This window comes from Oncorhynchus nerka, unplaced genomic scaffold (genome assembly GCF_034236695.1).
Source record: "Oncorhynchus nerka isolate Pitt River unplaced genomic scaffold, Oner_Uvic_2.0 unplaced_scaffold_1526, whole genome shotgun sequence".
Taxonomy (NCBI): Eukaryota; Metazoa; Chordata; class Actinopteri; order Salmoniformes; family Salmonidae; genus Oncorhynchus; species Oncorhynchus nerka.
This window is the reverse complement of record NW_027039788.1, coordinates 1-72,089: the sequence shown is the minus strand read 5'-3', so window position 1 is coordinate 72,089 and position 72,089 is coordinate 1. Positions and strand designations below refer to the sequence as shown.

General features: G+C 44.7%; 1 protein-coding gene across 1 annotated transcript; it reads right to left on the bottom strand.

The window, feature by feature from the left end:
• Window positions 1-54,437: 54,437 nt before the first annotated feature.
• Window positions 54,438-72,060, bottom strand: LOC135568515 (replication factor C subunit 1-like). Its single transcript, XM_065015307.1, has 3 exons — window positions 71,950-72,060; window positions 69,363-69,545; window positions 54,438-55,405 (listed from the first exon to the last, which is right to left on the bottom strand). The coding sequence occupies exons 1-3, from the start codon at window positions 72,058-72,060 to the stop codon at window positions 55,232-55,234; spliced, it is 468 nt and encodes a 155-aa protein (XP_064871379.1). The 3' UTR covers window positions 54,438-55,231.
• Between the last annotated feature and the right edge of the window lie 29 nt (window positions 72,061-72,089).

Sequence of the window (72,089 nt, the reverse complement as noted above, 5' to 3'; positions counted from 1 at the left end):
GGTAACCAATCCACTAACGACCGTCAGGTCCTAATGTCATGGTACCCAACTAACTAACGACCGTCAGGTCCTAATGTCCTGGTACCCAGGGCTCTATTGTCCCTCCATCAGGTCCTAATGTCCAGGTACCCAACTAACTAACGACCGTCAGGTCCCGATGTCCTGGTACCCAGGGCCATATTGTCCCTCAAACAGGTCCTAATGGTCTGGTACCCAGGGCTCTATTGTCCCTCCATCAGGTCCTAATGGTCTGGTACCCAGGGCACTATTGTCCCTCCATCAGGTCCTAATGGTCTGGTACCCAGGGCTCTATTGTCCCTCCATCAGGTCCTAATGGTCTGGTACCCAGGGCTCTATTGTCCCTCCATCAGGTCCTAATGGTCTGGTACCCAGGGCACTATTGTCCCTCCATCAGGTCCTAATGGTCTGGTACCCAGGGCTCTATTGTCCCTCCATCAGGTCCTAATGGTCTGGTACCCAGGGCTCTATTGTCCCTCCATCAGGTCCTAATGTCCTGGTACGCAACTCACTAAAGACAGTCAGGTCCTAGTGTCCTGGTACTCAGGGCTATATTGTCCCTCCATCAGGTCCTAATGGCATGGTACCCAACTCACTAAAGACAGTCAGGTCCTAATGTCCTGGTACTCAGGGCTCTATTGTCCCTCCATTAGGTCCTAATGTCCTGGTACGCAACTCACTAACGACCGTCAGGTCCTAGTGTCCTGGTACTCAGGGCTCTATTGTCCCTCCATCAGGTCCTAATGTCCTGGTACCCAGGGCTCTATTGTCCCTCCATCAGGTCCTAATGTCCCGGTACCCAACTAACTAACGACCGTCAGGTCCTAATGTCCTGGTACTCAGGGCTCTATTGTCCCTCCATCAGGTCATAATGTCCTGGTACCCAGGGCTCTATTGTCCCTCCATCAGGTCCTAATGTCCTGGTACCCAACAAACTAACGACCGTCAGGTCCCAATGTCCTGGTACCCAGGGCCCTATTGTCCCTCAAACAGGTCCTAATGGTCTGGTTCCCAGGGCTCTATTGTCCCTCCATCAGGTCCTAATGGTCTGGTACTCAGGGCTCTATTGTTCCTCCATCAGGTCCTAATGTCCTGGTACGCAACTCACTAATGACCGTCAGGTCCTAGTGTCCTGGTACTCAGGGCTATATTGTCCCTCCATCAGGTCCTAATGTCCTGGTACGCAACTCACTAACGACCGTCAGGTCCTAGTGTCCTGGTACTCAGGGCTCTATTGTCCTCCATCAGGTCCTAATGGTCCTGGTACCCAGGGCCTATTGTCCCTCATCAGGTCCTAATGGTCTGGTACCCAGGTACCCAGGGCTCTATTGTCCCTCCATTAGGTCCTAATGTCCTGGTACCCAACTTACTAACAACCGTCAGATCCTCATGGTCTGGTACCCAGGGCACTATTGTCCCTCCATCAGGACCTAATGTCCTGGTACTCAGGGCTATATTGTCCCTCCATCAGGTCCTAATGTCCTGGTACCCAACTCTCAAACGACAATCAGGTCCTCATGTCCTGGGAACCAATCCACTAACGACCGTCAGGTCCTAATGTCCTGGTACTCAGGGCTCTATTGTCCCTCCATCAGGTCCTAATGGCATGGTACCCAACTCACTAAAGACAGTCAGGTCCTAATGTCCTGGTACTCAGGGCTCTATTGTCCCTCCATCAGGTCCTAATGTCCTGGTACCAACTCACTAACGACCGTCAGGTCCTAGTGTCCTGGTACTCAGGGCTATATTGTCCCTCCATCAGGTCCTAATGGCATTGTACCCAACTCACTAAAGACAGTCAGGTCCTAATGTCCTGGTACTCAGGGCTCTATTGTCCCTCCATTAGGTCCTAATGTCCTGGTACGCAACTCACTAACGACCGTCAGGTCCTAGTGTCCTGGTACCCAGGGCCCTATTGTCCCTCAAACAGGTCCTAATGGTCTGGTACCCAGGGCTATATTGTCCCTAATCAGGTCCTAATGGTCTGGTACTCAGGGCTCTATTGTCCCTCCATTAGGTCCTAATGTCCTGGTACCCAACTTACTAACAACCTTCAGATCCTCATGGTCTGGTACCCAGGGCACTATTGTCCCTCCATTAGGTCCTAATGTCCTGGTACCCAACTTACTAACAACAGTCAGATCCTCATGGTCTGGTACCCAGGGCTCTATTGTCCCTCCATCAGGTCCTAATGTCCTGGTACCCAACTCAAGAACGACAATCAGGTCCTCATGTCCTGGTAACCAATCCACTAACGGTCAGGTCCTAATGTCATGGTACCCAACTAACTAACACCGTCAGGTCCTAATGTCCTGGTACTCAGGGCTCTATTGTCCCTCCATCAGGTCCTAATGTCCAGGTACCCAACTAACTAACGACCGTCAGGTCCCAATGTCCTGGTACCCAGGGCCCTATTGTCCCTCAAACAGGTCCTAATGGTCTGGTACCCAGGGCTCTATTGTCCCTCCATCAGGTCCTAATGGTCTGGTACCCAGGGCACTATTGTCCCTCCATCAGGTCCTAATGGTCTGGTACCCAGGGCTCTATTGTCCCTCCATCAGGTCCTAATGGTCTGGTACCCAGGGCTCTATTGTCCCTCCATCAGGTCCTAATGTCCTGGTACCAACTCACTAACGACCGTCAGGTCCTAGTGTCCTGGTACTCAGGGCTATATTGTCCCTCCATCAGGTCCTAATGTCCTGGTACCCAACTAACTAACGACCGTCAGGTCCTAATGTCCTGGTACTCAGGGCTCTATTGTCCCTCCATCAGGTCCTAATGGTCTGGTACTCAGGGCTCTATTGTCCCTCCATCAGGTCCTAATGTCCTGGTACCCAGGGCCCTATTGTCCCTCAAACAGGTCCTAATGGTCTGGTACCCAGGGCTCTATTGTCCCTCCATCAGGTCCTAATGGTCTGGTACCCAGGGCACTATTGTCCCTCCATCAGGTCCTAATGGTCTGGTACCCAGGGCTCTATTGTCCCTCCATCAGGTCCTAATGGTCTGGTACCCAGGGCTCTATTGTCCCTCCATCAGGTCCTAATGTCCTGGTACGCAACTCACTAACGACCGTCAGGTCCTAGTGTCCTGGTACTCAGGGCTATATTGTCCCTCCATCAGGTCCTAATGTCCTGGTACCCAACTAACTAACGACCGTCAGGTCCCTAATGTCCTGGTACTCAGGGCTCTATTGTCCCTCCATCAGGTCCTAATGTCCTGGTACCCAGGGCTCTATTGTCCCTCCATCAGGTCCTAATGTCCTGGTACCCAACAAACTAACGACCGTCAGGTCCCAATGTCCTGTTACCCAGGGCCCTATTGTCCCTCAAACAGGTCCTAATGGTCTGGTACCCAGGCCTCTATTGTCCCTCCATCAGGTCCTAATGGTCTGGTACTCAGGGCTCTATTGTCCCTCCATTAGGTCCTAATGTCCTGGTACCCAGGGCTCTATTGTCCCTCCATCAGGTCCTAATGTCCTGGTACCCAACTAACTAACGACCGTCAGGTCCCAATGTCCTGGTACCCAGGGCCCTATTGTCCCTCAAACAGGTCCTAATGGTCTGGTACCCAGGGATGTATTGTCCCTCCATCAGGTCCTAATGGTCTGGTACTCAGGGCTCTATTGTCCCTCCATCAGGTCCTAATGTCCTGGTACCCAGGGCCCTATTGTCCCTCAAACAGGTCCTAATGGTCTGGTACCCAGGGCTCTATTGTCCCTCCATCAGGTCCTAATGGTCTGGTACCCAGGGTACTATTGTCCCTCCATCAGGTCTTAATGTCCTTGTAGTTAGGGCTCTATTGTCCCTCCATCAGGTCCTAATGTCCTGGTACCCAGGGCTCTATTGTCCCTCCATCAGGTCCTAATGTCCTGGTACCCAACTAACTAACGACCGTCAGGTCCCAATGTCCTGGTACCCAGGGCCCTATTGTCCCTCAAACAGGTCCTAATGGTCTGGTACCCAGGGATGTATTGTCCCTCCATCAGGTCCTAATGGTCTGGTACTCAGGGCTCTATTGTCCCTCCATCAGGTCCTAATGTCCTGGTACCCAGGGCCCTATTGTCCCTCAAACAGGTCCTAATGGTCTGGTACCCAGGGCTCTATTGTCCCTCCATCAGGTCCTAATGGTCTGGTACCCAGGGCACTATTGTCCCTCCATCAGGTCTTAATGTCCTTGTAGTTAGGGCTCTATTGTCCCTCCATCAGGTCCTAATGTCCTGGTACCCAGGGCTCTATTGTCCCTCCATCAGGTCCTAATGTCCTGGTACCCAACTAACTAACGACCGTCAGGTCCCAATGTCCTGGTACCCAGGGCCCTATTGTCCCTCAAACAGGTCCTAATGGTCTGGTACCCAGGGATGTATTGTCCCTCCATCAGGTCCTAATGGTCTGGTACTCAGGGCTCTATTGTCCCTCCATCAGGTCCTAATGGTCTGGTACCCAGGGCACTATTGTCCCTCCATCAGGTCCTAATGGTCTGGTACCCAGGGCTCTATTGTCCCTCCATCAGGTCCTAATGGTCTGGTACCCAGGGCTCTATTGTCCCTCCATCAGGTCCTAATGTCCTGGTACGCAACTCACTAACGACCGTCAGGTCCTAGTGTCCTGGTACTCAGGGCTATATTGTCCCTCCATCAGGTCCTAATGGCATGGTACCCAACTCACTAACGACCGTCAGGTCCTAGTGTCCTGGTACTCAGGGCTCTATTGTCCCTCCATTAGGTCCTAATGTCCTGGTACCCAGGGCTCTATTGTCCCTCCATCAGGTCCTAATGTCCTGGTACCCAACTTACTAACAACCGTCAGGTCCCAATGTCCTGGTACCCAGGGCCCTATTGTCCCTCAAACAGGTCCTAATGGTCTGGTACCCAGGCCTCTATTGTCCCTCCATCAGGTCCTAATGTCCTGGTACCCAACTAACTAACGACCGTCAGGTCCCAATGTCCTGGTACCCAGGGCCCTATTGTCCCTCAAACAGGTCCTAATGGTCTGGTACCCAGGGATGTATTGTCCCTCCATTAGGTCCTAATGTCCTGGTACCCAACTTACTAACAACCGTCAGATCCTCATGGTCTGGTACTTAGGGCTCTATTGTCCCTCCATCAGGTCCTAATGTCCTGGTACCCAGGGCTCTATTGTCCCTCCATCAGGTCCTAATGTCCTGGTACCCAACTAACTAACGACCGTCAGGTCCCAATGTCCTGGTACCCAGGGCCCTATTGTCCCTCAAACAGGTCCTAATGGTCTGGTACCCAGGGATGTATTGTCCCTCCATCAGGTCCTAATGGTCTGGTACTCAGGGCTCTATTGTCCCTCCATCAGGTCCTAATGTCCTGGTACCCAGGGCCCTATTGTCCCTCAAACGGGTCCTAATGGTCTGGTACCCAGGGCTCTATTGTCCCTCCATCAGGTCCTAATGGTCTGGTACCCAACCTACTAACAACCGTCAGATCCTCATGGTCTGGTACCCAGGGCACTATTGTCCCTCCATAAGGTCCTAATGGTCTGGTACTCAGGGCTCTATTGTCCCTCCATCAGGTCCTAATGTCCTGGTACGTAACTCACTAACGACCGTCAGGTCCTAGTGTCCCGGTACTCAGGGCTCTATTGTCCCTCCATCAGGTCCTAATGTCCTGGTACCCAACTCACTAACGACAGTCAGGTCCTAATGTCCTGGTACTCAGGGCTCTATTGTCCCTCCATCAGGTCCTAATGGTCTGGCACTCAGGGCTCTATTGTCCCTCCATTAGGTCCTAATGTCCTGGTACCCAGGGCACTATTGTCCCTCCATCGGGTCCTAATGTCCTGGTAACCAACCCACTAACGACCGTCAGGTCCTAATGTCCTGGTACCCAACTAACTAACGACAGTCAGGTCCTAATGTCCTGGTAACCAACCCACTAACGACCATCAGGTCCTAATGTCCTAGTACCCAACTCACTAACGACAGTCAGATCCTAATGTCCTGGTAACCAACCCACTAACAACCGTCAGGTACCCAACTAACTAACGACCGTCAGGTCCTAATGTCCTGGTACCCAGGGCCCTATTGTCCCTCAAACAGGTCCTAATGTCCTGGTACCCAGGGCCCTATTGTCCCTCAAACAGGACCTAATGGTCTGGTACCCAGGGCCCTATTGTCCCTCAAACAGGTCCTAATGGTCTGGTTCCCAGGGCTCTATTGTCCCTCCATCAGGTCCTAATGGTCTGGTACTCAGGGCTCTATTGTTCCTCCATCAGGTCCTAATGTCCTGGTACGCAACTCACTAATGACCGTCAGGTCCTAGTGTCCTGGTACTCAGGGCTATATTGTCCCTCCATCAGGTCCTAATGTCCTGGTACGCAACTCACTAACGACCGTCAGGTCCTAGTGTCCTGGTACTCAGGGCTCTATTGTCCCTCCATCAGGTCCTAATCTCCTGGTACCCAGGGCCCTATTGTCCCTCAAACAGGTCCTAATGGTCTGGTACCCAGGGCTCTATTGTCCCTCCATCAGGTCCTAATGGTTTGGCACTCAGGGCTCTATTGTCCCTCCATTAGGTCCTAATGTCCTGGTACCCAACTTACTAACAACCGTCAGATCCTCATGGTCTGGTACCCAGGGCACTATTGTCCCTCCATCAGGACCTAATGTCCTGGTACTCAGGGCTATATTGTCCCTCCATCAGGTCCTAATGTCCTGGTACCCAACTCTCAAACGACAATCAGGTCCTCATGTCCTGGGAACCAATCCACTAACGACCGTCAGGTCCTAATGTCCTGGTACTCAGGGCTCTATTGTCCCTCCATCAGGTCCTAATGGCATGGTACCCAACTCACTAAAGACAGTCAGGTCCTAATGTCCTGGTACTCAGGGCTCTATTGTCCCTCCATCAGGTCCTAATGTCCTGGTACCAACTCACTAACGACCGTCAGGTCCTAGTGTCCTGGTACTCAGGGCTATATTGTCCCTCCATCAGGTCCTAATGGCATTGTACCCAACTCACTAAAGACAGTCAGGTCCTAATGTCCTGGTACTCAGGGCTCTATTGTCCCTCCATTAGGTCCTAATGTCCTGGTACGCAACTCACTAACGACCGTCAGGTCCTAGTGTCCTGGTACCCAGGGCCCTATTGTCCCTCAAACAGGTCCTAATGGTCTGGTACCCAGGGCTATATTGTCCCTAAATCAGGTCCTAATGGTCTGGTACTCAGGGCTCTATTGTCCCTCCATTAGGTCCTAATGTCCTGGTACCCAACTTACTAACAACCTTCAGATCCTCATGGTCTGGTACCCAGGGCACTATTGTCCCTCCATTAGGTCCTAATGTCCTGGTACCCAACTTACTAACAACAGTCAGATCCTCATGGTCTGGTACCCAGGGCTCTATTGTCCCTCCATCAGGTCCTAATGTCCTGGTACCCAACTCAAGAACGACAATCAGGTCCTCATGTCCTGGTAACCAATCCACTAACGACCGTCAGGTCCTAATGTCATGGTACCCAACTAACTAACGACCGTCAGGTCCTAATGTCCTGGTACTCAGGGCTCTATTGTCCCTCCATCAGGTCCTAATGTCCAGGTACCCAACTAACTAACGACCGTCAGGTCCCAATGTCCTGGTACCCAGGGCCCTATTGTCCCTCAAACAGGTCCTAATGGTCTGGTACCCAGGGCTCTATTGTCCCTCCATCAGGTCCTAATGGTCTGGTACCCAGGGCACTATTGTCCCTCCATCAGGTCCTAATGGTCTGGTACCCAGGGCTCTATTGTCCCTCCATCAGGTCCTAATGGTCTGGTACCCAGGGCTCTATTGTCCCTCCATCAGGTCCTAATGTCCTGGTACGCAACTCACTAACGACCGTCAGGTCCTAGTGTCCTGGTACTCAGGGCTATATTGTCCCTCCATCAGGTCCTAATGTCCTGGTACCCAACTAACTAACGACCGTCAGGTCCTAATGTCCTGGTACTCAGGGCTCTATTGTCCCTCCATCAGGTCCTAATGGTCTGGTACTCAGGGCTCTATTGTCCCTCCATCAGGTCCTAATGTCCTGGTACCCAGGGCCCTATTGTCCCTCAAACAGGTCCTAATGGTCTGGTACCCAGGGCTCTATTGTCCCTCCATCAGGTCCTAATGGTCTGGTACCCAGGGCACTATTGTCCCTCCATCAGGTCCTAATGGTCTGGTACCCAGGGCTCTATTGTCCCTCCATCAGGTCCTAATGGTCTGGTACCCAGGGCTCTATTGTCCCTCCATCAGGTCCTAATGTCCTGGTACGCAACTCACTAACGACCGTCAGGTCCTAGTGTCCTGGTACTCAGGGCTATATTGTCCCTCCATCAGGTCCTAATGTCCTGGTACCCAACTAACTAACGACCGTCAGGTCCTAATGTCCTGGTACTCAGGGCTCTATTGTCCCTCCATCAGGTCCTAATGTCCTGGTACCCAGGGCTCTATTGTCCCTCCATCAGGTCCTAATGTCCTGGTACCCAACAAACTAACGACCGTCAGGTCCCAATGTCCTGTTACCCAGGGCCCTATTGTCCCTCAAACAGGTCCTAATGGTCTGGTACCCAGGCCTCTATTGTCCCTCCATCAGGTCCTAATGGTCTGGTACTCAGGGCTCTATTGTCCCTCCATTAGGTCCTAATGTCCTGGTACCCAGGGCTCTATTGTCCCTCCATCAGGTCCTAATGTCCTGGTACCCAACTAACTAACGACCGTCAGGTCCCAATGTCCTGGTACCCAGGGCCCTATTGTCCCTCAAACAGGTCCTAATGGTCTGGTACCCAGGGATGTATTGTCCCTCCATCAGGTCCTAATGGTCTGGTACTCAGGGCTCTATTGTCCCTCCATCAGGTCCTAATGTCCTGGTACCCAGGGCCCTATTGTCCCTCAAACAGGTCCTAATGGTCTGGTACCCAGGGCTCTATTGTCCCTCCATCAGGTCCTAATGGTCTGGTACCCAGGGTACTATTGTCCCTCCATCAGGTCTTAATGTCCTTGTAGTTAGGGCTCTATTGTCCCTCCATCAGGTCCTAATGTCCTGGTACCCAGGGCTCTATTGTCCCTCCATCAGGTCCTAATGTCCTGGTACCCAACTAACTAACGACCGTCAGGTCCCAATGTCCTGGTACCCAGGGCCCTATTGTCCCTCAAACAGGTCCTAATGGTCTGGTACCCAGGGATGTATTGTCCCTCCATCAGGTCCTAATGGTCTGGTACTCAGGGCTCTATTGTCCCTCCATCAGGTCCTAATGTCCTGGTACCCAGGGCCCTATTGTCCCTCAAACAGGTCCTAATGGTCTGGTACCCAGGGCTCTATTGTCCCTCCATCAGGTCCTAATGGTCTGGTACCCAGGGCACTATTGTCCCTCCATCAGGTCTTAATGTCCTTGTAGTTAGGGCTCTATTGTCCCTCCATCAGGTCCTAATGTCCTGGTACCCAGGGCTCTATTGTCCCTCCATCAGGTCCTAATGTCCTGGTACCCAACTAACTAACGACCGTCAGGTCCCAATGTCCTGGTACCCAGGGCCCTATTGTCCCTCAAACAGGTCCTAATGGTCTGGTACCCAGGGATGTATTGTCCCTCCATCAGGTCCTAATGGTCTGGTACTCAGGGCTCTATTGTCCCTCCATCAGGTCCTAATGGTCTGGTACCCAGGGCACTATTGTCCCTCCATCAGGTCCTAATGGTCTGGTACCCAGGGCTCTATTGTCCCTCCATCAGGTCCTAATGGTCTGGTACCCAGGGCTCTATTGTCCCTCCATCAGGTCCTAATGTCCTGGTACGCAACTCACTAACGACCGTCAGGTCCTAGTGTCCTGGTACTCAGGGCTATATTGTCCCTCCATCAGGTCCTAATGGCATGGTACCCAACTCACTAACGACCGTCAGGTCCTAGTGTCCTGGTACTCAGGGCTCTATTGTCCCTCCATTAGGTCCTAATGTCCTGGTACCCAGGGCTCTATTGTCCCTCCATCAGGTCCTAATGTCCTGGTACCCAACTTACTAACAACCGTCAGGTCCCAATGTCCTGGTACCCAGGGCCCTATTGTCCCTCAAACAGGTCCTAATGGTCTGGTACCCAGGCCTCTATTGTCCCTCCATCAGGTCCTAATGTCCTGGTACCCAACTAACTAACGACCGTCAGGTCCCAATGTCCTGGTACCCAGGGCCCTATTGTCCCTCAAACAGGTCCTAATGGTCTGGTACCCAGGGATGTATTGTCCCTCCATTAGGTCCTAATGTCCTGGTACCCAACTTACTAACAACCGTCAGATCCTCATGGTCTGGTACTTAGGGCTCTATTGTCCCTCCATCAGGTCCTAATGTCCTGGTACCCAGGGCTCTATTGTCCCTCCATCAGGTCCTAATGTCCTGGTACCCAACTAACTAACGACCGTCAGGTCCCAATGTCCTGGTACCCAGGGCCCTATTGTCCCTCAAACAGGTCCTAATGGTCTGGTACCCAGGGATGTATTGTCCCTCCATCAGGTCCTAATGGTCTGGTACTCAGGGCTCTATTGTCCCTCCATCAGGTCCTAATGTCCTGGTACCCAGGGCCCTATTGTCCCTCAAACGGGTCCTAATGGTCTGGTACCCAGGGCTCTATTGTCCCTCCATCAGGTCCTAATGGTCTGGTACCCAACCTACTAACAACCGTCAGATCCTCATGGTCTGGTACCCAGGGCACTATTGTCCCTCCATAAGGTCCTAATGGTCTGGTACTCAGGGCTCTATTGTCCCTCCATCAGGTCCTAATGTCCTGGTACGTAACTCACTAACGACCGTCAGGTCCTAGTGTCCCGGTACTCAGGGCTCTATTGTCCCTCCATCAGGTCCTAATGTCCTGGTACCCAACTCACTAACGACAGTCAGGTCCTAATGTCCTGGTACTCAGGGCTCTATTGTCCCTCCATCAGGTCCTAATGGTCTGGCACTCAGGGCTCTATTGTCCCTCCATTAGGTCCTAATGTCCTGGTACCCAGGGCACTATTGTCCCTCCATCGGGTCCTAATGTCCTGGTAACCAACCCACTAACGACCGTCAGGTCCTAATGTCCTGGTACCCAACTAACTAACGACAGTCAGGTCCTAATGTCCTGGTAACCAACCCACTAACGACCATCAGGTCCTAATGTCCTAGTACCCAACTCACTAACGACAGTCAGATCCTAATGTCCTGGTAACCAACCCACTAACAACCGTCAGGTACCCAACTAACTAACGACCGTCAGGTCCTAATGTCCTGGTACCCAGGGCCCTATTGTCCCTCAAACAGGTCCTAATGTCCTGGTACCCAGGGCCCTATTGTCCCTCAAACAGGACCTAATGGTCTGGTACCCAGGGCCCTATTGTCCCTCAAACAGGACCTAATGGTCTCGTACCCAGGGCTCTATTGTCCCTCAAACAGGAGGGACATTCAATTATCTGGCAAAAGCTCTGGTGGACATTCCTGCAGTCAGCATGAAAGGTAGTAGCCTCGAGCTAGTGGGTCTACTAGTCTGGTCTGAAAGGTAGTAGCCTCGGGCTAGTGGGTCTACTAGTCTGGTCTGAAAGGTAGTAGCCTCGGGCTAGTGGGTCCACTAGTCTGGTCTGATAGGTAGTAGCCTCGGGCTAGTGGGTCTACTAGTCTGGTCTGAAAGGTAGTAGCCTCGGGCTAGTGGGTCTATTAGTCTGGTCTGAAAGGTAGTAGCCTCGGGCTAGTGGGTCTCCTAGTTTGGTCTGAAAGGTAGTAGCCTCGGGCTAGTGGGTCTACTAGTCTGGTCTGATAGGTAGTAGCCTCGGGCTAGTGGGTCCACTAGTCTGGTCCTATAGGTAGTAGCCTCGGGCTAGTGGGTCTACTAGTCTGGTCTGAAAGGTAGTAGCCTCGGGCTAGTGGGTCCACTAGTCTGGTCTGATAGGTAGTAGCCTCGGGCTAGTGGGTCTAGTAGTCTGGTCTGAAAGGTAGTAGCCTCGGGCTAGTGGGTCTACTAGTCTGGTCTTAAAGGTAGTAGCCTCGGGCTAGTGGGTCTACCAGTCTGGTCTGAAAGGTAGTAGCCTCGGTCTAGTGGGTCTACTGGTCTGGTCTGAAAGGTAGTAGCCTCGGGCTAGTGGGTCTACGAGGTATCAGCCTGTAAGAAACCAACTGACCTGTTCTAGAATCCTTATGTGACAGTAAGATACCAACTGACCTGTTCTAGAATCCTCATGTGACAGTTAGAAACCAACTGACCTGTTCTAGAATCCTCTTAACAACACAAACAGTCAGGGCCTAACCTTACCCATAAACACACAGGCATCTATTCCCCAGTAACCCAGAGGCACATACTTCACACAAAACCATCTCAGAACTGCTCACATCTTGTTCAGCCACCTTGTTGGGCGGAACAAAAGATTAACAGCATTCCCAAAGCTGTTCTCATCCTCCCAACACCTCATGGACTCCACCCCTCCCTCCCTCCCTCTCTTTCCACTCCTTCCACCCCTCCCTCCCTCCCTCCCTCCCACTCTTTCCACCCACCCCTCCCTCCCTTCCTTCCCCTCCTTACACCACCCCTCCCTCCTTACACCATCCCTCCTTCCACCACCCCCACTCCTTACACCATCCCTCCCTCCCACTCCCTCCACCACCCCTCCCTCCCCTCCCCACTCCATCCACCACCCCTCCCTCCCCCTCCTTCCACCACCCCTCTCTCCCCATCTATCCACCACCCCTCCCCACTCCCTCCACCACCCCTCCCTCCCACTCCCTCCACCACCCCTCCCTCCTCACTCCCTCCACCACCCCTCCCTCCCCCTCCTTCCACCACCCCTCCCTCCCCCTCCTTCCACCACCCCTCTCTCCCCATCTATCCACCACCCCTCCCACTCCCTCCACCACCCCTCCCTCCCTCCCTCCACCACCCCTCCCTCCTCACTCCCTCCACCACCCCTCTCTCCCCCATCTATCCACCACCCCCCCTCCCTCCACCACCCCTCCCTCCCACTCCCTCCACCACCCCTCCCTCCCCACTCCTTCCACCACCCCTCCCTCCCCCTCCTTCCACCACCCCTCCCTCCCCACTCCTGGGTGTATCTGTGTGTCTTTGTCTATACGTGTGTTAAAGGGAGGGGAATTTGCTGACGTTGTTGGAAACTCTGATGCTGCTTTCAGATGCTCCCCTCTCTTCACATGGATCTGAAATCAATCAATATATCAACCAGTCAATACAATCAACCAACACATATATCAATACACCAACCAATACACCAACCAATACATCAACCAACCAATACATCAACCAACCAATACATCAACCAACCAATACACCAACCAATACATCAACCAACCAATACATCAACCAACCAATACATCAACCAACCAATATATCAACCAACCAATACATCAACCAACCAATACTTCAACCAACCAATACATCAACCAACCAATACATCAACCAACCAATACATCAATACACCAACCAAAACATCAACCAACAAATACATCACCCAACCAATACATCAACCAACCAATACATCAATACACCAACCAATACATCAAACAACCAATACATCAACCAACCAATACATCAACCAACCAATACATCAATACACCAACCAACCAGTACATCAACCAACCAATGCATCAATCAATACATCAACCAACCAATACATCAACAAATATATAAATTAATAAATCAACCAACCAATACATCAGTCAACCAACCAATACATAAATAAACTAACCAATAAATCAACCAACCAAAAAATCAATCAACCGATCAACACACCAACCAATACATTAATCAAGCAATCAACACATTAACCAACCAAAACATCAACCAACCAAAACATCAATCAACCAACTATAAATCAACCAACCAACCAATAAATCAACCAACTAGTACATCAACCAACCAAAACATCAATCAACCAACTATAAATCAACCAACCAACCAATAAATCAACCAACTAGTACATCAACCAACCAAAACATCAATCAACCAACCAATAAGGTAATCAACCAACTAGTACATCAACCAACCAAAACATCAATCAACCAACCAATAAGGTAATCAACCAACTAGTACATCAACCAACCAGAACATCAACCAACCGAGACATCAATCAACCAATACATCAATCAACCAATACATCAATCAACCGATACATCAATCAACCGATACATCAATCAACCAATACATCAATCAACCAATACATCAATCAACCAATACATCAATCAACCGATACATCAATCAACCAATACATCAATCAACCAATACATCAATCAACAAATACATCAATCAACCAATACATCAACCAACCAAAACATCAATCAACCAGCTGGAACAGTGTGTGTGTGTTTACCTATATCAGGCTGCAGGTAGCTGGAACAGTTTGTGTTTTTACCTATATCATGCTACAGGTAGCTGGAACAGTGTGTTTACCTATATCAGGCTGCAGGTAGCTGGAACAGTGTGTTTACCTATATCGGGCTACAGGTAGCTGGAACAGTGTGTTTACCTATATCAGGCTACAGGAAGCTGGAACAGTTTGTGTGTTTACCTATATCAGGCTGCAGGTAGCTGGAACAGTGTGTTTACCTATATCAGGCTACAGGTAGCTGGAACAGTGTGTTTACCTATATCAGGCTGCAGGTAGCTGGAACAGTGTGTGTGTTTACCTATATCAGGTTACAGGTAGCTGGAACAGTGTGTGTGTTTACCTATATCAGGCTACAGGTAGCTGGAACAGTGTGCGTGTTTACCTATATCAGGCTACAGGTATCTGGAACAGTGTGTTTACCTATATCAGGCTACAGGTAGCTGGAACAGTGTGTGTGTTTACCTGTATCAGGCTACAGGTAGCTGGATCAGTGTGTGTGTTTACCTATATCAGACTGCAGGTAGCTGGAACAGTGTGTTTACCTATATCGGGCTACAGGTAGCTGGAACAGTGTGTTTACCTATATCAGGCTACAGGAAGCTGGAACAGTTTGTGTGTTTACCTGTATCAGGCTACAGGTAGCTGGAACAGTGTGTGTGTTTACCTATATCAGACTGCAGGTAGCTGGAACAGTGTGTGTGTTTACCTATATCAGACTGCAGGTAGCTGGAACAGTGTGTGTGTTTACCTATATCAGGCTACAGGTAGCTGGAACAGTGTGTTTACCTATATCAGGCTGCAGGTAGCTGGATCAATGTGTGTGTTTACCTATATCAGGCTGCAGGTAGCTGGAACAGTGTGTTTACCTGTATGAGGCTACAGGTATCTGGAACAGTGTTTACCTATATCAGGCCGCAGGTAGTTGGAACAGTGTGTTTACCTAAATCAGGCTGCAGGTAGCTGGAACAGTGTGTGTGTTTACCTATATCAGGCTGCAGGTAGCTGGAACAGTGTGTTTACCTGTATGAGGCTACAGGTATCTGGAACAGTGTTTACCTGTATCAGGCCGCAGGTAGTTGGAACAGTGTGTTTACCTATATCAGGCTGCAGGTAGCTGGAACAGTGTGTGTGTTTACCTATATCAGGCTGCAGGTAGCTGGAACAGTGTGTGTGTTTACCTATATCAGGCTACAGGTAGCTGGAACAGTGTGTGTGTTTACCTATATCAGGCTGCAGGTAGCTGGAACAGTGTGTGTGTTTACCTATATCAGGCTACAGGTAGCTGGAACAGTGTGTGTGTTTACCTATATCAGGCTACAGGTAGCTGGAACAGTGTGTGTGTTTACCTATATCAGGCTACAGGTAGCTGGAACAGTGTGTGTTTACCTGTATATCAGGCTGCAGGTAGCTGGAACAGTGTGTGTGTTTACCTGTATCAGGCTACAGGTAGCTGGAACAGTGTGTGTGTTTACCTATATCAGGCTACAGGTAGCTGGAACAGTGTGTTTTACCTATATCAGGCTACAGGTAGCTGGAACAGTGTGTGTGTTTACCTATATCAGGCTGCAGGTAGCTGGAACAGTGTGTGTGTTTACCTATATCAGGCTACAGGTAGCTGGAACAGTGTGTTTACCTATATCAGGCTACAGGTAGCTGGAACAGTGTGTTTACCTATATCAGACTACAGGCAGACAGTGTGATAAACACATGCAGTTATTTTACCTGGAACAGTGTGTTTACTTTGTCTGTACCCAGGCTACAGTTGTATGCTGGAACAGTGTCCCAGGCTCTCTTCACATGGATTTACCTATATCAGGCTACAGGTATCTGGAACAGTGTGTTTACCTCAACCAACCAATCAACGTATCAGGCTGCAGGTAGCTGGAACAGTGTCTCAACCAATGTACCTAAATCAGGCTCAGGCAGGTAGCTGGAACAGTGTGTGTGTTTACCTATATCAGGCTACAGGTAGCTGGAACAGTGTGTGTGTTTACCTATATCAGGCTACAGGTAGCTGGAACAGTGTGTGTGTTTACCTATATCAGGCTACAGGTAGCTGGAACAGTGTGTGTGTTTACCTATATCAGGCTACAGGTAGCTGGAACAGTGTGTGTGTTTACCTATATCAGGCTGCAGGTAGCTGGAACAGTGTGTGTGTTTACCTATATCAGGCTACAGGTAGCTGGAACAGTGTGTTTACCTATATCAGGCTACAGGTAGCTGGAACAGTGTGTGTTTACCTATATCAGGCTACAGGTAGCTGGAACAGTGTGTGTGTTTACCTATATCAGGCTGCAGGTAGCTGGAACAGTGTGTTTACCTATATCAGGCTACAGGTAGCTGGAACAGTGTGTGTGTTTACCTATATCAGGCTACAGGTAGCTGGAACAGTGTGTGTTTTACCTATATCAGGCTACAGGTAGCTGGAACAGTGTGTTTACCTATATCAGGCTACAGGTAGCTGGAACAGTTTGTGTGTTTACCTGTATCAGGCTACAGGTAGCTGGAACAGTGTGTGTGTTTACCTATATCAGGCTGCAGGTAGCTGGAACAGTGTGTGTGTTTACCTATCAGGCTCAGGCTGGAAGTTTGTGTATTTAACTGTAGGTAGGTAGCTGGAACAGTGTGTGTGTTTACCTATATCAGGCTACAGGTAGCTGGAACAGTGTGTGTTTTACCTATATCAGGCTACAGGTAGCTGGAACAGTGTGTGTGTTTACCTATATCAGGCTGCAGGTAGCTGGAACAGTGTGTTTACCTAGGCTGTGGAACAGTGTGTTTACCTATATCAGGCTACAGGTAGCTGGAACAGTGTGTGTGTTTACCTATATCAGGCTACAGGTAGCTGGAACAGTGTGTGTGTTTACCTATATCAGACTAGGCTGGAACAGTGTGTACCTCTGGAAGGTAGCTGGAACAGTGTGTTTACCTATATCAGGCTACAGGTAGCTGGAACAGTTTGTGTGTTTACCTGTATCAGGCTGCAGGTAGCTGGAACAGTGTATGTTTTACCTGTATCAGGCTGCAGGTAGCTGGAACAGTGTGTGTGTTTACCTATATCAGGCTACAGGTAGCTGGAACAGTGTGTTTTACCTATATCAGGCTGCAGGTAGCTGGAACAGTGTGTGTGTTTACCTATATCAGGCTGCAGGTAGCTGGAACAGTGTGTTTACCTATATCAGGCTGCAGGTAGCTGGAACAGTGTTTACCTGTATCAGGCTGCAGGTAGCTGGAACAGTGTGTGTGTTTACCTATATCAGGCTACAGGTAGCTGGAACAGTGTGTGTGTTTACCTGTATCAGGCTACAGGTAGCTGGAACAGTGTGTGTGTTTACCTATATCAGGCTGCAGGTAGCTGGAACAGTGTGTGTGTTTACCTATATCAGGCTGCAGGTAGCTGGAACAGTTTGTGTGTTTAACTATAGTGTAGCTGGAACAGTGTACCTATATCAGGCTACAGGTAGCTGGAACAGTGTGTTTACCTATATCAGGCTGCAGGTAGCTGGAAGTTATTTACCTGGGAACAGTAGCTGGATTTGTGTTTACCTATATCAGGCTACAGGTAGCTGGAACAGTGTGTTTACCTATATCAGGCTACAGGTAGCTGGAACAGTGTGTGTGTTTACCTATATCAGGCTATAGCTGGAACAGTGTGTTTACCTATATCAGGCTACAGGTAGCTGGAACAGTGTGTTTACCTGTATCAGGCTGCAGGCTGACAGGTAGCTGGAACAGTGTGGATTTTACCCTGTATCAGGCTACAGGCTCTGGAACAGTGTCTTTGTCTTCTGTGTGTTACCTATAAGGGAGGGGAATTTGCTGAGTTGGAACAGTGTGTGTGTTTACAATCAATCAATATATCAGGCAATACAATCAACCTAACACATAGGTATCTGGAACAGTCAACCAACCTAATACATAGCAACAATATGTATTTACAACTATATCAGGATACAGGTAGCTGGAACAGTACATCAATCAATGTGTGTTATAACATACAATACCTATATCAGGCCAATGGAACAGTGTGTTTACCTCAACCAACTAATAAACAGTGTGTAATCAACCAATCAGGCTGAGGTAGCTGGAACAGTGTGTGTGTTTACCTATATCAGGCTGCAGGTAGCTGGAACAGTGTGTGTGTTTACCTATATCAGGCTGCAGGTAGCTGGAACAGTGTGTGTGTTTACCTATATCAGGCTACAGGTAGCTGGAACAGTGTGTGTGTTTACCTATATCAGGCTACAGGTAGCTGGAACAGTGTGTTTTTACCTATATCAGGCTACAGGTAGCTGGAACAGTGTGTGTTTACCTATATCAGGCTACAGGTAGCTGGAACAGTGTGTGTTTACCTATATCAGGCTGCAGGTAGCTGGAACAGTGTGTTTTTACCTATATCAGGCTACAGGTAGCTGGAACAGTGTGTGTTTTACCTATATCAGGCTGCAGGTAGCTGGAACAGTGTGTTTACCTATATCAGGCTACAGGTAGCTGGAACAGTGTGTGTGTTTACCTATATCAGGCTACAGGTAGCTGGAACAGTGTGTTTACCTGTATCAGGCTACAGGTAGCTGGAACAGTGTGTTTACCTATATCAGGCTACAGGTAGCTGGAACAGTTTGTGTGTTTACCTGTATCAGGCTGCAGGTAGCTGGAACAGTGTGTGTGTTTACCTATATCAGGCTACAGGTAGCTGGAACAGTGGAACAGTGTGTGTTTACCTATATCAGGCTACAGGTAGCTGGAACAGTGTGTTTTACCTATATCAGGCTACAGGTAGCTGGAACAGTGTGTGTGTTTACCTATATCAGGCTGCAGGTAGCTGGAACAGTGTGTGTGTTTACCTATATCAGGCTGCAGGTAGCTGGAACAGTGTGTGTGTTTACCTATATCAGGCTGCAGGTAGCTGGAACAGTGTGTTTACCTGTATCAGGCTACAGGTAGCTGGAACAGTGTGTGTGTTTACCTATATCAGGCTACAGGTAGCTGGAACAGTGTGTTTTTACCTATATCAGGCTACAGGTAGCTGGAACAGTGTGTTTACCTATATCAGGCTGCAGGTAGCTGGAACAGTGTGTGTGTTTACCTATATCAGGCTACAGGTAGCTGGAACAGTGTGTGTGTTTACCTATATCAGGCTGCAGGTAGCTGGAACAGTGTGTTTTACTATATCAGGCTACAGGTAGCTGGAACAGTTTGTGTGTTTACCTATATCAGGCTACAGGTAGCTGGAACAGTGTGTTTTACCTATATCAGGCTGCAGGTAGCTGGAACAGTGTGTGTGTTTACCTATATCAGGCTACAGGTAGCTGGAACAGTGTGTGTTTACCTATATCAGGCTGCAGGTAGCTGGAACAGTGTGTTTACCTATATCAGGCTACAGGTAGCTGGAACAGTTTGTGTGTTTACCTATATCAGGCTACAGGTAGCTGGAACAGTGTGTTGTTTTACCTATATCAGGCTGCAGGTAGCTGGAACAGTGTGTTTACCTATATCAGGCTACAGGTAGCTGGAACAGTGTGTGTGTTTACCTATATCAGGCTACAGGTAGCTGGAACAGTGTGTTTACCTATATCAGGCTACAGTGTAGCTGGAACAGTTGTTTACCTAGGTATACAGGCTACAGGTAGCTGGAACAGTGTGTTTACCTTATCAGGCTATAGGTAGCTGGAACAGGCTGCAGGTAGCTGGAACAGTGTGTGTGTTTACCTATATCAGGCTACAGGTAGCTGGAACAGTGTGTGTGTTTACCTATATCAGGCTACAGGTAGCTGGAACAGTGTGTGTTTACCTATATCAGGCTACAGGTAGCTGGAACAGTGTGTTTTTACCTATATCAGGCTGCAGGTAGCTGGAACAGTGTGTTTACCTATATCAGGCTACAGGTAGCTGGAACAGTGTGTGTTTTACCTATATCAGGCTACAGGTAGCTGGAACAGTGTGTGTGTTTACCTATATCAGGCTACAGGTAGCTGGAACAGTGTGTGTGTTTACCTATATCAGGCTACAGGTAGCTGGAACAGTGTGTGTTTTACCTATATCAGGCTGCAGGTAGCTGGAACAGTGTGTGTGTTTACCTATATCAGGCTACAGGTAGCTGGAACAGTGTGTGTGTTTACCTATATCAGGCTACAGGTAGCTGGAACAGTGTGTGTTTTACCTATATCAGGCTACAGGTAGCTGGAACAGTGTGTGTGTTTACCTATATCAGGCTGCAGGTAGCTGGAACAGTGTGTGTTTTACCTATATCAGGCTACAGGTAGCTGGAACAGTGTGTTTTTACCTATATCAGGCTACAGCTGGAGTTTGTAGTTGGAACTGGAACAGTGTGTGTGTTTACCTATATCAGGCTGCAGGTAGCTGGAACAGTGTGTGTGTTTACCTATATCAGGCTGCAGGTAGCTGGAACAGTGTGTGTTTTACCTGTATCAGGCTACAGGTAGCTGGAACAGTGTGTGTGTTTACCTATATCAGGCTACAGGTAGCTGGAACAGTGTGTTTACCTATATCAGGCTGCAGGTAGCTGGTGTTTTTAATATCAGGCTACAGTAGCTGGAACAGTGTGTTTACCTATATCAGGCTACAGGTAGCTGGAACAGTGTGTTTACCTATATCAGGCTACAGGTAGCTGGAACAGTGTGTTTTTTACCTATATCAGGCTACAGGTAGCTGGAACAGTGTGTTTACCTATATCAGGCTGCAGGTAGCTGGAACAGTGTGTGTGTTTACCTATATCAGGCTACAGGTAGCTGGAACAGTTTGTGTGTTTACCTGTATCAGGCTACAGGTAGCTGGAACAGTGTGTGTGTTTACCTATATCAGGCTACAGGTAGCTGGAACAGTGTGTGTGTTTACCTATATCAGGCTACAGGTAGCTGGAACAGTGTGTTTTTACCTATATCAGGCTACAGGTAGCTGGAACAGTGTGTGTTTTTACCTATATCAGGCTACAGGTAGCTGGAACAGTTTGTGTTTACCTGTATCAGGCTGCAGGTAGCTGGAACCTAGGCTGGTAGCTGGAACAGTGTGTGTTTTACCTATATCAGGCTACAGGTAGCTGGAACAGTGTGTTTTACCTATATCAGGCTACAGGTAGCTGGAACAGTGTGTTTTTACCTATATCAGGCTGCAGGTAGCTGGAACAGTGTGTGTGTTTACCTATACCAGGCTATAGCTGGAGGGCTACAGGTAGCTGGAACAGTGTGTGTTTTACCTATATCAGGCTACAGGTAGTTTAACTGGAACAGGTAGCTGGAACAGTGTGTTGTTTACCTATATCAGGCTGCAGGTAGCTGGAACAGTGTGTTTACCTATATCAGGCTCAGGTAGCTGGAACAGTGTGTGTTTACCTATATCAGGCTACAGGTAGCTGGAACAGTGTGTGTGTTTACCTATATCAGGCTACAGGTAGCTGGAACAGTGTGTGTGTTTACCTATATCAGGCTGCAGGTAGCTGGAACAGTGTGTTTTACCTATATCAGGCTACAGGTAGCTGGAACAGTGTGTGTTTTACCTATATCAGGCTACAGGTAGCTGGAACAGTGTGTGTTGTTTACCTATATCAGGCTACAGGTAGCTGGAACAGTGTGTGTGTTTACCTGTATCAGGCTACAGGTAGCTGGAACAGTGTGTTTTTACCTATATCAGGCTGCAGGTAGCTGGAACAGTGTGTGTTTTACCTATATCAGGCTACAGGTAGCTGGAACAGTGTGTGTTTTACCTATATCAGGCTACAGGTAGCTGGAACAGTGTGTTTACCTATATCAGGCTACAGTAGCTGGAACAGTTTACCTATATCAGGCTACAGGTAGCTGGAACAGTGTGTTTTTACCTATATCAGGCTACAGGTAGCTGGAACAGTGTGTTTACCTATATCAGGCTACAGGTAGCTGGAACAGTGTGTGTGTTTACCTATATCAGGCTACAGGTAGCTGGAACAGTGTGTGTGTTTACCTATATCAGGCTGCAGGTAGCTGGAACAGTGTGTGTGTTTACCTATATCAGGCTGCAGGTAGCTGGAACAGTGTGTGTGTTTACCTATATCAGGCTACAGGTAGCTGGAACAGTGTGTGTGTTTTACCTATATCAGGCTACAGGTAGCTGGAACAGTGTGTGTGTGTTTACCTATATCAGGCTGCAGGTAGCTGGAACAGTGTGTGTGTTTACCTATATCAGGCTGCAGGTAGCTGGAACAGTGTGTGTGTTTACCTATATCAGGCTACAGGTAGCTGGAACAGTGTGTTTTACCTATATCAGGCTACAGGTAGCTGGAACAGTGTGTTTACCTATATCAGGCTACAGGTAGCTGGAACAGTGTGTTTACCTATATCAGGCTGGAACAGGTAGCTGGAACAGTGTGTTTACCTATATCAGGCTGCAGGTAGCTGGAACAGTGTGTGTGTTTACCTATATCAGGCTGCAGGTAGCTGGAACAGTGTGTGTGTTTACCTATATCAGGCTACAGGTAGCTGGAACAGTTTATGTATTTAACTGTGTCAGGATACAGGTAGCTGGAACAGTGTGTGTGTTTACCTATATCAGGCTACAGGTAGCTGGAACAGTGTGTGTGTTTACCTATATCAGGCTACAGGTAGCTGGAACAGTGTGTGTGTTTACCTATATCAGGCTGCAGGTAGCTGGAACAGTGTGTGTGTTTACCTATATCAGGCTACAGGTAGCTGGAACAGTGTGTTTTTACCTATATCAGGCTGGAACAGTGTGTTTACCTATATCAGGCTGCAGGTAGCTGGAACAGTGTGTGTGTTTACCTATATCAGGCTACAGGTAGCTGGAACAGTGTGTTGTTTACCTATATCAGGCTGCAGGTAGCTGGAACAGTGTGTGTGTTTACCTATATCAGGCTACAGGTAGCTGGAACAGTGTGTGTGTTTACCTATATCAGGCTACAGGTAGCTGGAACAGTGTGTTGTTTACCTATATCAGGCTACAGGTAGCTGGAACAGTGTGTTTTACCTATATCAGGCTACAGGTAGCTGGAACAGTGGGTTTACCTATATCAGGCTACAGGTAGCTGGAACAGTGTGTGTGTTTACCTATATCAGGCTACAGGTAGCTGGAACAGTGTGTTTACCTATATCAGGCTGCAGGTAGCTGGAACAGTGTGTGTGTTTACCTATATCAGGCTACAGGTAGCTGGAACAGTGTGTGTGTTTACCTATATCAGGCTACAGGTAGCTGGAACAGTGTGTGTGTTTACCTATATCAGGCTACAGGTAGCTGGAACAGTGTGTGTGTTTACCTATATCAGGCTGCAGGTAGCTGGAACAGTGTGTGTCTTTACCTGTATGAGGCTACAGGTAGCTGGAACAGTGTGTGTGTTTACCTATATCAGGCTACAGGTAGCTGGAACAGTGTGTTGTTTACCTATATCAGGCTACAGGTAGCTGGAACAGTGTGTGTGTTTACCTATATCAGGCTGCAGGTAGCTGGAACAGTGTGTGTGTTTACCTATATCAGGCTACAGGTAGCTGGAACAGTGTGTTTTACCTATATCAGGCTACAGGTAGCTGGAACAGTGTGTTTACCTATATCAGGCTGCAGGTAGCTGGAACAGTGTGTGTGTTTACCTATATCAGGCTGCAGGTAGCTGGAACAGTGTGTTTTACCTATATCAGGCTACAGGTAGCTGGAACAGTGTGTTGTTTACCTATATCAGGCTGCAGGTAGCTGGAACAGTGTGTGTGTTTACCTATATCAGGCTACAGGTAGCTGGAACAGTGTGTGTGTTTACCTGTATCAGGCTACAGGTAGCTGGAACAGTGTGTTTTACCTATATCAGGCTGCAGGTAGCTGGAACAGTGTGTGTGTTTACCTATATCAGGCTGCAGGTAGCTGGAACAGTGTGTGTGTTTACCTATATCAGGCTACAGGTAGCTGGAACAGTGTGTTTACCTATATCAGGCTGCAGGTAGCTGGAACAGTGTGTTTAACTATATCAGGCTACATGTAGCTGGAAACAGTGTGTTTACCTATATCAGGCTACAGTTAGCTGTAACAGTGTGTTTACCTATATCAGGCTACAGGTAGCTGGAACAGTGTGTTTACCTATATCAGGCTGCAGGTAGCTGGAACAGTGTGTGTGTTTACCTATATCAGGCTGGAACAGTGTGTTTACCAGGTAGCTGGAACAGTGTGTGTGTTTACCTATATCAGGCTACAGGTAGCTGGAACAGTGTGTGTGTTTACCTGTATCAGGATACAGGTAGCTGGAACAGGCTACAGGTAGCTGGAACAGTTTGTGTGTTTACCTGTATCAGGCTACAGGTAGCTGGAACAGTGTGTGTGTTTACCTATATCAGGCTGCAGGTAGCTGGAACAGTGTGTGTGTTTACCTATATCAGGCTACAGGTAGCTGGAACAGTGGGTTTACCTATATCAGGCTGCAGGTAGCTGGAACAGTGGGTTTACCTATATCAGGCTACAGGTAGCTGGAACAGTGTGTGTGTTTACCTGTATCAGGCTACAGGTAGCTGGAACAGTGTGTGTTTACCTATATCAGGCTACAGGTAGCTGGAACAGTGTGTTTACCTATATCAGGCTACAGGTAGCTGGAACAGTTTGTGTGTTTACCTGTATCAGGCTGCAGGTAGCTGGAACAGTGTGTGTCTTTACCTGTATGAGGCTACAGGTAGCTGGAACAGTGTGTGTGTTTACCTATATCAGGCTACAGGTAGCTGGAACAGTGTGTGTGTTTACCTGTATTTACCTATATATCAGGCTGCAGGTAGCTGGAACTGTGACCTATATCAGGCTACAGGTAGCTGGAACAGTTTACCTATATCAGGCTACAGGTAGCTGGAACAGTGTGTGTGTTTACCTATATCAGGCTGCAGGTAGCTGGAACAGTGTGTGTGTTTACCTATATCAGGCTGCAGGTAGCTGGAACAGTGTGTTTACCTATATCAGGCTACAGGTAGCTGGAACAGTGTGTAGCTGGAACAGTGCAGGTAGCTGGAACAGTGTGTTTACCTGTATCAGGCTACAGGTAGCTGGAACAGTGTGTTTACCTATATCAGGCTACTACAGGTAGCTGGAACAGTTTGTGTGTTTACCTGTATCAGGCTGCAGGTAGCTGGAACAGTGTGTGTGTTTACCTATATCAGGCTACAGGTAGCTGGAACAGTATGTGTTTACCTATATCAGGCTACAGGTAGCTGGAACAGTGTGTTTACCTATATCAGGCTACAGATAGCTGGAACAGTGTGTTTACCTATATCAGGCTGCAGGTAGCTGGAACAGTGTGTGTGTTTACCTATATCAGGCTGCAGGTAGCTGGAACAGTGTGTTTACCTAGGCTGGATTTGGAACAGTGTGTTTTACCTATATCAGGCTACAGGTAGCTGGAACAGTGTGTTTACCTATATCAGGCTACAGGTAGCTGGAACAGTGTGTTTACCTATATCAGGCTACAGGTAGCTGGAACAGTGTGTTTACCTATATCTATCAGGCTACAGGTAGCTGGAACAGTTTGTTTGTTTACCTGTATCAGGCTACAGGTAGCTGGAACAGTGTGTTTACCTATATCAGGCTACAGGTAGCTGGAACGGTGTGTTTAACTATATCAGGCTACAGGTAGCTGGAACAGTGTGTTTACCTATATCAGGCTACAGGTAGCTGGAACAGTGTGTTTACCTATGGCTTAGCTGGAACTGTGTGTTTACCTATATCAGGCTACAGGTAGCTGGAACAGTTTGTGTGTTTACCTATATCAGGCTACAGGTAGCTGGAACAGTGTGTTTACCTATATCAGGCTACATGGTAGCTGGAACAGTTTGTGTGTTTACCTATATCAGACTGCAGGTAGCTGGAACAGTGTGTTTACCTATATCAGGCTACAGGTAGCTGGAACAGTTTGTGTGTTTACCTATATCAGGCTACAGGTAGCTGGAACAGTGTGTTTTTACCTATATCAGGCTGCAGGTAGCTGGAACAGTGTGTTTACCTATATCAGGCTACAGGTAGCTGGAACAGTGTGTTTACCTATATCAGGCTACAGGTAGCTGGAACAGTTTGTGTGTTTTTACCTGTATCAGGCTACAGGTAGCTGGAACAGTGTGTTTACCTATATCAGGCTGAGGTAGCTGGAACAGTTTGTGTGTTTACCTATATCAGACTGCAGGTAGCTGGAACAGTGTGTGTTTTACCTATATCAGGCTACAGGTAGCTGGAACAGTGTGTGTGTTTACCTATATCAGGCTGCAGGTAGCTGGAACAGTGTGTTTTACCTATATCAGGCTACAGGTAGCTGGAACAGTGTGTGTGTTTACCTATATCAGGCTGCAGGTAGCTGGAACAGTGTGTGTGTTTACCTATATCAGGCTACAGGTAGCTGGAACAGTGTGTTTTTACCTATATCAGGCTGCAGGTAGCTGGAACAGTGTGTTTTTACCTATATCAGGCTGCAGGTAGCTGGAACAGTGTGTTTACCTATATCAGGCTGCAGGTAGCTGGAACAGTGTGTGTGTTTACCTATATCAGGCTGCAGGTAGCTGGAACAGTGTGTGTGTTTACCTATATCAGGCTACAGGTAGCTGGAACAGTGTGTTTACCTATATCAGGCTACAGGTAGCTGGAACAGTTTGTGTATTTAACTGTATCAGGATACAGGTAGCTGGAACAGTGTGTGTGTTTACCTGTATCAGGCTACTGGTAGCTTGAACGGTGTGTTTACCTATATCAGGCTGCAGGTAGCTGGAACAGTGTGTGTGTTTACCTATATCCGGCTGCAGGTAGCTGGAACAGTGTGTGTTTACCTATATCAGGCTACAGGTAGCTGGAACAGTGTGTTTACCTATATCAGGCTACAGGTAGCTGGAACAGTGTGTTTACCTATATCAGGCTGCAGGTAGCTGGAACAGTGCGTGTGTTTACCTATATCAGGCTACAGGTAGCTGGAACAGTGTGTTTACCTATATCAGGCTGCAGGTAGCTGGAACAGTGTGTGTGTTTACCTATATCAGGCTACAGGTAGCTGGAACAGTGTGTGTGTTTACCTATATCAGGCTACAGGTAGCTGGAGCAGTGTGTTTACCTATATCAGGCTGCAGGTAGCTGGAACAGTGTGTTTAACTATATCAGGCTACATGTAGCTGGAACAGTGTGTTTACCTATATCAGGCTGGAACAGTGTTAGCTGGACAGTGTGTTTACCTATATCAGGCTACAGGTAGCTGGAACAGTGTGTGTTTACCTATATCAGGCTGCAGGTAGCTGGAACAGTGTGTGTGTTTACCTATATCAGGCTACAGGTAGCTGGAACAGTGTGTGTGTTTACCTATATCAGGCTACAGGTAGCTGGAACAGTGTGTGTGTTTACTGGAACAGGTAGCTGGAACAGTGTGTGTTTTACCTATATCAGGCTACAGGTAGCTGGAACAGTGTGTGTGTTTACAGGCTATATCAACAGGCTACAGGTAGCTGGAACAGTGTGTGTGTTTACCTGTATCAGGCTACAGGTAGCTGGAACAGTGTGTGTGTGTTTACCTATATCAGGCTGCAGGTAGCTGGAACGGTGTGTGTGTTTACCTGTATCAGGCTACAGGTAGCTGGAACAGTGTGTTTACCTATATCAGGCTACAGGTAGCTGGAACAGTGTGTTTACATATATCAGGCTGCAGGTAGCTGGAACAGTGTGTGTTTACCTATATCAGGCTGCAGGTAGCTGGAACAGTGTGTGTTTACCTATATCAGGCTACAGGTAGCTGGAACAGTGTGTTTACCTATATCAGGCTACAGGTAGCTGGAACAGTGTGTGTGTTTACCTATATCAGGCTACAGGTAGCTGGAACAGTGTGTGTGTTTACCTATATCAGGCTACAGGTAGCTGGAACAGTGTGTTTACCTATATCAGGCTGCAGGTAGCTGGAACAGTGTGTGTGTTTACCTATATCAGGCTACAGGTAGCTGGAACAGTGTGTGTGTTTACCTATATCAGGCTACAGGTAGCTGGAACAGTGTGTTTACCTATATCAGGCTGCAGGTAGCTGGAACAGTGTGTTTAACTATATCAGGCTACATGTAGCTGGAACAGTGTGTTTACCTATATCAGGCTACAGGTAGCTGTAACAGTGTGTTTACCTATATCAGGCTACAGGTAGCTGGAACAGTGTGTTTACCTATATCAGACTGCAGGTAGCTGGAACAGTGTGTGTGTTTACCTATATCAGGCTACAGGTAGCTGGAACGGTGTGTGTGTTTACCTATATCAGGCTACAGGTAGCTGGAACAGTGTGTGTGTTTACCTGTATCAGGCTACAGGTAGCTGGAACAGTGTGTTTACCTGTATGAGGCTACAGGTAGCTGGAACAGTTTGTGTGTTTACCTATATCAGGCTACAGGTAGCTGGAACAGTGTGTGTGTTTACCTATATCAGGCTGCAGGTAGCTGGAACAGTGTGTTTACCTATATCAGGCTACAGGTAGCTGGAACAGTGTGTGTGTTTACCTATATCAGGCTGCAGGTAGCTGGAACAGTGTGTTTACCTATATCAGGCTACAGGTAGCTGGAACAGTTTGTGTGTTTACCTGTATGAGGCTACAGGTAGCTGGAACAGTGTGTTTACCTGTATCAGGCTACAGGTAGCTGGAACAGTGTGTTTGTGTTTGGAACAGTTTGTGTGTTTACCTGTATCAGGCTGCAGGTAGCTGGAACAGTGTGTTTACCTGTTGAGGCTACAGGTAGCTGGAACAGTTTGTGTGTTTACCTATATCAGGCTGCAGGTAGCTGGAACAGTGTGTGTGTGTTTACCTATATCAGGCTGCAGGTAGCTGGAACAGTGTGTTTACCTATATCAGGCTACAGGTAGCTGTAACAGTGTGTTTACCTATATCAGGCTACAGGTAGCTGGAACAGTGTGTGTTTACCTATATCAGGCTGCAGGTAGCTGGAACAGTTTGTGTGTTTACCTGTATCAGGCTACAGGTAGCTGGAACAGTGTGTTTACCTATATCAGGCTACAGGTAGCTGGAACAGTGTGTGTTTACCTGTATCAGGCTGCAGGCTGGAACAGTGTGTGTGTTTACCTGTATCAGGCTGCAGGTAGCTGGAACAGTGTGTGTTGTTTACCTATATCAGGCTACAGGTAGCTGGAACAGTTTGTGTTTTACCTATATCAGGCTACAGGTAGCTGGAACAGTGTGTTTACCTATATCAGGCTACAGGTAGCTGGAACAGTGTGTGTTTACCTATATCAGGCTACAGGTAGCTGGAACAGTGTGTGTGTTTACCTATATCAGGCTGCAGGTAGCTGGAACAGTGTGTGTGTTACCTATATCAGGCTGCAGGTAGCTGGAACAGTGTGTTTTACCTATATCAGGCTGCAGGTAGCTGGAACAGTGTGTTTACCTATATCAGGCTACAGGTAGCTGGAACAGTGTGTTTACCTATATCAGGCTGCAGGTAGCTGGAACAGTGTGTGTGTTTACCTATATCAGGCTACAGGTAGCTGGAACAGTGTGTGTGTTTACCTATATCAGGCTACAGGTAGCTGGAACAGTGTGTTGTTTACCACTATATCAGGCTACAGGTAGCTGGAACAGTGTGTGTGTTTACCTATATCAGGCTACAGGTAGCTGGAACAGTGTGTTTTTACCTGTATCAGGCTACAGGTAGCTGGAACAGTGTGTGTGTTTAACCTATATCAGGCTACAGGTAGCTGGAACAGTTTGTGTGTTTACCTATATCAGGCTACAGGTAGCTGGAACAGTGTGTGTTTACCTATATCAGGCTACAGGTAGCTGGAACAGTGTGTTTACCTATATCAGGCTACAGGTAGCTGGAACAGTGTGTGTTTACCTGTATCAGGCTCAGGTAGCTGGAACAGTGTGTTTACCTATATCAGGCTACATGTAGCTGGAACAGTTTGTGTGTTTACCTATATCAGACTGCAGGTAGCTGGAACAGTGTGTTTACCTGTATCAGGCTACAGGTAGCTGGAACAGTGTGTTTTTAACTATATCAGGCTACAGGTAGCTGGAACAGTGTGTTTACCTATATAGGCTCAGGCTGGACAGGTAGCTGGAACAGTGTGTTTACCTATATCAGGCTACAGGTAGCTGGAACAGTGTGTTTACCTATACCAGGCTACAGGTAGCTGGAACAGTTTGTGTGTTTACCTGTATCAGGCTACAGGTAGCTGGAAAAGTGTGTTTACCTATATCAGGCTGAGGGTAGCTGGAACAGTTTGTGTGTTTACCTATATCAGACTGCAGGTAGCTGGAACAGTGTGTGTGTTTACCTATATCAGGCTACAGGTAGCTGGAACAGTGTGTGTGTTTACCTGTATTAGGCTGCAGGTAGCTGGAACAGTTTGTGTGTTTACCTATATCAGGCTACAGGATGCTGGAACGGTGTGTGTGTTTACCTATACCAGGCTGCAGGTAGCTGGAACAGTGTGTGTGTTTACCTATATCAGGCTACAGGTAGCTGGAACAGTGTGTTTACCTATATCAGGCTGCAGGTAGCTGGAACAGTGTGTTTACCTATATCAGGCTACAGGTAGCTGGAACAGTGTGTTTACCTATTTCAGACTGCAGGTAGCTGGAACAGTGTGTGTGTTTACCTATATCAGGCTGCAGGTAGCTGGAACAGTGTGTGTGTTTACCTATATCAGGCTACAGGTAGCTGGAACAGTGTGTTTACCTATATCAGGCTACAGGTAGCTGGAACAGTTTGTGTATTTAACTGTATCAGGATACAGGTAGCTGGAACAGTGTGTGTGTTTACCTGTATCAGGCTACTGGTAGCTTGAACGGTGTGTTTACCTATATCAGGCTGCAGGTAGCTGGAACAGTGTGTGTGTTTACCTATATCCGGCTGCAGGTAGCTGGAACAGTGTGTGTTTACCTATATCAGGTAGGTAGCTGGAACAGTGTGTGTTTACCTATATCAGGCTACAGGTAGCTGGAACAGTGTGTTTACCTATATCAGGCTACAGGTAGCTGGAACAGTGTGTTTACCTATATCAGGCTGCAGGTAGCTGGAACAGTGCGTGTGTTTACCTATATCAGGCTACAGGTAGCTGGAACAGTGTGTTTACCTATATCAGGCTGCAGGTAGCTGGAACAGTGTGTGTGTTTACCTATATCAGGCTACAGGTAGCTGGAACAGTGTGTGTGTTTACCTATATCAGGCTACAGGTAGCTGGAGCAGTGTGTTTACCTATATCAGGCTGCAGGTAGCTGGAACAGTGTGTTTAACTATATCAGGCTACATGTAGCTGGAACAGTGTGTTTACCTATATCAGGCTACAGGTAGCTGTAACAGTGTGTTTACAGGCTATAGCTGGAACAGTGTGTGTGTTTACCTACAGGAGGTAGCTGGAACAGTGTGTTTACCTATATCAGGCTGCAGGTAGCTGGAACAGTGTGTTTACCTATATCAGGCTGCAGGTAGCTGGAACAGTGTGTGTGTTTACCTATATCAGGCTACAGGTAGCTGGAACAGTGTGTGTGTTTACCTATATCAGGCTACAGGTAGCTGGAACAGTGTGTGTGTTTACCTATATCAGGCTACAGGTAGCTGGAACAGTGTGTGTGTTTACCTATATCAGGCTACAGGTAGCTGGAACAGTGTGTGTGTTTACCTATATCAGGCTACAGGTAGCTGGAACAGTTTGTGTGTTTACCTGTATCAGGCTACAGGTAGCTGGAACAGTGTGTGTGTGTTTACCTATATCAGGCTGCAGGTAGCTGGAACGGTGTGTGTGTTTACCTGTATCAGGCTACAGGTAGCTGGAACAGTGTGTTTACCTATATCAGGCTACAGGTAGCTGGAACAGTGTGTTTACATATATCAGGCTGCAGGTAGCTGGAACAGTGCGTGTGTTTACCTATATCAGGCTGCAGGTAGCTGGAACAGTGCGTGTGTTTACCTATATCAGGCTACAGGTAGCTGGAACAGTGTGTTTACCTATATCAGGCTGCAGGTAGCTGGAACAGTGTGTGTGTTTACCTATATCAGGCTACAGGTAGCTGGAACAGTGTGTGTGTTTACCTATATCAGGCTACAGGTAGCTGGAACAGTGTGTTTACCTATATCAGGCTGCAGGTAGCTGGAACAGTGTGTGTGTTTACCTATATCAGGCTACAGGTAGCTGGAACAGTGTGTGTGTTTACCTATATCAGGCTACAGGTAGCTGGAACAGTGTGTTTACCTATATCAGGCTGCAGGTAGCTGGAACAGTGTGTTTAACTATATCAGGCTACATGTAGCTGGAACAGTGTGTTTACCTATATCAGGCTACAGGTAGCTGTAACAGTGTGTTTACCTATATCAGGCTACAGGTAGCTGGAACAGTGTGTTTACCTATATCAGACTGCAGGTAGCTGGAACAGTGTGTGTGTTTACCTATATCAGGCTACAGGTAGCTGGAACGGTGTGTGTGTTTACCTATATCAGGCTACAGGTAGCTGGAACAGTGTGTGTGTTTACCTGTATCAGGCTACAGGTAGCTGGAACAGTGTGTTTACCTGTATGAGGCTACAGGTAGCTGGAACAGTTTGTGTGTTTACCTATATCAGGCTACAGGTAGCTGGAACAGTGTGTGTGTTTACCTATATCAGGCTGCAGGTAGCTGGAACAGTGTGTTTACCTATATCAGGCTACAGGTAGCTGGAACAGTGTGTGTGTTTACCTATATCAGGCTGCAGGTAGCTGGAACAGTGTGTTTACCTATATCAGGCTACAGGTAGCTGGAACAGTTTGTGTGTTTACCTGTATGAGGCTACAGGTAGCTGGAGCAGTGTGTTTACCTGTATCAGGCTACAGGTAGCTGGAACAGTGTGTTTGCCTATATGAGGCTACATGTAGCTGGAACAGTTTGTGTGTTTACCTGTATCAGGCTGCAGGTAGCTGGAACAGTGTGTTTACCTGTATGAGGCTACAGGTAGCTGGAACAGTTTGTGTGTTTACCTATATCAGGCTACAGGTAGCTGGAACAGTGTGTGTGTGTTTACCTATATCAGGCTGCAGGTAGCTGGAACAGTGTGTTTACCTATATCAGGCTAAAGGTAGCTGGAACAGTGTGTGTGTTTACCTATATCAGGCTGCAGGTAGCTGGAACAGTGAGTTTACCTATATCAGGCTACAGGTAGCTGGAACAGTTTGTGTGTTTACCTGTATGAGGCTACATGTAGCTGGAGCAGTGTGTTTACCTGTATCAGGCTACAGGTAGCTGGAACAGTGTGTTTACCTGTATGAGGCTAAACGTAGCTGGAACAGTTTGTGTGTTTACCTGTATCAGGCTGCAGGTAGCTGGAACGGTGTGTTTACCTATATCAGGCTACAGGTAGCTGGAACAGTATGTGTTTACCTATATCAGGCTACAGGTAGCTGGAACAGTGTGTTTACCTATATCAGGCTACAGGTAGCTGGAACAGTGTGTTTACCTATATCAGGATGCAGGTAGCTGGATCAGTGTGTGTGTTTACCTACATCAGGCTGCAGGTAGCTGGAACGGTGTGTGTGTTTACCTATATCAGGCTGCAGGTAGCTGGAACAGTGTGTTTACCCAGATCAGGCTACAGGTAGCTGTAACAGTGTGTTTACCTATATCAGGCTACAGGTAGCTGGAACAGTGTGTTTACCTATATCAGACTGCAGGTAGCTGGAACAGTGTGTGTGTTTACCTGTATCAGGCTACAGGTAGCTGGAACGGTGTGTGTGTTTACCTACATCAGGCTACAGGTAGCTGGAACAGTGTGTGTGTTTACCTACGTCAGGCTACAGGTAGCTGGAACAGTGTGTGTGTTTACCTATATCAGGCTGCAAGTAGCTGGAACAGTGTGTGTGTTTACCTGTATCAGGCTACAGGTAGCTGGAACAGTGTGTGTGTTTACCTATATCAGGCTGCAGGTAGCTGGAACAGTTTGTGTGTTTACCTATATCAGGCTACAGGTAGCTGGAACAGTTTGTGTGTTTACCTATATCAGGCTGCAGGTAGCTGGAACAGTGTGTTTACCTATATCAGGCTACAGGTAGCTGGAACAGTTTGTGTGTTTACCTGTATCAGGCTGCAGGTAGCTGGAACGGTGTGTTTACCTATATCAGGCTACAGGTAGCTGGAACAGTATGTGTTTACCTATATCAGGCTACATGTAGCTGGAACAGTGTGTTTACCTATATCAGGCTACAGGTAGCTGGAACAGTGTGTTTACCTATATCAGGATGCAGGTAGCTGGATCAGTGTGTGTGTTTACCTACATCAGGCTGCAGGTAGCTGGAACAGTGTGTTTACCTATATCAGACTGCAGGTAGCTGGAACAGTGTGTGTGTTTACCTGTATCAGGCTACAGGTAGCTGGAACGGTGTGTGTGTTTACCTATATCAGGCTACAGGTAGCTGGAACAGTGTGTGTGTTTACCTACATCAGGCTACAGGTAGCTGGAACAGTGTGTGTGTTTACCTATATCAGGCTGCAAGTAGCTGGAACAGTGTGTGTGTTTACCTGTATCAGGCTACAGGTAGCTGGAACAGTGTGTGTGTTTACCTATATCAGGCTGCAGGTAGCTGGAACAGTTTGTGTGTTTACCTATATCAGGCTACAGGTAGCTGGAACAGTTTGTGTGTTTACCTATATCAGGCTGCAGGTAGCTGGAACAGTGTGTTTACCTATATCAGGCTACAGGTAGCTGGAACAGTTTGTGTGTTTACCTGTATGAGGCTACAGGTAGCTGGAGCAGTGTGTTTACCTGTATCAGGCTACAGGTAGCTGGAACAGTGTGTTTACCTGTATGAGGCTACATGTAGCTGGAACAGTTTGTGTGTTTACCTGTATCAGGCTGCAGGTAGCTGGAACGGTGTGTTTACCTATATCAGGCTACAGGTAGCTGGAACAGTATGTGTTTACCTATATCAGGCTACAGGTAGCTGGAACAGTGTGTTTACCTATATCAGGCTACAGGTAGCTGGAACAGTGTGGTTACCTATATCAGGCTGCAGGTATCTGGAACAGTGTGTGTGTTTACCTATATCAGGCTGCAGGTAGCTGGAACAGTGTGTGTGTTTACCTATATCAGGCTGCAGGTAGCTGGAACAGTGTGTTTACCTGTATCAGGCTACAGGTAGCTGGAACGGTGTGTTTAACTATATCAGGCTACAGGTAGCTGGAACAGTGTGTTTACCTATATCAGGCTACAGGTAGCTGTAACAGTGTGTTTACCTATATCAGGCTACAGGTAGCTGGAACAGTGTGTTTACCTATATCAGGCTACAGGTAGCTGTAACAGTGTGTTTACCTATATCAGGCTACAGGTAGCTGGAACAGTCTGTTTACCTATATCAGGCTACAGGTAGCTGGAACAGTTTGTTTGTTTACCTGTATCAGGCTACAGGTAGCTGGAACAGTGTGTTTACCTATATCAGGCTACAGGTAGCTGGAACGGTGTGTTTAACTATATCAGGCTACAGGTAGCTGGAACAGTGTGTTTACCTATATCAGGCTACAGGTAGCTGTAACAGTGTGTTTACCTATATCAGGCTACAGGTAGCTGGAACAGTGTGTTTACCTATATCAGGCTACAGGTAGCTGGAACAGTTTGTGTGTTTACCTGTATCAGGCTACAGGTAGCTGGAACAGTGTGTTTACCTATATCAGGCTACATGTAGCTGGAACAGTTTGTGTGTTTACCTATATCAGACTGCAGGTAGCTGGAACAGTGTGTTTACCTGTATCAGGCTACAGGTAGCTGGAACGGTGTGTTTAACTATATCAGGCTACAGGTAGCTGGAACAGTGTGTTTACCTATATCAGGCTACAGGTAGCTGTAACAGTGTGTTTACCTAAATCAGGCTACAGGTAGCTGGAACAGTGTGTTTACCTATACCAGGCTACAGGTAGCTGGAACAGTTTGTGTGTTTACCTGTATCAGGCTACAGGTAGCTGGAACAGTGTGTTTACCTATATCAGGCTGAGGGTAGCTGGAACAGTTTGTGTGTTTACCTATATCAGACTGCAGGTAGCTGGAACAGTGTGTGTGTTTACCTATATCAGGCTACAGGTAGCTGGAACAGTGTGTGTGTTTACCTGTATTAGGCTGCAGGTAGCTGGAACAGTTTGTGTGTTTACCTATATCAGGCTACAGGATGCTGGAACGGTGTGTGTGTTTACCTATACCAGGCTGCAGGTAGCTGGAACAGTGTGTGTGTTTACCTATATCAGGCTACAGGTAGCTGGAACAGTGTGTTTACCTATATCAGGCTGCAGGTAGCTGGAACAGTGTGTTTACCTAGATCAGGCTACAGGTAGCTGGAACAGTGTGTTTACCTATTTCAGACTGCAGGTAGCTGGAACAGTGTGTGTGTTTACCTATATCAGGCTGCAGGTAGCTGGAACAGTGTGTGTGTTTACCTATATCAGGCTACAGGTAGCTGGAACAGTGTGTTTACCTATATCAGGCTACAGGTAGCTGGAACAGTTTGTGTATTTAACTGTATCAGGATACAGGTAGCTGGAACAGTGTGTGTGTTTACCTGTATCAGGCTACAGGTAGCTTGAACGGTGTGTTTACCTATATCAGGCTGCAGGTAGCTGGAACAGTGTGTGTGTTTACCTATATCTGGCTGCAGGTAGCTGGAACAGTGTGTGTTTACCTGTATCAGGCTACAGGTAGCTGGAACAGTGTGTTTACCTATATCAGGCTGCAGGTAGCTGGAACAGTGTGTGTGTTTACCTGTATCAGGCTTCAGGTAGCTGGAACAGTGTGTGTTTACCTATATCAGACTGCAGGTAGCTGGAACAGTGTGTGTGTTTACCTGTATCAGGCTTCAGGTAGCTGGAACAGTGTGTGTTTACCTATATCAGACTGCAGGTAGCTGGAACAGTGTGTTTACCTATATCAGGCTACAGGTAGCTGGAACAGTGTGTTTACCTATATCAGGCTACAGGTAGCTGGAACAGTTTGTGTGTTTACCTGTATCAGGCTACAGGTAGCTGGAACAGAGCGTTTACCTATATCAGGCTACAGGTAGCTGGAACAGTTTATGTGTTTACCTATATCAGACTGCAGGTAGCTGGAACAGTGTGTGTGTGTTTACCTATATCAGGCTGCAGGTAGCTGGAACGGTGTGTGTGTTTACCTGTATCAGGCTACAGGTAGCTGGAACAGTGTGTTTACCTATATCAGGCTACAGGTAGCTGGAACAGTGTGTTTACCTATATCAGGCTACAGGTAGCTGGAACAGTGTGTTTACCTATATCAGGCTGCAGGTAGCTGGAACAGTGCGTGTGTTTACCTTGTGACGACCCTCCCACTCTGTCTGCCGTATTCTCTCTGTTATTTCCTTATTAGGATGCTGGTGGGCGGAGTTGGGAGGGTCGTCAGCTACATGGGAAACACCTGGGCCCGGTGTCTCCCAGGATAAATACACCACTACCCCATTCATGGAGGAGACTCTCTCCATGCAGGTACACCCTGATTGTGTTGTGGTTCTTGGTGGCCGTTTGTTTGTTTGTTTGCTTTGGCACCTTTCATCACCCTGCATTATCACATTCATGCATGCAAAACACTCACTTACACTACTGATTACTGATTACACACACCATGGTCTATTATACTTAGTTGCTTTAGGTAATAAATACATATTTTGCTACTCATTATCTCCACGTTGTCTCCCTTTGTTACGGGCTTTGAGCCGGTTCGTGACAACCTATATCAGGCTACAGGTAGCTGGAACAGTGTGTTTACCTATATCAGGCTGCAGGTAGCTGGAACAGTGTGTGTGTTTACCTATATCAGGCTACAGGTAGCTGGAACAGTGTGTGTGTTTACCTATATCAGGCTACAGGTAGCTGGAACAGTGTGTTTACCTATATCAGGCTGCAGGTAGCTGGAACAGTGTGTGTGTTTACCTATATCAGGCTACAGGTAGCTGGAACAGTGTGTGTGTTTACCTATATCAGGCTACAGGTAGCTGGAACAGTGTGTTTACCTATATCAGGCTGCAGGTAGCTGGAACAGTGTGTGTGTTTACCTATATCAGGCTACAGGTAGCTGGAACAGTGTGTTTACCTATATCAGGCTGCAGGTAGACAGACAGAGAGATAAACACATCAGATCTATTTTAACAACATGTCATATTGTGTGTGTCAGGGTGTGTCTGTGTCTTTGTCTGTACATGTGTTACTCAATGGAGGGGAATTTGCTGACGTTGTTGGAAACTCTGATGAGCATGCGAGCATCTTTCAGATGCTCCCCTCTCTTCACATGGATCTGAAATCAATCAATCAATATATCAAACAGTCAATACAATCAACCAACACATATATCAATACACCAACCAATACATCAACCAACCAATACAACAATCAATACACCAACCAACCAATACACCAACCAACCAATATATCAACCAACCAATACATCAATACACCAACCAACCAATACATCAATACACCAACCAACCAATATATCAACCAACCAATACATCAATACACCAACCAACCAATACATCAATACACCAACCAACCAATACATCAATCAATACACCAACCAACCAATACATCAATACACCAACCAACCAATATATCAACCAACCAATACATCAATACACCAACCAACCAATACATCAATACACCAACCAATACACCAACCAACCAATACATCAATACACCAACCAACCAATACATCAATACACCAACCAACCAATATATCAACCAACCAATACATAAATACACCAACCAAAACATCAACCAACCAATACACCAACCAACCAATACATCAATCAATACATCAACCAACCAATACATCAACCAACCAATACATCAATACACCAATACATTAACCAACCAATACACCAATACACAAACCAATCCATCAATACATCAACCAATACATTAACCAACCAATACATCAATATATCAACCAATACATCAACCAACCAATACATCAACCAACCAATACATTAACCAACCAATACACCAATACATCAACCAACCAATACATCAATACACCAACCAATACATCAACCAACCAATACATCAATACCTCAACCAACCAATACATCAACCAACCAATACATCAATACACCAACCAATACACCAACCAACCAATACATCAATACACCAACCAACCAATACATCAATACACCAACCAAAACATCAACCAACCAATACACCAACCAACCAATACATCAATCAATACATCAACCAACCAATACATCAATACACCAACCAATACATCAATACACCAACCAACACATCAACCAACCAATACATCAACCAACCAATACATCAATAAACCAATACATCAATAAACCAACCAATACATCAACCAACCAATACATCAATAAACCAACCAGTACATCAACCAACCAATACATGAACCAACCAATACATCAATAAACCAACCAGTACATCAACCAACCAATACATCAATAAACCAACCAGTACATCAACCAACCAATACATGAACCAACCAATACATCAATAAACCAACCAGTACATCAACCAACCAATACATCAACAAATACATGAATTAATAAATCAACCAACCAATACACCAATCAATACATCAACCAACCAATACATAAATAAACTAACCAATAAATCAACCAACTAGTACATCGATCAACCAATCAACACACCAACCAATACATTAATCAAGCAATCAACACATTAACCAACCAATACATCAACCAACCAAAACATCAATCAACCAACTATAAATCAACCAACCAATAAATCAACCAACTAGTACATCAATCAACCGATACATCAATCAACCAACCAATACATCAATACCTCAACCAACCAATACATCAATCAAACGATACATCAATCAACATATACATCAATCAACCAATACATCAATCAACCGATACATCAATCAACCAATACATCAATCAACCAATACATCAATCAACTGATACATCAGTCAACCAATACGTCAACCAACCAAAACATCAATCAACCAATTATAAATCAACCAACCATTAAATCAATCAACCAATACATTAATCAATACATCAACCAACCAATACACCAATACACAAACCAATACATCAACCAACCAATACATCAATACACCAACCAACCAATACATCAACCAACCAATACATCAATACACCAACCAATACGTCAACCAACCAATACATCAATCAACTGATACATCAGTCAACCAATACGTCAACCAACCAAAACATCAATCAACCAATTATAAATCAACCAAACATTAAATCAATCAACCAATACATTAATCAATACATCAACCAACCAATACACCAATACACAAACCAATACATCAACCAACCAATACATCAATACACCAACCAACCAATACATCAACCAACCAATACATCAATACACCAACCAATACGTCAACCAACCAATACATCAATACCTCAACCAACCAATACATCAACCAACCAATACATCAATACACCAACCAATACACCAACCAACCAATACATCAATACACCAACCAACCAATACATCAATACACCAACCAAAACATCAACCAACCAATACACCAACCAACCAATACATCAATCAATACATCAACCAACACATCAACCAACCAATACATCAATCAATACATCAACCAACCAATACATCAATACACCAACCAATACATCAATACACCAACCAACACATCAACCAACCAATACATCAACCAACCAATACATCAATAAACCAATACATCAATAAACCAACCAATACATCAACCAACCAATACATCAATAAACCAACCAGTACATCAACCAACCAATACATCAATAAACCAACCAGTACATCAACCAACCAATACATCAACCAACCAATACATCAATAAACCAACCAGTACATCAACCAACCAATACATCAACCAACCAATCCATCAATAACCCAACCAGTACATCAACCAACCAATACATCAACCAACCAATACATCAATAAACCAACGAGTACATCAACCAACCAATACATCAACCAACCAATACATCAATAAACCAACCAGTACATCAACCAACCAATACATCAATCAATACATCAACCAATCAATACATCAACCAACCAATACATCAATCAATACATCAACCAACCAATACATCAATCAATACATCAACCAACCAATACATCAACAAATACATGAATTAATAAATCAACCAACCAATACATAAATAAACTAACCAATAAATCAACCAACTAGTACATCGATCAACCAATCAACACACCAACCAATACATTAATCAAGCAACCAATAAATCAACCAACTAGTACATCAATCAACCGATACATCAATCAACCAACCAACACATCAACCAACCAAAACATCAATCAACCAACCAATAAATCAACCAACTAGTACATCAATCAAACGATACATCAATCAACATATACATCAATCAACCGATACATCAATCAACCAATACGTCAACCAACCAAAACATCAATCAACCAATTATAAATCAACCAACCATTAAATCAATCAACCAATACATTAATCAATACATCAACAAATACATAAATTAATTCATCAACAAACAAATACATCAATTAACCAATACATCAATCAGCTAATCCATCACTCAAACAATACATCAACCAATACATAAATTAATACATCAACCAACCAATACATCAATCAACACATCATAAAGCTAATTCATCACTCAAACAATACACCAAACAATACATCAATCAATACATCAATTAATAAATACATCAACCAATGAATCTGTCAATACATCAACCAATAGATCAACCAACCAATACATCAATCAACCAACCAATGCATCAACCAACAAATACATCAACCAATACATCAATCAACCAACCAATACATCAATCAATACATCAACCCTAAGGTCAAATAGTTTCTCTAGACACAGAGGTACCAGACAGGGCTGTCCTTTGTCCCCTCTCCTCTTTGCACTCGTTATGGAACCACTGGCCGAGGCCATCAGGGTAACGCCTGCTATACAGGGGCTGCTCATTGGTGATGTTCACCATAAAATAAGCTTGTATGCTGATGATGTCCTGATATTCATCTCTAGTCCCGAGACTTCAATTACATCTCTTATTAATATAATTGAATTATTCAGTGAATTCTCAGGCTACAAGATTAACCTAACTAAGTCAGAGGCTATGCCACTTGGTAGTCTGCACTCTGTACCTAATACTTCTCCCCCCTTCCCTTTTAAATGGTCTCCCTCAGGTTTCATGTATCTGGGTATATTTATAACTCCTAAATTCCAGCAAATGTACAAGGCCAACTTTGTTCCCTTGTTTGATACAATAAGACAGGATCTGGAGCGCTGGAACTCTCTCCCGATTTCTTGGTTGGGTAGAATATCCCTCTTGAAAATGAACGTTTTACCTAGACTACTTTACCCAATCCAAATGATCCCAGTATTGCTCTCCAATAAGGTAATACAGGATGTAAATGGATGGCTAAGTTCCTTTATATTATATAAATAATATATATATATATTAATATATTAATAATATAATAATATAATAATTATAATAATAATTATATTATAATTAATTATTATAATTATTATAATATTATATATAATAATATTAATATATATATATATTAATATATTAATAATATAATAATATAATAATTATAATAATAATTATATTATAATTAATTATTATAATTATAATAATATTATATATAATAATATTAATATATATATATATTATATATATTTATATTTTATCCTTTATTTTTTTCTCCTTTTATATGAGTAAACGCAAGCCAAGACTTAAGATGGCAATATTGCAGCTGTCAAGTTCTATGGGCGGCTTGGACCTGCCCAATATCAGGTTCTATCAATGGTGTGCCCACCTTTGTTATATTTCTGACTGGATCACAAATGATGACTCCTCTATTTGGTTAGACATTGAGACTTCTCTTTCAAAAATACCCCTTACAGGATCTTTTATTTTTCAGAAGTTTCAAGTCTGTAGAAGGTCACTGCAATAATCCCGTTACACTTAACACACTCAAAGTATGGAGGTCAGTTCAACGCTTCCTGGGAAGGTCCAAACGAACCTCTGCTCTTACCCCAATTCTTAACAACCCAGATTTCAGTCCAGGATTGCTGGATGCTGGCTTTAACCTATGGCTTAATAAGGGCATACGCAGGCTAAACGACTTATTTGCTGATAAGATTTTGTTGTCGTTTGAGCAGATGGTCGAGAAATATCGACTCCCAAAGCAGGACTTTTTCCGCTTCCTACAAGTAAGACGTTATATTCTGAAGAGCACCACCTTAATTGGTAACCCTGATGTGTCTGTCATTGAAAGAATGCTTTTTCTTCCCACAAAGGAAAATGTCTATAAGTCTGTTTTATGATACTTGAAGGTCCTTTTCTGCTGTCAACACACAGAGGGTGAAACAAGTGTGGGAGAAAGAATTGTCTGTTACTATTGACGAAGAGATGTGGGAGGACATTTGGAGATATGCAAAAACAATATATATATATATATGTAATCGTACTAGAGCAATCCAATTAAGAATAATACACAGATTGCATATATCCCCAAATCGCAGACATGCTTTTAGCCCCACTTCCTCTTCCCCTCAGTGTCTTAAATGCAAAACTGATACAGGCACCCTAACACATTGTTTATGGTCATGTACCAAAATACAAAAGATACTGCTCTGGTGTCCTGCAAGAAATTGAAAAGATCCTAGGGGTTGATCTAGAATTGGACCCAGTTTCTTTACTGTTAGGTCTCCCTAGGTAGGCATGCACCTAGTGGTTAGAGTGTTGGACTAATAACAGAAAGGTTGCAAGTTCAAATCCCCGAGCTGACAAGGTACAAATCTGTCGTTCTGTCCCTGAACAGGCAGTTAACCCACTGTTCCCCAGTAGGCCGTCATTGAAAATAAGAATTTGTTCTTAACTGACTTGCCTAGTTTAATAAAGGTCAAATAAATAAATAAAAATGTTACTTCTGTGGGTAAAAGGAGGCTTTACAACATCCTTACCTTCGCAGCGAGGAAAAAACATCCTTTTACAGTGGATTAGTGATAAGGTTCCTTCTATTAAAGATTGGCATAAGATACTATTTGAATGGGTGCCTCTGGAATATCTGACATGTACATTGCATTCTAAAACAGACCAGTTCTACAAAGTATGGGAACCTTATCTAAATGACCTAGAACCTGAGGTATCAGCTATTATGCTGCAAGGATTCTCTTAGAATGGCGGGGGATCTATTGTATTTCAGAACTACACGGTTACGTTCCATGTATGGGAACCTTATCTAAATGACCTAGAACCTGAGGTATCAGCTATTATGCTGCAAGGATTCTCTTAGAATGGCGGGGGATCTATTGCATTTCAGAACTACACGGTTACGTTCCATGTATGGGAACCTTATCTAAATGACCTAGAACCTGAGGTATCAGCTATTATGCTGCAAGGATTCTCTTAGAACGGCGGGGGATCTATTGTATTTCAGAACTACACGGTACGTTCCATGTATGGGAACCTTATCTAAATGACCTAGAACCTGAGGTATCAGCTATTATGCTGCAAGGATTCTCTTAGAACGGCGGGGGATCTATGTATTTCAGAACTACACGGTTACGTTCCATGTATGGGAACCTTATCTAAATGACCTAGAACCTGAGGTATCAGCTATTATGCTGCAAGGATTCTCTTAGAATGCAGCTTTGGGGATCTATTGTATTTCAGAACTACACGGTACGTTCCATGTATGGGAACCTTATCTAAATGACCTAGAACCTGAGGTATCAGCTATTATGCTGCAAGGATTCTCTTAGAACGGCGGGGGATCTATTGTATTTCAGAACTACACTGTAGTGGAACCTAAACCTCTCGGTTTAAACTGAGCTTTTTTCTTTCATTTCTGTTTGTAAGTTTGTTTAAAATGTATGTATTGAGGGACGCAACGATGGTGATGGAGGTGAGAGAAGCACCAGGCGGGAAGAGGAAAATGGTGTACGTATGTATGGGTGTGTGCGTACGCGTATATGTGTGTATATGCAGGAGTGTATGTATGTGTATGTATATATATATATATATACGCGTAGATATGTGTAAGTGGGGGCTGTTTTTCTTGTTGTTTGCTTTGTCTCTGTTGTTGTATCTCTTAATATGGGTGAAAATGGTGAAATTCCAATAAAAATACTGTTACAAAAAATCAATACATCAACCAACCAATCAATAATCCACTAACCCACCAATACATCAACCAACCAATCAATAATCCACTAACCCACCAATACATCAACCAACCAATCAATAATCCACTAACCCACCAATACATCAACCAACCAATCAATAATCCACTAACCCACCAATACATCAACCAACCAATCAATAATCACTAACCCACCAATACATCAACCAACCAATCAATAATCCACTAACCCACCAATACATCAACCAACCAATCAATAATCCACTAACCCACCAATACATCAACCAACCAATCAATAATCCACTAACCCACCAATACATCAACCAATCAATAATCCACTAACCCACCAATACATCAACCAACCAATCAATAATCCACTAACCCACCAATACATCAACCAACCAATCAATAATCCACTAACCCACCAATACATCAACCAACCAATCAATAATCCACTAACCCACCAATACATCAACCAACCAATCAATAATCCACTAACCCACCAATACATCAACCAACCAATCAATAATCCACTAACCCACCAATACATCAACCAACCAATCAATAATCCACTAACCCACCAATACATCAACCAACCAATCAATAATCCACTAACCCACCAATACATCAACCAACCAATCAATAATCCACTAACCCACCAATACATCAACCAACCAATCAATAATCCACTAACCCACCAATACATCAACCAACCAATCAATAATCCACTAACCCACCAATACATCAACCAACCAATCAATAATCAATAATCACTAACCCACCAATACATCAATCAATACATCAATCAATAAATCATCAAATACATCAACCAACCAATAAATCAACCAACCAATACATCAACCAACCAATCAATAATCCACTAACCCACCAATACATCAATCAATACATCAATCAATAAATCATCAAATACATCAACCAACCAATAAATCAACCAACCAATACATCAACCAACCAATCAATAATCCACTAACCCACCAATACATCAATCAATACATCAATCAATAAATCATCAAATACATCAACCAACCAATAAATCAACCAACCAATACATCAACCAACCAATCAATAATCCACTAACCCACCAATACATCAATCAATACATCAATCAATAAATCATCAAATACATCAACCAACCAATAAATCAACCAACCAATACATCAACCAACCAATCAATAATCCACTAACCCACCAATACATCAATCAATACATCAATCAATAAATCATCAAATACATCAACCAACCAATAAATCAACCAACCAATACATCAAACAACCAATCAATAATCCACTAACCCACCAATACATCAATCAATACATCAATCAATAAATCATCAAATACATCAACCAACCAATAAATCAACCAACCAATACATCAACCAACCAATCAATAATCCACTAACCCACCAATACATCAATCAATACATCAATCAATAAATCATCAAATACATCAACCAACCAATAAATCAACCAACCAATACATCAACCAACCAATCAATAATCCACTAACCCACCAATACATCAATCAATACATCAATCAATAAATCATCAAATACATCAACCAACCAATAAATCAACCAACCAATACATCAACCAACCAATCAATAATCCACTAACCCACCAATACATCAATCAATACATCAATCAATAAATCATCAAATACATCAACCAACCAATAAATCAACCAACCAATACATCAACCAACCAATCAATAATCCACTAACCCACCAATACATCAATCAATACATCAATCAATAAATCATCAAATACATCAACCAACCAATAAATCAACCAACCAATACATCAACCAACCAATCAATAATCCACCAATACATCAATCAATACATCAATCAATAAATCATCAAATACATCAACCAACCAATAAATCAACCAACCAATACATCAACCAACCAATCAATAATCCACTAACCCACCAATACATCAATCAATACATCAATCAATAAATCATCAAATACATCAACCAACCAATAAATCAACCAACCAATACATCAACCAATCAATACATCAATCAACCAATCAACACATCAACCAACCAATACAACAACCAACCAATATATCATCAACCAACCCAAAAATCAGTCAACCAATACATCAACCAACTAATACATCAGTCAACCAACCAATACATCAATCAACCAACCAATACGTCAACCAACCAATCAACACATCAACCAACTAATACATCAGTCAACCAGCCCAAAATCAGTCAACCAATACATCAACCAACTAATACATCAGTCAACCAACCAATACATCAACCAACCAATCAACACATCAACCAACTAATACATCAGTCAACCAGCCCAAAAATCAGTCAATACCAATACATCAACCAATCAATACATCCATCAACCAACACATCAATCAACCAACCAAAAAAAAATCAGTCAACCAATACATCAACCAACCAATCAACGTCATCAACCAATACATCAATCAACCAATCAACACATCAGTCAACCAATCAACACATCAACAAACCAATACATCCATTGTTTATAGACTTTATTTTTCTACTGTGTTATTGGCTTGTTTATTGTTTACTCCATGTGTAACTCTGTGTTATTGACTTGTTTATTGTTTACTCCATGTGTAACTCTGTGTTATTGACTTGTTTATTGTTTACTCCATGTGTAACTCTGTGTTATTGACTTGTTTATTGTTTACTCCATGTGTAACTGTGTTATTGGCTTGTTTATTGTTTACTCCATGTGTAACTCTTGTGTTATTGACTTGTTTATTGTTTACTCCATGTGTAACTGTGTTATTGACTTGTTTATTGTTTACTCCATGTGTAACTCTGTGTTATTGACTTGTTTATTGTTTACTCCATGTGTAACTCTGTGTTATTGACTTGTTTATTGTTTACTCCATGTGTAACTCTGTGTTGTCTGTTCACACTGCTATGCTTTATCTTGGCCAGGTCGTAGTTGCAAATGAGAACCTGTTCTCAACTAGCCTACCTGGTTAAATAAAGGTGTTCTCAACTGCCCGACCTGGTTAAATAAAGGTGTTCTCAACTAGCCTACCTGGTTAAATAAAGGTGTTCTCAACTGCCCGACCTGGTTAAATAAAGGTGTTCTCAACTAGCCTACCTGGTTAAATAAAGGTGTTCTCAACTAGCCTACCTGGTTAAATAAAGGTGTTCTCAACTAGCCTACCTGGTTAAATAAAGGTGTTCTCAACTAGCCTACCTGGTTAAATAAAGGTGTTCTCAACTGGCCTACCTGGTTAAATAAGGTGTTCTCAACTAGCCTACCTGGTTAAATAAAGGTGTTCTCAACTAGCCTACCTGGTTAAATAAAGGTGTTCTCAACTAGCCTACCTGGTTAAATAAAGGTGTTCTCAACTAGCCTACCTGGTTAAATAAAGGTGTTCTCAACTAGCCTACCTGGTTAAATAAAGGTGTTCTCAACTAGCCTACCTGGTTAAATAAAGGTGTTCTCAACTGGCCTACCTGGTTAAATAAAGGTGTTCTCAACTAGCCTACCTGGTTAAATAAAGGTGTTCTCAACTAGCCTACCTGGTTAAATAAAGGTGTTCTCAACTAGCCTACCTGGTTAAATAAAGGTGTTCTCAACTAGCCTACCTGGTTAAATAAAGGTGTTCTCAACTAGCCTACCTGGTTAAATAAAGGTGTTCTCAACTAGCCTACCTGGTTAAATAAAGGTGTTCTCAACTGGCCTACCTGGTTAAATAAAGGTGTTCTCAACTGCCCGACCTGGTTAAATAAAGGTGTTCTCAACTGGCCTACCTGGTTAAATAAAGGTGTTCTCAACTGGCCTACCTGGTTAAATAAAGGTGTTCTCAACTAGCCTACCTGGTTAAATAAAGGTGTTCTCAACTAGCCTACCTGGTTAAATAAAGGTGTTCTCAACTAGCCTACCTTGTTAAATAAAGGTGTTCTCAACTAGCCTACCTGGTTAAATATAGGTGTTCTCAACTAGCCTACCTGGTTAAATAAAGGTGTTCTCAACTAGCCTACATGGTTAAATAAAGGTGTTCTCAACTGGCCTACCTGGTTAAATAAAGGTGTTCTCAACTGGCCTACCTGGTTAAATAAAGGTGTTCTCAACTGCCCGACCTGGTTAAATAAAGGTGTTCTCAACTGGCCTACCTGGTTAAATAAAGGTGTTCTCAACTGGCCTACCTAGTTAAATAAAGGTGTTCTCAACTAGCCTACCTGGTTAAATAAAGGTGTTCTCAACTAGCCTACCTGGTTAAATAAAGGTGTTCTCAACTAGCCTACCTGGTTAAATAAAGGTGTTCTCAACTAGCCTACCTGGTTAAATAAAGGTGTTCTCAACTAGCCTACCTGGTTAAATAAAGGTGTTCTCAACTAGCCTACCTGGTTAAATAAAGGTGTTCTCAACTAGCCTACCTGGTTAAATAAAGGTGTTCACAACTAGCCTACCTGGTTAAATAAAGGTGTTCTCAACTAGCCTACCTGGTTAAATAAAGGTGTTCTCAACTAGCCTACCTGGTTAAATAAAGGTGTTCTCAACTAGCCTACCTGGTTAAATAAAGGTGTTCTCAACTAGCCTACCTGGTTAAATAAAGGTGTTCTCAACTAGCCTACCTGGTTAAATATAGGTGTTCTCAACTAGCCTACCTGGTTAAATAAAGGTGTTCTCAACTAGCCTACCTGGTTAAATAAAGGTGTTCTCAACTAGCCTACCTGGTTAAATAAAGGTGTTCTCAACTGGCCTACCTGGTTAAATAAGGTGTTCTCAACTAGCCTACCTGGTTAAATAAAGGTGTTCTCAACTAGCCTACCTGGTTAAATAAAGGTGTTCTCAACTAGCCTACCTGGTTAAATAAAGGTGTTCTCAACTAGCCTACCTGGTTAAATAAAGGTGTTCACAACTAGCCTACCTGGTTAAATAAAGGTGTTCTCAACTAGCCTACCTGGTTAAATAAAGGTGTTCTCAACTAGCCGACCTGGTTAAATAAAGGTGTTCTCAACTAGCCTACCTGGTTAAATAAAGGTGTTCTCAACTGGCCTACCTGGTTAAATAAAGGTGTTCTCAACTAGCCTACCTGGTTAAATAAATGTGTTCTCAACTGGCCTACCTGGTTAAATAAAGGTGTTCTCAACTAGCCTACCTGGTTAAATAAAGGTGTTCTCAACTAGCCTACCTGGTTAAATAAAGGTGTTCTCAACTAGCCTACCTGGTTAAATAAAGGTGTTCTCAACTGGCCTACCTGGTTAAATAAAGGTGTTCTCAACTAGCCTACCTGGTTAAATAAAGGTGTTCTCAACTAGCCTACCTGGTTAAATAAAGGTGTTCTCAACTAGCCTACCTGGTTAAATAAAGGTGTTCTCAACTAGCCTACCTGGTTAAATAAAGGTGTTCTCAACTAGCCTACCTGGTTAAATAAAGGTGTTCTCAAGTAGCCTACCTGGTTAAATAAAGGTGTTCTCAACTAACCAACCTGGTTAAATAAAACCAATTCTCAACTAGCCTACCTGGTTAAATAAAGGTGTTCTCAACTAGCCTACCTGGTTAAATAAAGGTGTTCTCAACTGGCCTACCTGGTTAAATAAAGGTGTTCTCAACTAGCCTACCTGGTTAAATAAAGGTGTTCTCAACTAGCCTACCTGGTTAAATAAAGGTGTTCTCAACTAGCCTACCTGGTTAAATAAAGGTGTTCTCAACTAGCCTACCTGGTTAAATAAGGTGTTCTCAACTAGCCTACCTGGTTAAATAAAGGTGTTCTCAACTAGCCAACCTGGTTAAATAAAGGTGTTCTCAACTAGCCTACCTGGTTAAATAAAGGTGTTCTCAACTAGCCTACCTGGTTAAATAAAGGTGTTCTCAACTAGCCTACCTGGTTAAATAAAGGTGTTCTCAACTGGCCTACCTGGTTAAATAAAACCAACTGTTCTCAACTAGCCTACCTGGTTAAATAAAGGTGTTCTCAACTAGCCTACCTGGTTAAATAAAGGTGTTCTCAACTAGCCTACCTGGTTAAATAAAGGTGTTCACAACTAGCCTACCTGGTTAAATAAAGGTGTTCTCAACTAGCCTACCTGGTTAAATAAAGGTGTTCTCAACTAGCCTACCTGGTTAAATAAAGGTGTTCTCAACTAGCCGACCTGGTTAAATAAAGGTGTTCTCAACTAGCCTACCTGGTTAAATAAAGGTGTTCTCAACTAGCCTACCTGGTTAAATAAAGGTGTTCTCAACTAGCCTACCTGGTTAAATAAAGGTGTTCTCAACTGGCCTACCTGGTTAAATAAAGGTGTTCTCAACTGGCCTACCTGTTTAAATAAAGGTGTTCTCAACTAGCCTACCTGGTTAAATAAAGGTGTTCTCAACTGGCCTACCTGGTTAAATAAAGGTGTTCTCAACTGGCCTACCTGGTTAAATAAAGGTGTTCTCAACTAGCCTACCTGGTTAAATAAAGGTGTTCTCAACTAGCCTACCTGGTTAAATAAAGGTGTTCTCAACTAGCCTACCTGGTTAAATAAAGGTGTTCACAACTAGCCTACCTGGTTAAATAAAGGTGTTCTCAACTAGCCTACCTGGTTAAATAAAGGTGTTCTCAACTAGCCTACCTGGTTAAATAAAGGTGTTCTCAACTAGCCGACCTGGTTAAATAAAGGTGTTCTCAACTAGCCTACCTGGTTAAATAAAGGTGTTCTCAACTAGCCTACCTGGTTAAATAAAGGTGTTCTCAACTAGCCTACCTGGTTAAATAAAGGTGTTCTCAACTGGCCTACCTGGTTAAATAAAGGTGTTCTCAACTGGCCTACCTGGTTAAATAAAGGTGTTCTCAACTAGCCTACCTGGTTAAATAAAGGTGTTCTCAACTGGCCTACCTGGTTAAATAAAGGTGTTCTCAACTAGCCTACCTGGTTAAATAAAGGTGTTCTCAACTAGCCTACCTGGTTAAATAAAGGTGTTCTCAACTAGCCTACCTGGTTAAATAAAGGTGTTCTCAACTAGCCTACCTGGTTAAATAAAGGTGTTCTCAACTAGCCTACCTGGTTAAATAAAGGTGTTCTCAACTAGCCTACCTGGTTAAATAAAGGTGTTCTCAACTAGCCTACCTGGTTAAATAAAGGTGTTCTCAACTAGCCTACCTGGTTAAATAAAGGTGTTCTCAACTAGCCTACCTGGTTAAATAAAGGTGTTCTCAACTAGCCTACCTGGTTAAATAAAGGTGTTCTCAACTAGCCTACCTGGTTAAATAAAGGTGTTCTCAACTAGCCTACCTGGTTAAATAAAGGTGTTCACAACTAGCCTACCTGGTTAAATAAAGGTGAAATAAAAATAATATGTTGTTGTTTATATAAGATGTGTGTATAGGAGTGTTTTGCGTGTGTACGTGTGTGTATTTACAGTACCAGTCTAAAGTTTGGACACACTTACTCATTCCAGGGTTTTTATTTATTTTTACTATTTTCTACATTGTAGAATAATAGTGAAGACATCAAAGCTATGAAATAACACATATGGAATCATGTAGTAACCAAAAAAAAGTGTTAAACAATTCAAGAAATTGTCTCTAGTGTAGTCTAGGGGTAGGTCTCATTAGTCTCTAGTGTAGTCTAGGGGTAAGTCTCAATAGTCTGGTTTAGTCTAGGGGTGAGTCTCAGTAGTCTCTAGTGTAGTCTAGGGGTGAGTCTCAGTAGTCTCTAGTGTAGTCTAGGGGTGAGTCTCAGTAGTCTCTAGTGTAGTCTAGGGGTAAGTCTCAATAGTCTGGTTTAGTCTTGGGGTGAGTCCCAATAGTCTCTAGTGTAGTCTAGGGGTGAGTCTCATTAGTCTAGTGTAGTCTAGGAGTGAGTCTCTATAGTCTCTAGTGTAGTCTTGGGGTGAGTCCCAATAGTCTCTAGTGTAGTCTAGGGGTAGGTCTCATTAGTCTCTAGTGTAGTCTAGGGGTAAGTCTCAATAGTCTGGTTTAGTCTAGGGGTGAGTCTCAGTAGTCTCTAGTGTAGTCTAGGGGTGAGTCTCAGTAGTCTCTAGTGTAGTCTAGGGGTAAGTCTCAATAGTCTGGTTTAGTCTTGGGGTGAGTCCCAATAGTCTCTAGTGTAGTCTAGGGGTGAGTCTCATTAGTCTAGTGTAGTCTAGGGGTGAGTCTCATTAGTCTCTAGTGTAGTCTTGGGGTGAGTCCCAATAGTCTCTAGTGTAGTCTAGGGGTAGGTCTCATTAGTCTCTAGTGTAGTCTTGGGGTGAGTCCCAATAGTCTCTAGTGTAGTCTAGGGGTGAGTCTCATTAGTCTAGTGTAGTCTAGGAGTGAGTCCCAATAGTCTCTAGTGTAGTCTAGGGGTGAGTCTCATTAGTCTAGTGTAGTCTTGGGGTGAGTCCCAATAGTCTCTAGTGTAGTCTAGGGGTAGGTCTCATTAGTCTCTAGTGTAGTCTTGGGGTGAGTCCCAATAGTCTCTAGTGTAGTCTAGGGGTGAGTCTCATTAGTCTAGTGTAGTCTAGGAGTGAGTCTATAGTCTCTAGTGTAGTCTAGGGGTGAGTCTCATTAGTCTAGGGGTGAGTCTCATTAGTCTAGGGGTGAGTCTCAATAGTTTAGGGGTGAGTCTCATTAGTCTCTAGTCTAGGGGTGAGTCTCATTAGTCTGGTTTAGTCTAGGGGTGAGTCTCATTAGTCTGGTTTAGTCTAGGGGTGAGTCTCATTAGTCTGGTTTAGTCTAGGGGTGAGTCTCATTAGTCTGGTTTAGTCTAGGGGTGAGTCTCATTAGTCTGGTTTAGTCTAGGGGTGAGTCTCATTAGTCTCTAGTCTAGTCTAGGGGTGAGTCTCAATAGACTAGCTTGGTCTCCTAGTGGTGCATCTCAATAGTCTGGTCTCCTAGTCTAGTTCTGTCTCCTTTGACTGGTACTGTACACATACACCACTAATCATTTTAACTAACCATACCTTACCCATGCAGATGAACCATAAACAGAGAGAAAGAAAACACGTCACAACCACAATACCGTAAATACAGTCGTCATTTATCAGTGAAAATCTTTACAACAAAAACCCAGAACTGTTCTGCCGTTCACCGATCCATCCGCTGGTCTCGACGGTTCAGACCAGAAAGGTTTCCCGTCTACGATGAGCAGTAGAAAGCAACAGCATCTTTATTTACTACAAGGTACATATTTACATGACTGACACACACACACACACACACACACACACACACACACACACACCTTTCTAAATCCACAGCGCTAACAAGATATAGTAAAGTCCCAAAGCGGACCCTATTCCCTATTTAGTGCACTACTTTATACCCAGGGCCCTATGGGACTCTGGTCAAAAGAAGTGCACTACTTTATACCCAGGGCCCTATGGGACTCTGGTCAAAAGAAGTGCACTACTTTATACCCAGGGCCCTATGGGACTCTGGTCAAAAGTAGTGCACTACTTTATACCCAGGGCCCTATGGGACTCTGGTCAAAAGTAGTGCACTACTTTATACCCAGGGCCCTATGGGACTCTGGTCAAAAGTAGTGCACTACTTTATACCCAGGGCCCTATGGGACTCTGGTCAAAAGAAGTGCACTACTTTATACCCAGGGCCCTATGGGACTCTGGTCAAAAGTAGTGCACTACTTTATACCTAGGGCCCTATGGGACTCTGGTCTAAAGTAGTGCACTATATAGGGAATAGGGTCCCCTTTGGGATGCACATCCTAAGTTTAAAGGGGTCAAGAAGAGAGCCAGGGTTCTGTCTCCGGTCGCCACGGTGATAAGACCAGGTAGGTGGTGGTCAAACCGTTTAGGGTTTGTTCTTCAGAACGTCAGAGAAGAGGTGTTGTACAGTTCGCTTTTTGTTGTCTGAGAGGTTAGGGTCACTTCCTGGCTTTGCCCTTGCCTTTGCCCTTTCCCTTCCCAGAATCCCGGCTGTTGTCTTCTCCTTCTTGGGCTCCTTGGAGGGTTTGGCCTTCTTCAACTGTGGAGGGGAGAGTGGAGGGAGAAACAGGGGAGAGGAGAAACAGAGAGGGAGGGGGAGGAGAAACAGGGAGGAAAGGGAAGGGAGGAGAAACAGGGGAGGAGAGGGGAGAGAGGGGAGGAAGAAATGGGGGAGAGGAGGAAGAAATGGGGGAGATGGGAGGGAGAAATGGGGGAGATAGGAGAGGGAGAAATGGGGGAGATAGGAGGGAGGAGAGGATGAGAAAGAGAGAAAAGTAAAGTTATTACCCGATTTCAAAAATCACCAGCGCTATATTCAGGCCAAGGAATGGATTGTCCATCTTTCTGAACGAGAATGTGTGCATACACACAGGTTTGTGTGTGTGTGTGTGTGTGTGTGTGTGTGTACACACTATACAGTATGTACATGTAACTGCCAAAATAAAGGAAACTCCAACAATGTAAACACCAAGATAAAGGAAACCCCAAGATAAAGGAAACCCCAAGATAAAGGAAACCCCAACATAAAGGAAACCCCAAGATAAAGGAAACCCCAAGATAAAGGAAACACCAAGATGAAGGAAACACCAACATAATGTAAACACCAAGATAAAGGAAACCCCAAACGTAATGTAAACACCAAGATAAAGGAAACCCCCAACGTATAGTGTGTTAATAAGGTGTTGGGTCACCAGCAGCCAGAACAGCTTCAATGCACCTCGACATGGATTCTACAAGGGTCTGGAACTCTACTGGAGGGACGTGACCTCGTTCTTCCACCAGAAGGGTCTGGAACTCTACTGGAGGGATGTGACCTCGTTCTTCCACCAGAAGGGTCTGGAACTCTACTGGAGGGATGTGACCTCGTTCTTCCACCAGAAGGGTCTGGAACTCTACTGGAGGGACGTTTTTGGTGAAGACGCCACCTCAGGCTCAGCTCCAGAATCTCCCAGAAGTATTCAGTTGGGTGGAGATCTGGTGACTGGCCAGGGCCCCCGGTTTACACCTTCCTCAAACACCATTCAGAGACCACTGGTGTCCTGTGGGATGGGGGGGGGGTAGGGGAGGTTGTTATCCTGGAAGAGACCACTGGTGTCCTGTGGGAGGGGGGGGTTGTTATCCTGGAAGAGACCACTGGTGTCCTGTGGGATGGGGGGTGTTATCCTGGAAGAGACCACTGGTGTCCTGTGGGATGGGGGTTGTTATCCTGGAAGAGACCACTGGTGTCCTGTGGGATGGGGGTGTTATCCTGGAAGAGACCACTAGTGTCCTGTGGGATGGGGTGTGTTATCCTGGAAGAGACCACTGATGTCCTGTGGGATGGGGGGGGGCGTTGTTATCATGGAAGAGACCACTGGTGTCCTGTGGGATGGGGGTGTTATCCTGGAAGAGACCACTGGTGTCCTGTGGGATGGGGGTGTTATCCTGGAAGAGACCACTGGTGTCCTGTGGGATGGGGGTTGTTATCCTGGAAGAGACCACTGGTGTCCTGTGGGATGGGGGGTGTTATCCTGGAAGAGACCACTAGTGTCCTGTGGGATGGGGTGTGTTATCCTGGAAGAGACCACTGATGTCCTGTGGGATGGGGGCGTTGTTATCATGGAAGAGACCACTGGTGTCCTGTGGGATGGGGGTGTTATCCTGGAAGAGACCACTGGTGTCCTGTGGGATGGGGGGTGTTATCCTGGAAGAGACCACTGGTGTCCTGTGGGATGGGGGGTGTTATCCTGGAAGAGACCACTGGTGTCCTGTGGGATGGGGGGTGTTATCCTGGAAGAGACCACTGGTGTCCTGTGGGATGGGGGGTGTTATCCTGGAAGAGACCACTGGTGTCCTGTGGGATGGGGGTGTTATCCTGGAAGAGACCACTGGTGTCCTGTGGGATGGGGGTGTTATCCTGGAAGAGACCACTGGTGTCCTGTGGGATAGGGGGTGTTATCCTGGAAGAGACCACTGGTGTCCTGTGGGATGGGGGGTGTTATCCTGGAAGAGACCACTGGTGTCCTGTGGGATAGGGGGTCCTGAAATGATTCCCTATAGGTTGAAGATGATCACTCAGAATGGCTGGGTATTTCCTGGCGTTTTCCTTGCCCTCTAAAAGGCTTGAAGTGGACTTAAACCACGCCAGCAAAACGCACCCGCATCGTCACAGAGCTGCCAGAACCAACGTATGTTCTTATCGAGAGAACATCCCCGGTCATCTCTTAGCCAAGCTGACATCCCTACTGCCTCTGATCTGGTGGACTCACTAAACAGAGAACATCCCCGGTCATCTCTTAGCCAAGCTGACATCCCTACTGCCTCTGATCTGGTGGACTCACTAAACAGAGAACATCCCCGGTCATCTCTTAGCCAAGCTGACATCCCTACTGCCTCTGATCTGGTGGACTCACTAAACAGAGAACATCCCCGGTCATCTCTACTGCCTCTGATCTGGTGGACTCACTAAACAGAGAACATCCCCGGTCATCTCTTAGCCAAGCTGACATCCCTACTGCCTCTGATCTGGTGGACTCACTAAACAGAGAACATCCCGGTCATCTCTTAGCCAAGCTGACATCCCTACTGCCTCTGATCTGGAGGACTCACTAAACAAAGAACGTCCCTGGTCTTCCCTACTGCCTCTGATCTGGAGGACTCACTAAACAGAGAACATCCCTGGTCATCCCTACTGACTCTGATCTGGAGGACTCACTAAACAGAGAACATCCCGGTCATCTCTTAGCCAAGCTGACATCCCTACTGCCTCTGATCTGGTGGACTCACTAAACAGAGAACATCCCTGGTCATCCCTACTGCCTCTGATCTGGTGGACTCACTAAACAGAGAACATCCCGGTCATCTCTTAGCCAAGCTGACATCCCTACTGCCTCTGATCTGGTGGACTCACTAAACAGAGAACATCCCCGGTCATCTCCCAAGCTGACATCCCTACTGCCTCTGATCTGGAGGACTCACTAAACAGAGAACATCCCTGGTCATCCCTACTGCCTCTGATCTGGAGGACTCACTAAACAGAGAACATCCTGGTCATCCCTACTGCCTCTGATCTGGAGGACTCACTAAACAGAGAACATCCCGGTCATCTCTTAGCCAAGCTGACATCCCTACTGCCTCTGATCTGGAGGACTCACTAAACAGAGAACATCCCTGGTCATCCCTGCCTCTGATCTGGAGGACTCACTAAACAGAGAACAATTCTGGTCATCCCTACTGCCTCTGATCTGGAGGACTCACTAAACAGAGAACATCCCTGGAGGACTCACTAAACAGAGAACATCCCTACTGCCTCTGATCTGGAGGACTCACTAAACAGAGAACATCCCTGGTCATCCCTACTGCCTCTGATCTGGAGGACTCACTAAACAGAGAACATCCTGACATCCCTACTGCCTCTGATCTGGTGGACTCACTAAACAGAGAACATCCCTGGTCATCCCTACTGCCTCTGATCTGGAGGACTCACTAAACAGAGAACATCCCCGGTCATCTCTTAGCCAAGCTGACATCCCTACTGCCTCTGATCTGGTGGACTCACTAAACAGAGAACATCCCTGGTCATCCCTACTGCCTCTGATCTGGAGGACTCACTAAACAGAGAACATCCCTGGTCATCCCTACTGCCTCTGATCTGGAGGACTCACTAAACAGAGAACATCCCCGGTCATCTCTTAGCCAAGCTGACATCCCTACTGCCTCTGATCTGGTGGACTCACTAAACAGAGAACATCCCGGTCATCCCTACTGCCTCTGATCTGGAGGACTCACTAAACAGAGAACATCCCTGGTCATCCCTACTGCCTCTGATCTGGAGGACTCACTAAACAGAGAACATCCCCGGTCATCTCTTAGCCAAGCTGACATCCCTACTGCCTCTGATCTGGTGGACTCACTAAACAGAGAACATCCCCGGTCATCTCTTAGCCAAGCTGACATCCCTACTGCCTCTGATCGGGGGGCTAGGGTCAGTTTGTTATATCTGGAGTACTTCTCCTGTCTTATTCGATGTCCTGTGTGAATTTAAGTGTGCTCTCTCTAATTCTCTCTTTCTTTCTCTCTCTCTCTCTCGGAGGACCTGAGCCCTAGGACCATGCCTCAGGACTACCTGACAGGATGACTCCTTGCTGTCCCCAGTCCACCTGGCCGTGCTGCTGCTCCAGTTTCAACTGTTCTGCCTTATTATTATTGGACCATGCTGGTCATTTATGAACATTTGAACATCTTGGCCATGTTCTGTTATAATCCCCACCCGGCACAGCCAGAAGAGGACTGGCCACTCCTCATAGCCTGGTTCCTCTCTAGGTTTCTTCCTAGGTTCTGGCCTTTCTAGGGAGTTTTTCCTAGTCACCGTGCTTCTACACCTGCATTACTTGCTGTTTGGGGTTTTAGGCTGGGTTTCTGTACAGCACTTTGAGATATCAGCTGATGTACGAAGGGCTATATAAATACATTTGATTTGAAATGCTAGTGGCCGTGACTGAAGGCAAAGAAACGAGAATCGTCTATGGGGGTGTGGTTTGATGTGTGTGTGTCTTTGTTCGTCCAATCACAACAAACAAGGGATAACATGAAGTAGAGAGGAAGGGGTGAATAGAAAGTCAAGCCAGCCCTGACCTTGTGTTTAGCCAAGCTGAGAGCAGCTAGCTAGCATAGCTTGGTCCTGACCTTGTGTTTAGCCAAGCTGACAGCAGCTAGCTAGCATAGCTTGTCCCTGACCTTGTGTTTAGCCAAGCTGACAGCAGCTAGCTAGCATAGCTTGTCCCTGACCTTGTGTTTAGCCAAGCTGATAGCAGCTAGCTAGCATAGCTTGTCCCTGACCTTGTGTTTAGCCAAGCTGACAGCAGCTAGCTAGCATAGCTTGTCCCTGACCTTGTGTTTAGCCAAGCTGACAGCAGCTAGCTAGCATAGCTTGTCCCTGACCTTGTGTTTAGCCAAGCTGACAGCAGCTAGCTAGCATAGCTTGTCCCTGACCTTGTGTTTAGCCAAGCTGACAGCAGCTAGCTAGCATAGCTTGTCCCTGACCTTGTGTTTAGCCAAGCTGACAGCAGCTAGCTAGCATAGCTTGTCCCTGACCTTGTGTTTAGCCAAGCTGACAGCAGCTAGCTAGCATAGCTTGTCCCTGACCTTGTGTTTAGCCAAGCTGACAGCAGCTAGCTAGCATAGCTTGTCCCTGACCTTGTGTTTAGCCAAGCTGACAGCAGCTAGCTAGCATAGCTTGTCCCTGACCTTGTGTTTAGCCAAGCTGACAGCAGCTAGCTAGCATAGCTTGTCCCTGACCTTGTGTTTAGCCAAGCTGACAGCAGCTAGCTAGCATAGCTTGTCCCTGACCTTGTGTTTAGCCAAGCTGACAGCAGCTAGCTAGCATAGCTTGTCCCTGACCTTGTGTTTAGCCAAGCTGACAGCAGCTAGCTAGCATACCTTGGCCCTGACCTTTTGTTAAACTATGCTAGCATAGCATGCAAAGCAAACCCGCCCAGTCTTTTCCCCAGACAACACAGTGCTAATCTAAACAAGTCAAGTCACTAATCAAGTCTCTGCTAGGTAAAGCCCCGCCCTATCTCAGCTCGCTGGTCACCATAGCAGCACACACCCGTAGCACGCGCTCAAACAGGTATATCTCACTGGTCACTCCCCAAAGCCAACTTCCTCCTTTGTTCGCCTTTCCTTCCAGTTCTCTGCTGCCACTGACTGGAACGAACTGCAAAAATCACTGAAGCCGGAGACTCAGATCTCCCTCACCAGCTGTCAAGAGCAGCTCACAGATCACTGCATAGCTTGGCCCCGACCTTGTCACTGTATACAGCCCATCTAGCTATCTATCTATCTCTCATCCCCATCTTGTTATTTAATTTAATTGCTATATTGTAATTACTTCGCCACCATGGCCTATTTATTGCCTTAACTAGACAAGCATTTCGCTGCACTCGCATTAACATCTGCTAACCATGTGTATGTGACAAATAAAATTAGATTTGATTTGACATTTGTTTTCTTTTGTTCTACTGTATTATTGACTGTATGTTTTTGTTTTACTCCATGTGTAACTGTGTTGTTGTTTTTGTGTCGCACCGCTTTGCTTTATCTTGGTCAGGGTCGCAGTTGTAAATGAGAACTTGTTCTCAACTGGCCTACCTGGTTAAATAAAGGTGAAATAAAGAAATTAAAAACTCAAGTCACGACAGTCACTTAACCAAACTCGGGTTTTGGACGAGACTAGACTTTATAACCAAAATGATCCTATTTACACGTTGTAGTAAATTTTGAACGAATGTTTGTGACTCATATCGATGCCACCAGTAGACCGTCTATAACCACCAGAGAAGATGGCAGCCGATCAATAATGTTCTGACTCATATTGATGCCACCAGTAGACCGTCTATAACCACTAGAGAAGATGGCAGCCGACCGATCAATAATGTTTCTGACTCATATCGATGCCACCAGTAGACCGTCTATAACCACCAGAGAAGATGGCAGACTTTATAACCACCAGAAAGATGGCCGATCAATAATGTGGCAACCCGACCGATTAATGTTTGACTCATATCGATGCCACCAGTAGACCGTCTATAACCACTAGAGAAGATGGCAGCCGATCAATAATGTTTGTGACTCATATCGATGCCACCAGTAGACCGTCTATAACCACTAGAGAAGATGGCAGCCGATCAATAATGTTTGTGACTCATATCGATGCCACCAGTAGACCGTCTATAACCACCAGAGAAGATGGCAGCCACCCGATCAATAATGTTTGTGACTCATATCGATGCCACCAGTAGACCGTCTATAACCACCAGAGAAGATGGCAGCTGATCAATAATGTTTCTGACTCATATCGATGCCACCAGTAGACCGTCTATAACCACCAGAGAAGATGGCAGCCGATCAATAATGTTTCTGACTCATATCGATGCCACCAGTAGACCGTCTATAACCACCAGAGAAGATGGCAGCCGACCGATCAATAATGTTTCTGACTCATATCGATGCCACCAGTAGACCGTCTATAACCACCAGAGAAGATGGCAGCCGATCAATAATGTTTCTGACTCATATCGATGCCACCAGTAGACCGTCTATAACCACCAGAGAAGATGGCAGCGACGATCAATAATGTTTGTGACTCATATCGATGCCACCAGTAGACCGTCTATAACCACCAGAAAGATGGCAGCCGATCAATAATGTTTGTGACTCATATCGATGCCACCAGTAGACCGTCTATAACCACTAGAAAGATGGCAATCAATAATGTTTGTGACTCATATCGATGCCACCAGTAGACAGTCTATAACCACTAGAGAAGATGGCAGCCGATCAATAATGTTTGTGACTCATATCGATGCCACCAGTAGACCGTCTATAACCACCAGAGAAGATGGCAGCCGATCAATAATGTTTGTGACTCATATCGATGCCACCAGTAGACCGTCTATAACCACCAGAGAAGATGGCAGCCGACCGATCAATAATGTTTCTGACTCATATCGATGCCACCAGTAGACCGTCTATAACCACCAGAGAAGATGGCAGCCGATCAATAATGTTTCTGACTCATATCGATGCCACCAGTAGACTGTCTCTATAACCACCCGAGTTTGTGAAGATGCCACCAGTAGACTGTCTATAACCACTAGAGAAGATCAATAATGTTTGTGACTCATATCGATGCCACCAGTAGACTGTCTATAACCACTAGAGAAGATGGCAGATCAATAATGAAGATGGCAGTCTATAACCACTAGAAGATGGCTTGATCAATAATGTTTGTGACTCATATCGATGCCACCAGTAGACCGTCTATAACCACTAGAGAAGATGGCAGCGATCAATAATGTTTGTGACTCATATCGATGCCACCAGTAGACCGTCTATAACCACCAGAGAAGATGGCAGCTGATCAATAATGTTTGTGACTCATATCGATGCCACCAGTAGACCGTCTATAACCACCAGAGAAGATGGCAGCCCGATCAATAATGTTTGTGACTCATATCGATGCCACCAGTAGACCGTCTATAACCACTAGAGAAGATGGCAGCCGATCAATAATGTTTCTGACTCATATCGATGCCACCAGTAGACCCGTCTATAACCACTAGAAGATGGCAGCCATCAATAATGTTTGTGACTCATATCCACATGCCAACCACTAGAAGATGCTCTCTCTAACCACCGTAAGTTCTATAACCAAGAGATGGTCAGCTATCAATAATGTTTCTGACTCATATCGATGCCACCAGTAGACCGTCTATAACCACCAGAGAAGATGGCAGCCGACCGATCAATAATGTTTCTGACTCATATCGATGTCACCAGTAGACTGTCTATAACCACCAGAGAAGATGGCAGCCGACCGATCAATAATGTTTGTGACTCATATCGATGCCACCAGTAGACCGTCTATAACCACCAGAGAAGATGGCAGCCGATCAATAATGTTTCTGACTCATATCGATGCCACCAGTAGACTGTCTATAACCACTAGAGAAGACGGCAGCCGATCAATAATGTTTGTGACTCATATCGATGCCACCAGTAGACCGTCTATAACCACCAGAGAAGATGGCAGCCGATCAATAATGTTTCTGACTCATATCGATGCCACCAGTAGACCGTCTATAACCACTAGAGAAGATGGCAGCCGACCGATCAATAATGTTTGTGACTCATATCGATGCCACCAGTAGACCGTCTATAACCACTAGAGAAGATGGCAGCCGATCAATAATGTTTTTCTGACTCATATCGATGCCACCAGTAGACCGTCTATAACCACCAGAGAAGATGGCAGCCGATCAATAATGTTTGTGACTCATATCGATGCCACCAGTAGACCGTCTATAACCACCAGAGAAGATGGCAGCCGACCGATCAATAATGTTTCTGACTCATATCGATGCCACCAGTAGACCGTCTATAACCACCAGAGAATGGCATCAATAATGTTTCTGACTCATATCGATGCCACCAGTAGACTGTCTATAACCACTAGAGAAGACGGCAGCCGATCAATAATGTTTGTGACTCATATCGATGCCACCAGTAGACCGTCTATAACCACTAGAGAAGATGGCAGCCGATCAATAATGTTTCTGACTCATGCGGATGCCACCAGTAGACTGTCTATAACCACTAGAGAAGATGGCAGCGATCAATAATGTTTGTGACTCATATCGATGCCACCAGTAGACCGTCTATAACCACTAGAGAAGATGGCAGCCGATCAATAATGTTTGTGACTCATATCGATGCCACCAGTAGACCGTCTATAACCACCAGAGAAGATGGCAGCCGACCGATCAATAATGTTTCTGACTCATATCGATGCCACCAGTAGACCGTCTATAACCACTAGAGAAGATGGCAGCCGACCGATCAATAATGTTTCTGACTCATATCGATGCCACCAGTAGACCGTCTATAACCACCAGAGAAGATGGCAGCCGATCAATAATGTTTCTGACTCATATCGATGCCACCAGTAGACTGTCTATAACCACTAGAGAAGACGGCAGCCGATCAATAATGTTTGTGACTCATATCGATGCCACCAGTAGACCGTCTATAACCACTAGAGAAGATGGCAGCCGATCAATAATGTTTCTGACTCATATCGATGCCACCAGTAGACTGTCTATAACCACTAGAGAAGACGGCAGCCGATCAATAATGTTTGTGACTCATATCGATGCCACCAGTAGACAGTCTATAACCACTAGAGAAGATGGCAGCCGATCAATAATGTTTGTGACTCATATCGATGCCACCAGTAGACCGTCTATAACCACCAGAGAAGATGGCAGCCGATCAATAATGTTTGTGACTCATATCGATGCCACCAGTAGACCGTCTATAACCACCAGAAAGATGGCAGCCCGACCGATCAATAATGTTTCTGACTCATATCGAACCAGTGACCGTCTATAACCACCAGAAAGATGGCAGCCGACCGATCAATAATGTTTCTGACTCAATAATGTTTGCTCGATGCCACCAGTAGACCGTCTATAACCACTAGAGAAGATGGCAGCGATCAATAATGTTTGTGACTCATCTCGATGCCACCAGTAGACGTCTATAACCACCAGAAGATGGCTATAACCACCAGAAGATGGCAGCCCGATCAATAATGTTTGACTCATATCGATGCCACCAGTAGACCGTCTATAACCACCAGAGAAGATGGCAGCCGACCGATCAATAATGTTTGTGACTCATATCGATGCCACCAGTAGACCGTCTATAACCACCAGAGAAGATGGCAGCCGATCAATAATGTTTGTGACTCATATCGATGCCACCAGTAGACCGTCTATAACCACTAGAGAAGATGGCAGCCGACCGATCAATAATGTTTGTGACTCATATCGATGCCACCAGTAGACCGTCTATAACCACCAGAGAAGATGGCAGCCGATCAAATAATGATCAATAATGTTTCTGACTCAATAATGTTTCCCCTCATCGATGCCACCAGTAGACCGTCTATAACCACCAGAGAAGATGGCAGCGATCAATAATGTTTCTGACTCATATCGATGCCACCAGTAGACCGTCTATAACCACCAGAGAAGATGGCAGCAATCACAATAATGTTTCTGACTCATATCGATGCCACCAGTAGACCGTCTATAACCACTAGAGAAGATGGCAGCCCGATCAATAATGTTTGTGACTCATATCGATGCCACCAGTAGACCGTCTATAACCACTGAGAAGATGGCAACCCGATCAATAATGTTTCTGACTCATATCGATGCCACCAGTAGACTGTCTATAACCACTAGAAGATGGCAGCCGATCAATAATGTTTGTGACTCATATTGATGCCACCAGTAGACCGTCTATAACCACTAGAGAAGATGGCAGCCGATCAATAATGTTTGTGACTCATGTCATGCCACCAGTAGACTGTCTATAACCACCAGAGAAGATGGCAGCTGATCAATGTTTGGACTCATACTCCTGATGCCACCAGTAGACCGTCTATAACCACCAGAAGAAGAGCCCGTCTATAACCGACCGATCAATAATGTTTCTGACTCATATCGATGCCACCAGTAGACCGTCTATAACCACCAGAAAGATGGCAGCCGACCGATCAATAATGTTTCTGACTCATATCGATGCCACCAATAGACCGTCTATAACCACTAGAGAAGATGGCAGCCCGACGATCAATAATGTTTCTGACTCATATCGATGCCACCAGTGACCGTCTATAACCACTAGAAAGATGGCAGCCGACCGATCAATAATGTTTGTGACTCATATCGATGCCACCAGTAGACCGTCTATAACCACTAGAAGATGGCAGCCGACCCGATCAATAATGTTTGTGACTCATATCGATGCCACCAGTAGACCGTCTATAACCACCAGAGAAGATGTCAGCCGATCAATAATGTTTCTGACTCATATCGATGCCACCAGTAGACCGTCTATAACCACCAGAGAAGATGGCAGCCGACCGATCAATAATGTTTCTGACTCATATCGATGTCACCAGTAGACTGTCTATAACCACCAGAGAAGATGGCAGCTGATCAATAATGTTTGTGACTCATATTCGATGCCACCAGTAGACCGTCTATAACCACCAGAGAAGATGGCAGCGATCAATAATGTTTCTGACTCATATCGATGCCTTAGACCGTCTATAACCACTAGAGAAGATGGCAGCCGACCGATCAATAATGTTTGTGACTCATATCGATGCCACCAGTAGACCGTCTATAACCACTAGAGAAGATGGCAGCCGATCAATAATGTTTGTGACTCATATCGATGCCACCAGTAGACCGTCTATAACCACTAGAGAAGACGGCAGCCGATCAATAATGTTTGTGACTCATATCGATGCCACCAGTAGACAGTCTATAACCACTAGAGAAGATGGCAGCCGATCAATAATGTTTGTGACTCATATCGATGCCACCAGTAGACCGTCTATAACCACCAGAGAAGATGGCAGCCGATCAATAATGTTTGTGACTCATATCGATGCCACCAGTAGACCGTCTATAACCACCAGAGAAGATGGCAGCCGACCGATCAATAATGTTTCTGACTCATATCGATGCCACCAGTAGACCGTCTATAACCACCAGAGACGATGGCAGCCGATCAATAATGTTTCTGACTCATATCGATGCCACCAGTAGACTGTCTATAACCACTAGAGAAGACGGCAGCCGATCAATAATGTTTGTGACTCATATCGATGCCACCAGTAGACCGTCTATAACCACTAGAGAAGATGGCAGCCGATCAATAATGTTTCTGACTCATATCGATGCCACCAGTAGACTGTCTATAACCACTGAAAGGCGACGGCCGATCAATAATGTTTGTGACTCATATCGATGCCACCAGTAGACCGTCTATAACCACTAGAAGATGGCAGCCGATCAATAATGTTTGTGACTCATCGATGCCACCAGTAGACCGTCTATAACCACCAGAGAAGATGGCAGCCGACCGATCAATAATGTTTCTGACTCATATCGATGCCACCAGTAGACCGTCTATAACCACTAGAGAAGATGGCAGCCGACCGATCAATAATGTTTCTGACTCATATCGATGCCACCAGTAGACCGTCTATAACCACCAGAGAAGATGGCAGCCGATCAATAATGTTTCTGACTCATATCGATGCCACCAGTAGACTGTCTATAACCACTAGAGAAGACGGCAGCCGATCAATAATGTTTGTGACTCATATCGATGCCACCAGTAGACCGTCTATAACCACTAGAGAAGATGGCAGCCGATCAATAATGTTTCTGACTCATATCGATGCCACCAGTAGACTGTCTATAACCACTAGAGAAGACGGCAGCCGATCAATAATGTTTGTGACTCATATCGATGCCACCAGTAGACCGTCTATAACCACTAGAGAAGATGGCAGCCGATCAATAATGTTTGTGACTCATATCGATGCCACCAGTAGACCGTCTATAACCACCAGAGAAGATGGCAGCCGACCATCAATAATGTTTGACTCATATCGATGCCACCAGTAGACCGTCTATAACCACCAGAGAAGATGGCAGCCGACCGATCAATAATGTTTCTGACTCATATCGATGCCACCAGTAGACCGTCTATAACCACCAGAGAAGATGGCAGCCGACCGATCAATAATGTTTCTGACTCATATCGATGCCACCAGTAGACCGTCTATAACCACTTAAGATGGCAGCCGATCAATAATGTTTTGTGACTCATATCGATGCCACCAGTAGACCGTCTATAACCACCAGAGAAGATGGCAGCCCGATCAATAATGTTTGTGACTCATATCGATGCCACCAGTAGACCGTCTATAACCACCAGAAAGATGGCAGCCGATCAATAATGTTTGTGACTCATATCGATGCCACCAGTAGACCGTCTATAACCACCAGAAGATGGCAGCCGATCAATAATGTTTGTGACTCATATCGATGCCACCAGTAGACCGTCTATAACCACCAGAGAAGATGGCAGCCGACCGATCAATAATGTTTGTGACTCATATCGATGCCACCAGTAGACCGTCTATAACCACCAGAGAAGATGGCAGCCGATCAATAATGTTTCTGACTCATATCGATGCCACCAGTAGACCGTCTATAACCACCAGAGAAGATGGCAGCCGATCAATAATGTTTCTGACTCATATCGATGCCACCAGTAGACTGTCTATAACCACTAGAGAAGACGGCAGCCGATCAATAATGTTTCTGACTCATATCGATGCCACCAGTAGACCGTCTATAACCACCAGAGAAGATGGCAGCCGATCAATAATGTTTGTGACTCATATCGATGCCACCAGTAGACCGTCTATAACCACCAGAAGATGGCAGCCGATCAATAATTCATCATTTCTTCTCCAATAAATTGAAACAAATAAAAATGGTAAATTATTTCAGAAAAGTGGGGGGGAGAGAGAGAGAGGGAGAGGAGGGAGGCCGTCGAGAAGTGTGTTTCCTCCTTACTTTGATCATGGCGTCAGCTGCAACACCCTCCTCCTCCTCCTCTTCCTCAGGCTGTTCCTCTTGCCCTTCTCCTCCCGGTTCTGCCTCCACCCCCCCGCCACGACGGCCCTTCTTGATTGGTTGGAGGGAGTACGGTGTCAGGTGGGTCTCCCGGTTATAGGCCCTCGTGAACGCTGATTTCACCTGGGCACAGATCAGATTAACACCATTATTACAATCAGATTAGATTAACACCATTTATTACAATCACAGATTAGATTAACACCATTATTACAATCAGTTTGACACCATTATTACAATCACAGATTAGATTAACACCATTATTACAATCAGTTTGACACCATTATTACAATCACAGATTAGATTAACACCATTATTACAATCACAGATTAGATTAACACCATTATTACAATCACAGATTAGATTACCACCATTATTACAATCACAGATTAGATTAACACCATTATTACAATCACAGATTAGATTACCACCATTATTACAATCACAGATCAGATTAACACCATTATTACAATCACAGATTAGATTAACACCATTATTACAATCACAGATTAGATTAACATTAACACCATTATTACAATCAGATTAACACCATTATTACAATCACAGATTAGATTAACACCATTATTACAATCACAGATTAGATTAACACCATTATTACAATCACAGATTAGATTAACAATAACACCATTATTACAATCACAGATTAGATTAACAATAACACCATTATTACAATCACAGATTAGATTACCACCATTATTACAATCACAGATCAGATTAACACCATTATTACAATCACAGATTAGATTACCACCATTATTACAATCACAGATTAGATTAACACCATTATTACAATCACAGATTAGATTACCACCATTATTACAATCACAGATTAGATTAACACCATTATTACAATCACAGATTAGATTACCACCATTATTACAATCACAGATCAGATTAACACCATTATTACAATCACAGATTAGATTAACACCATTATTACAATCACAGATTAGATTAACATTAACACCATTATTACAATCAGATTAACACCATTATTACAATCACAGATTAGATTAACACCATTATTACAATCACAGATTAGATTAACACCATTATTACAATCACAGATTAGATTAACAATAACACCATTATTACAATCACAGATCAGATTAACAATAACACCATTATTACAATCACAGATTAGATTACCAATAACACCATTATTAAATCACAGATTAGATTAACAATAACACCATTATTACAATCACAGATTAGATTAACAATAACACCATTATTACAATCACAGATCAGATTAACACCATTATTACAATCACAGATTAACAATAACACCATTATTACAATCAGAGATCAGATTAACACCATTATTACAATCACAGATTAGATTAACACCATTATTACAATCACAGATTAGATTAACACCATTATTACAATCACAGATTAGATTACCAATAACACCATTATTACAATCACAGATTAGATTAACATTAACACCATTATTACAATCACAGATTAGATTACCAATAACACCATTATTACAATCACAGATTAGATTACCAATAACACCATTATTACAATCACAGATTAGATTAACATTAACACCATTATTAAATCACAGATTAGATTAACAATAACACCATTATTACAATTACAGATTAGATTAACACCATTATTACAATTACAGATCAGATTAACAATAACACCATTATTACAATCACAGATTAGATTAACAATAACACCATTATTACAATCAGATTAACACCATTATTACAATCACAGATTAGATTAACACCATTATTACAATTACAGATCAGATTAACAATAACACCATTATTACAATCACAGATTAGATTAACACCATTATTACAATCACAGATCAGATTAACACCATTATTACAATCACAGATTAGATTAACACCATTATTACAATCAGAGATCAGATTAACAATAACACCATTATTACAATCACAGATTAGATTAACACCATTATTACAATCACAGATCAGATTAACAATAACACCATTATTACAATCACAGATTAGATTAACAATAACACCATTATTACAATCACAGATCAGATTAACACCATTATTACAATCACAGATCAGATTAACACCATTATTACAATCACAGATCAGATTAACACCATTATTACAATCACAGATCAGATTAACACCATTATTACAATCAGATTAACACCATTATTACAATCACAGATTAGATTAACACCATTATTACAATCACAGATCAGATTAACACCATTATTACAATCACAGATTAGATTAACACCATTATTACAATCACAGATTAGATTAACAATAACACCATTATTACAATCAGAGATTAGATTAACACCATTATTACAATCACAGATTAGATTAACACCATTATTACAATTACAGATTAGATTAACACCATTATTACAATCAGATTAGATTAACACCATTATTACAATCACAGATTAGATTAACACCATTATTACAATCAGTTTGACACCATTATTAAATCACAGGGGTCAATCCCCCACCCCTCCCCCGTCCTCTCTGACCTTGGGGTCTAGTTTAGCGTAGGGGTCAGGCTGCCCCCCCCCTCCCCCATCCTCTCTGACCTTGGGGTCTAGTTTAGCGTAGGGGGCTCCCCCCCAAGCTGCCCCCCCCATCCTCTCTGACCTTGGGGTCTAGTTTAGCG

Coding starts and splice junctions, on each gene's coding strand:
- LOC135568515 (XM_065015307.1), bottom strand. CDS start 72,060: ATGGGGGGGGCAGCTTGGGGGGGAGCCCCCTACGCTAAACTAGACCCC. Junction 69,546..71,949: donor ACGCTAAACTAGACCCCAAG/GTCAGAGAGGAC, acceptor ATCTGTGCCCAG/GTGAAATCAGCGTTCACGAG. Junction 55,406..69,362: donor CAGCTGACGCCATGATCAAA/GTAAGGAGGAAA, acceptor TCCCCTCCACAG/TTGAAGAAGGCCAAACCCTC.